Below are 72,089 nucleotides of genomic sequence, written 5' to 3'. Positions count from 1 at the left end.
CACGCATGCGTGGGCCGCGCTGCGTGGGCTGCTGCTCGCATGCGTGGGCAGCCCTTGTGGCTGCCGTGTGTGTGTGAGTTTGAGCTCATGCGAGATTCCTGAATCTGCAAGAGTCAGTGTATGATTAAATGTCTATTCCTATTGGATAAATTGATTAAGTAGAATTCATGTAGAATTCTAATTCCAATTAATTCGCATCCTACTAGGATTACGATTCCTTTTCCATAACTCTATAAATAAAGGCCTAGGGGTCATAATTTATACATAAGTTTCAAAGTATTCAAAAGTGAGTTTTTGAGAGAAAATTCAAACACCCATCTTGCCCCAAAAGTGCCGAATTTTCTGAGTACCTTAAGGGCGATTCTAGTTGGTCAATCTTAAGGCGGATCCGGACGTGCTGTGGACTTTCTACGGAGGGACGACACTTGGAGTCCTAAAAGACTTGTTCTTGTTCGGTTCGGGCGCAGCTAGGGAAGGCACGCAACAAAGAGTATGCATCTAAACTATGCTAAATGATTATGTGTAAATAATATGTTTCCTGGGTTAATGGTTGTTTCCGCATGATCTATGTAATGTCATATGTATCATAACCTAACAGTAACGGGCCCAGACGCATTCCGTCACAAGGTTAATACGCACTAAAAGACTCGATTAAGTCTCAAACACTCCGGATTCTAGGAATCCGAATCTGACTAAGAAAACAGCCCAGATCTTATTTTCAACGCATGGCTCTGGGCGCCGAAATCTTCGGCGCCCAGGCCTGGGCGCTGAAATTACCTAGGACGTATTCTTTCCTAATTCCTCGTGGATAAGAGCTCTACAATTCTATCTTTCCACGAACTCTTTTCTATAAATATAGCCCAAGTTCGACGTGAAAAAAGGACAACACACAATTATTATTCTGAGTATTGACTCTAAACCCCTAAGCCCAAGCCTCACGCTGCAAAACTGATCACGCGTTCTGTCGCAATCGATCCATAAATCGAACAGAACGTATCATGTCCCATAACTTGAGATTCGTTAAATAAAAGGAGAAATAGCAAAGTAAAAGTGGTTAGGTTTCTGAGAACCGTGATGCACCTCTCAAGGGTGCGTCGTAATGTGTCACTTTTCTATGATTTAATTGTTTTACTCGCCCTTTTTATGAACTGTTAAGCTAACTAAATCTGATTGTTCTATCACGCCTAATAAATATAATGTTTTTGGGAAATTGGATTATCATGCTAAGTCCCTTAAAACAATCTAAATCAGATAATCGCCATCGATCTAGTATTATATGTTGCATATTATTAAAATCAACTCAGATTAGTTTAATAGTTAACGCATGCCCCTTCAATTATTTATGCTGAGCTAGTAAGGATATCCTGCCTCTGGAGTTATCGAAGAGCGAGTACTCCTCTCGGTAGTTACAGTCCCCCGAACCCTCAATCTCTACCTTGCGGGTGTATGTTGAGAGATCCCCACACCAGGGATCACAAGGGAACCTACGGCCGTCGTGGTCAAACATAATTGCACTCCCTTTATGTCACGATAACCGGGTTTTGTCATTTTTTCTCATTGTCGTTAAAAACTGAATGGCGACTCCTATATTACTAGTCAATTGGGTGTAAACTCACAGGAAATCCAATTACACTTGATTTGACAAAAAGAAACGTCACACCCACGAGGGACAAGGTCACGCATTAGCCTCGTGCTTTTTCGACCCCCTCACAGTGGCGACTCCACTAGGGATAGTGAAGGAAATACTCGTGCTCGTAGGTAATCAAAATAGCTGAAGGGTGAAACGATCCTACCCCGCGTTTATTTCCCCATCAAGTTAGGACGACCTGAAAATCAGCATATTAATGTGAACGGGCAGAACCGCATAACGAATCTTGGCTCCCTTAGATGTTTCATCTCGGGAGTTGGGACTAAGGATACCCATTGCCAACCGGGGGGTGCATACGCTTCGAATGTTGTCCACTCGGCACTTTCGCTAGTAGTACACCCGTCCCAAACCCAATCGCTCGCCCATTAGGTCCCTCTCATTGGTGCATGCCCCCTTGGCTTACATCGTGATTGGCCTCTTGGGCGAAATTCGTCTGTTGAAGACACTACCTTGACCGGGGCATGTGTTGGATCTGCGATAGAAGCGGTACCAAGCCAGGCGCAAATAACTACCCATAGAAGCCTATCATAAACTACATGACATATTATTATTGCCTCATGATGGAATGTTAGTTATGTGTAGCGAAATATATGATTGTGTGTGACAAACTATCCTACAAAAACCAACGACCTTAAAAATTTCCCAAACATTCATAAACCAATTTGCCAAAGAGTTATACCGAAATACGTGTTCCGCAAACCCGAACGATCGCCACAAAATAAGCGACGCTAGGGATGGCCTGTAACGAATCCCACAAACGTTGCACAAAGCGTAAAAGACGTTATTAGGAAAGCACACAAAATCGAAGTCGCATAAACAAAAGTAGACGCAAACAGAAAACGAGAACCAGCCAGGGACACATTTTCAACGCCCCTGGCTGGGCGCCAGAATTTCTCACGCCCGACGCTGGGCGCTGAAGTTGCTGCTTGGCCTTCTGGTCAGGCGCAACAGCCTCGGTGCCCGCGCAAAAGGAAAATACGTAGCACAAAAAAAAACGTTCGTAAATTTTTTTTTGCTACGAGAGCGTAAGAAGAAGCACTTGATTCTAAAAGCGACTTGTAAAAAATAAAATAACTCTTTGTGTCGTTGTTAGGCCTCCTATGACGACAATGTTCGGCTCCAAAACCGAACACGCTAATTGAAATAACCTTGAATGTCACATGGGCAAAGTATTCAAAAAAAATGATGTTCGAATAAAGTCTTCAAGAAAAAAATAATAATAATAATGTCCGAATAAAAAATAAATAAATCTGTGTCTAGACTAGGCTATGCCGAAGTACAATCTAAATCCTAAGTCTTAGTTGTCTTATCCATAGAATCGGTCCTAAATTCCTAATGCTTGGTGTCGTTCTGCAAGTAAAAAGGTTAAACCATATTGAGTCTCCCTTCCTAACATTTAAATCAATAAGCACCCATATGTAATTGTCATCCCTTGCTAAGAATCTACGGCCTCAATAATCTCTCTCACCAATAAAAAGAACATATTATAGTATTTGCAAAATGGAAACAGTCACATTCTGAAAATCATTCCCCCCATAGTCGCACAACCCCCAAAGTGAACCTAAGGTGTCAATACCATTAGCAAAAATTAATGGCCTCAAGGATTATGATCACATTGGGTCACGACCATCATAGTCCTCTCGAGCCACTCGCTCCTTGAAATACTACTAAGTACGGACTAAAAGATTTTCCATGAATGCAACATGACCAACCATGAAAATACCCAAATCGGCATACCATAAGGCTACCATTGGGGTAAAGCAATACACACTAAGAGGGAAGCCGCACTAATGATTCTAGTCTTGCAAAAATAAAAATTCGATCTCCCCAACTAACTACCTTGCCAACATTAAGCAAAATGGCACATGACAAGTAAACACCCAAGGGTTAAAATCTAAAGTGTCAACCAACGAAAGTTATGGTTCAATTAGCCTAAATTTGAGAGTTGCTTGGTCAAGTATTATAGGCTTACGCCACGTCATTATTTTGAGTCTAGGCCACCTCCTCGTATTCATACACGGGTTATAATCAGAGAGATTAATGAAAGTTCGAGTCTAAATCACAAGTTCCAATTAAATCCCAGAAACTGGAGTCTGAAAAGAAACAAAAAAGTTATTTTCGATGTAATTCTTTCGTTAAATTTCAATAAGGTAAAAACAACATTTTGAATGTACGCTATTAGCACATTTTAAGAAACGACTAAATACGCTTGCAAAGTAAGACAATTTAAGGGTCCACCCTAGGCCTACTAAAGCTATAGATCCACCCTATGCCTACTAAAGTTAAAGGTCCACTATAGGCCTACCAAACGAGGCTCACTCAGTCTTGCCCCATGACTAAAAGACCACAACCATCTACCTTTTAGACCAAATAAAAAAAATTGAAGGATTTATGTTGGGGAGAAATCCCAAGCAAAAGAAAAAAAAATAGAAAGAGAAAAGGGAGAGCGAAAAGAACAAGCCATGAAATACTTAAAAAGAAAGAGAAAAGGGAGAGCGAAAAGAGCGAGCCATGAAATACTTAGCCCGTACCTCCCAAAGTGCGAAATTTACCCAAATAAACGAAGGAAAAGAATTGAGCCAACCAATCCAAATCATAAAATTCTACGATGTCTACCCTTTCCAATCCTTATGTTCTTAGACGCCTTCGCTCTGGGGCCCCTGTTCAGCTCATTTAACCCATCCATGTCCTCATTGCCATAACCCGAGAAACCATTACCTCGACTCTTGTTCTTGAACTTGCTATCAACTGCAAACCACGCACGGCCATTGACACGTGTGTCATGCCCATCATTTCCAAAGCCCAAACCTTCTCTTACACCGCCATTAGCATAAGGACCATATAACTTGTTTGGATACATCATGTTGATATACCCTTGAGTCGTCCCCATGCTACTCATTGGCCTTGATTGATGTAAACTCGTGACACTAGCTTGAGGCTGCAAATTGTGAGTCCTGGCAGATATAATCCTCATGCTTGACCAATACCTATACAAATTATCCTATCTCATTCAACCCATCTTTCAAACCGTCTTGAGTCACGAGTAAAAAAAAAGAAGACAAATGGAAAGTACAAAAAGATAATAAAAAAGAAAACTTTGCAAAGCGCCTTTAAAAGTTTGTCTAAAAAGAAAAAAGAAGCATTTAGCGCACCAAAAAAGATCCGCCCAGAAAACATTTTCAGCGCCCACCTCTGGGCGCCGAAATCTTTAACGCCCCAGCCTGGGCGCTGAATCTCTCTGCTTGCTAAAATTTGTCCAGAAGTGCTCGTCATTTTATCCGCACATACACGGAACAATAACGAACACTTGGGGGGGTACAGCACGTATTCAGATAAACGTACCACCAAAAAATACATGTACTCAGAAAAAAAAATTATAAAACAAATTTTTGGCTTACGGCAAGGCAGCAGATTGAAATAATAATAAACTTCACTTATTCTACCGTTTCAAATAATATGTTTCCACCTCAGAACGTACTTGTTTAAAATCGGCATTCTAAGAAACCATTTTCCAGGCTAAGAACTACGCAAGACCTGATTCCAAATTAAATCTATTTAAGGCGGATACATAGGCAATCCATGATTCGGTCCAACCAATTTGCAAAAATATTAAAGCCTATAGAAAAACAAGAATAAAAAATAGAAGTCCCTTATTGAAATTTAATTACTTGCAACCCAAGTCGAAAGAAAAATTTAAGTCAAAGGAAGAATCCAAGTCATCAAGATGCCAAAACGAGCACGCATCGAAAAATAATAAGGGCATGTACCCTTGCCAGAAGGAGCACTCACACTCCTAGGCACTTAGCCAAGACTCAAAAGATCGCTTTGCCTCAATTGAATGGGGGCCAGCGCAAGCGTCCATGACCTCTAAAGTACTCGACTTGACCCTCCCTAAAGCGAACTAACTTACTTAAAGACTTTCTTTCACCACTAGACATAGTCGTTCGCTTAAAGACCTTCTTTCACCACTAGACACAGTCATAATCGCCAACAAGTAGTAAAGGCAGTAAGCTTGCAATAAAGAGGATTGTTCTACGGCATCACCCCATCGTTCCTTCGAACTCAGGGCACCCGTTCATGGTAATTCGAATGCTTGCTAATCCCCTTTGAAAAAAAATCAGACATTGTCTATAGGACTTGGCACTTAACCAAGGCTCACCCTACTCAGACATATGACACGGGCATCTAAAATCGAAATCTGAAAGCATCATTAATGAGAAGACATAATAGCAACTGGGGGCGAAAAAATTGAAATGAAAGAGCTAGGGAAAGAACTAAGTATACCTTGACCTTTCGGGCAGACATACACCAAGTAAATCTAAATCAATTTGAAAACGGTTTATATTCCCGCAATTCTGGAAAACATGGCCCTAAAAGCCCAAAGCATGTGCCACACGGGCACAAGTAATATCTTGACGCCTGCACCCTGGCTTCCAGCAAATCCTTAGACAGCATTCCAAAAATCGTAACAATATTTTGATTCACTCATGTAATCTTGTACGAACCCTTCTATAAGTCAACTTACTTAGGACACCTCGGATTGTACACAGTAGGACTCGGATTTCAAATGATTTTCAAAGACTTCTTCATAACAAAGTGTCATTGGTTTAAGCTAAGTATGCGTTTATCTCGATGTTGCAAGTAAGTCAAAAAGATATCTAAATATGATTATGGGTAAAGAAAGGCACCTAGGTTTTGGTCAAGGTACACTTCAACATGTGACTACCTTGACCATGGCAATGTCGCACAATACGACATTTACAAGAGAAGTAGCAAATCACTACTCGAACGTACCTCGCACTAAACGAGTCTGTTTCAAACTATTCATGACCCATGTCACCATGAATGCATAAAAACGTATGCAAGGCATTATAGCACCAAGCCAATCCCGTAGCTACAGTTGGAGGCTTCAGAAAAACACTCTAAAAATGCTCGAAATGACGATTTTATCGCAAATTCTCGACGCTAATGCTATACACACGTCATAGGGGCACAATCCTAAGGAAAATCATGTAAAACGAACCTTAGAATGGCTACAACCCCTCCCAAATTCTAAGCACCACTTAGAATATATAAAGTCACCCCACTACCAAGGGTAACTGAAAATCGCAAGTCACCAAAACTCCGATCAAACTACTGCACATAACGCTCGCCCTACAAGCGCCCGTTACACAGTCTACCTCGTTCCAAAGCAAAAGCGAAAGAAAAAATCAAGGATAAGAACTGTCAAAATATACCCAGAAAACATTTTCAACGCCCAGAGCTGGGCGCCGATATCTTTAACGCCCCAGCCTGGGCGCTGAATCTTTCTGCTGGCCAAGTTTTTCCCAGATATAAAAATAAGAAAGAAACACCTATGAATCCTCGCCTCGAACGAAGTAATAAGCCCTGCAAACCCACGCAGAAGGTGTTACACTTGTTCGAGCACCTGAACGAGGCGTGATGAAGTACTCCAATGCAAAAAATAATAATGATACCCCAATACCTGGAGAAATGTTCTAAGACACCTGTTAGGCCACACAATCCTACGTCGCACCATAAGTTAAACCATCCCACGGTACAAGTCTAAAAAAAAAAAGAGTAAGGCATATTGCACTAATGCGAGCACGACCAAAGAGCATGTGTAAAAGAAGCAAAGATTACTTATCGCCCAAATTCAAAATGCAAGCCACACGACTTCTACATTAAGGATTAAAGGTAGCAAAATATTACCTACCACGAAAGGGATAGCTCGCACCTACACGAGCGGAACCCCAAGGCATCTTTTTCGAAAGAACTTAAAAAATCGTACGCCAAAAGAAAGCATCCCAACATGCATACTTGGGGGCTCCAAGCTACGAAACGACCATAGCAAAATAAAAAAAATCTCGAAGCAAATGTTTGAACAATCGAAAGGGCACGATGTTTAAGCCCACCTCGTGAATGGGCCTGAACCCTATCAAGCTTCTAAGCAAACTATTCAAAATCAGTCATTGCTCAAAAAAAATATGATTCAAACAAACTGATTAATGGACCGCACACAACGGCCATTCTATGAACGCTCGTTCGCACATACATATCATCTTTTCTAAGTATCGAACATTTACGAACGCGTTCAAAAGAAACAAAAAAAAAAAAAAACAAACGAACGAACAAGAGGCCAACTGTGTCATCAAGAAAGCTCGCCAGAAATTATTTTCAGCGCCCAGCGCTGGGCGCCGATATCTTTAACGCCCAGGCATGGGCGCCGAAAATGATCCCAGACCCTCTCGGACTTCTATAGGGCCCTGCAATATTCATTTGACTTGAAAGTTGCCGATTTCTTTACTGAAAGTCGCACCTCACGGCTTTGTTAAGAGTAGCACACCACTACAAAGATCGCTCGCACTTATGAGCACAATCCCAAACACGATCAAGGACTTTACAGAATGCGTATCCCCAAGGAACCTCTTTGACAAGAAATGACCGTCAAGCACGAGTGCTTGGGGGCTCGAAAGAAAATATATATTATGCAAAGGTAAAACAATATTGCCAGACTACGCTGTACGAAGTCCCGTGTCTGGATGTCTCAAAAGATAAAACCGGTTTACGACCTCAAGACAAAGGTCGCCGTTGATACCTATACGTAGTCCCCTAATCAAGGACCCAGGTGGTGGCAAGATTGAGCCGTAAAGACTAGCTCAAAACCATGAAAGATGATGACCACAAGACAATGGTCCGTCTAAGCACGTTGTCAACCCACATTCAGGTTACAACTAAATCCGAGCATCCCTCGAAAGAATTCGCTCTTACAAGAATGAATAAAAGAAATTCTCAAAAGAAATCACGATAGGGACTTGCCCACCTCAATCGGGCAAGATCGCGCCACGAACCACGCGAGTTCCAAATCAAGAAAAAACGAATTCAGGGACGTCCACCCTCAGCGGACAGGGTCGCCCACCTTCAGCGGTCGCGGTCTGCGTCACTAGCCCCGCAGGTCCTCAGTTTTCGAAAAATAAAATCTTCAAAATGAAACAGGCTCGCCATCTCCAGCCGGCGGGGTCTACGTCACAAACCACGTAGGTCTTCATTTTCAAAAAATAAACACAAAACAAATTTCAAAACAAATTCTTCCACTTCCATCGGACGGGGTGTCCACCCTTAGCGGACCGGTTCGTCATCTTTAGCCGGCGGGGTCTACGTCACAAAACCGCGTAGGTCCTTATTTTCAAATTTCAAAAACAGATTCGTCCACTTCCATCGGACGGGGTGTCCACCCTTAGCGGACAGGCTCGCCATCTTTAGCCGGCGGGGTCTGCGTCACTAACCGCGCAGGTCCTTAATCACTGCAGCGATAACTTTTCTGGTTTTCCGTTTTTTTCAAAAAAGAACGATGTGAGTAGCTTCCCTTTTTTCCAAAGATTGGTTTTCCGTTTTTCCAAAAAAGAACGATGTGAGTAGCTTTCCCTTTTTCCAAAGATTGGTTTTCCGTTTTTTCCAAAAAAAGAACGATGTGAGTAGCTTTCCCTTTTTTCCAAAATTTAAAAGAATGGTTTTCCGTTTTTTCCAAAAAAGAACGATGTGAGTAGCTTCCCTTTTTTCCAAAGATTGGTTTTCCGTTTTTCCAAAAAAGAACGATGTGAGTAGCTTTCCCTTTTTCGAAATATTGGTTTTCCGTTTTTTCCAAAAAAGAACGATGTGAGTAGCTTTCCCTTTCTTCCAAAATTTAAAAGAATGGTTTTCCGTTTTTTTCCAAAAAGAACGATGTGCTGGATTTTCCTTCGTTTTACGTCCCATAAAAACAAGGGGATTTTCTCGTTTAGCTAACCATGAAAATGAGAGTCTTTAAAAACATTTTTACCTCGTGATTGGGCTTGGCCAGGACCAATTACACTTTATAGCTTTGATTTCGAAAACATCTGTAGCTACTCCCAATGACAAAGTGAGGGAGTTTCTACGCCTCTTTAGATACTTCGTCTAATACTTTGACCATCGTCTTACTCCAAGACTCAGTCAAAGTGGGGGCTAACTGTAGACACCTACTTTTGTCCCCATTCCCGAAAGGGAAGGTTCGATGATGAGAACATAAATCTCCACTTGACAACGCATCTCCTATAAAATAACGAATCTCAATTCCCCTTTTCATTTCACCGAAACCTGCTATTTATGGAAACCTGCTAAAAATAGTAACTGCCGTAATGGGTAGTTGTTAAAAGTGGCAAGTCATAAAAGATAGAAACCTGTCAGAATTAGGTGTTGCACTCCAACATAAATCCTAAATGAGATAGAGATTATGAGAGAATCCTATTCCTAATATGATTCGAAAATAAGAGTCACGTATTAATTAAAATCCTAACGAGCCTAGAGTTCGTAACGGGCCCAGACGCATTCCGTCACAAGGTTAATACGCACTAAAAGACTCGATTAAGTCTCAAACACTCCGGATTCTAGGAATCCGAATCTGACTAAGAAAAAATCCCAGGTCCTATTTTCAACGCCTGGCTCTGGGCGCCGAAATCTTCGGCGCCCAGGCCTGGGCGCTGAAATTACCTGGGACGTATTCTTTCCTAATTCCTCGTGGATTAGAGCTCTACAATTCTATCTTTCCACGAAATCTTTTCTATAAATATAGCCCATGTTCGACGTGAAAAAAGGACAACACACAATTATTATTTTGAGTATTGACTCTAAACCCCTAAGCCTAAGCCTCACGCTGCAAAACTGATCACGCGTTCTGTCGCAATCGATCCATAAATCGAACATAACGTATCCTGTCCCATAACTTGAGATTCGTTAAATAAAAGGAGAAATAGCAAAGTCAAAGTGGTTAGTTTTCTGAGAACCGTGACGCACCTCTCAAGGGTGCGTCGTAATGTGTCCCTTTTCTATGATTTAATTGCTTTCCTCGCCCTTTTTATGAACTGTTAAGCTAACTAAATCTGATTGTTCTATCACGCCTAATAAATATAATATTTTTGGGAAATTGGATTATCATGCTAGGTCCCTTAAAACAATCTAAATCAGATAATCGCGATCGATTTAGTATTATATGTTGCATATTATTAAAATCAACTCAGATTAGTTTAATAGTTAACGCATGTCCCTTCAATTATTTATGCTGAGCTAGTAAGGATATCCTGCCTCTGGAGTTATCGAAGAGCGAGTACTCCTCTCGGTAGTTACAGTCCCCCGAACCCTCAATCTCTACCTTGCGGGTGTATGTTGAGAGATCCCCACACCAGAGATCACAAGGGAACCTACGGTCGTCGTGGTCAAACATAATTGCACTCCCTTTATGTCACGATAACCGGGTTTTGTCAGTTTTTCTCATTGTCGTTAAAAACTGAATGGCGACTCCTATATTACTAGTCAATTGGGTGTAAACTCACAAGAAATCCAATTACACTTGATTTGACAAAAAAAAACGTCACACCCACGAGGGACAAGGTCACGCATTAGCCTCGTGCTTTTTCGACCCCCTCACACTAAGCTTGTTAATTATACAACCTAATTTGTAATTGTAATTAATTTAATGAAATTCGAATAATTTAGAATTTGATTTGATTTTCATAATTAATTGACAATTTAATTAGGTATCCACGATTAAAAACCACCATAAAAATTGTTAATTTTTGATAAATTTTAAATTTTTTATGACCTAGATTTGAATCCATGATAATCGGAAATTAATTTAATAATAAATTTTCGATATTTTGCCCTAAATTTATGAAATTAATATGATTTATTAATTTGTCTATAAATTTGAATTAAAAATTTGAATTAAATTTTCGATATTTTGCCCTAAATTTATGAAATTAAATGTTTTTTATATAATTCGCTCATGGATTTTGCACGCACAAAGCAATGGACGCTACGTGTTACCCTTAAGGGGTGTTGTATAGGGCGGGTGATGGAGCGTCGCCAACCTATCAAATAATAACCTAACTCGGTCTTCCTAACTAAGTAGAAAGGGTAAGAAAGGGTCGAACCCAAGAGAGGCTATGAATCAACCACCAAATGCTATCGGATATAAAAGCTAAGTCAAGTCGGGGGTGTTTTGATTTGTTAAGAGTTCTACACTAATTAGGACAAACTAAGATAATTATAACACTAGTAGAAAAAACCCTTATTGCAGCGGGCTTTTAGACCCCTGTTGCAGCGTACATCGTATGCTGCAACTGGGGGGCCTGCAACAAGTCTGAACTTGTTGCAGCGTACAATGTTCGCTGCAAAAAGTGATTTGTTGCAGCGGGCTTTTAGATGTACGCTGCAACAAGTGCCAAAAAATTGGCAAAATTTTGGACTTGTTGCAGCGTACATATATATGTACGCTGCAAAAGACTCAACTTTTTGCAGCGTACATTTATTTGTACGCTGCAACAAGTCTGAATTACTCAATTTTTTGCAGCGTACATTTATTTGTACGCTGCAACAAGTCTGAATTTTTGCGAAATTTTTTTCCCTTGTTGCAGCGTACAACATATATGTACGCTGCAAAAAAGCACTTTTGGCGGGAAAATTCTAATTTTGTTTAGGGATACCTAGAGTGCCTTGCACCAAATATAGAAACCTGTCAAAACAATAATAGAATAACGCAACCTGTATAACAAATATAAAAACAACAACTGGAGTTTTGTATACTATATATCCCAAAACCAAAGTGCACATATTACATTTAAATATATGTTCCAATTTCAACATAAACATACATTTTAATATAAAATTTATTCTATAACAACTAAACCAACTCGATCAAGCGCGCTAAAGCCAATAATAAATACTTGTTGGTAAAAAACTTAGCCCATTGCTCACGAACCACATCAAATTCCTCGCATAAGGCGCAATCCTCGGAGTGTAGACCTTTACAAAAACAGAAATTTAAATTAAACATTAGATTAAATACAAATTAAATATCACATTTTAACATTCAAGAAACTAATGACAATGTAACTATCTAATGAACTTCCCTAGACATGTCTTACAACAATACACTTAGTTGATAGTTAGAGATTGCTAAGCTCCAGTTACATCCACTTCACAACATTTTGCATGATTACAAAACAGAAGTGCTATGTTCATTTACATTTGCGAAGTTAATCAGCTAGGAAAAGGCTAAGCATAGAAAAACAGCACCACAGAATTAATTTGCAGTTCATCAAACTTGGTCTCAATTAGATAGCGACTCTGAAGTATGAACCAATTGAAATCTTATAACCATTACCTTCAAGCCTTGTCTCCAGATGTTTCCTTTTAGATGTCTTGAGGCTTGTTAGTTTCACTCTAAAACATAAACAGAAATCAAACTAAGGAAACGAAGCTAATGATGAATCGATAGTCCACAGATTGTTAGATTAAGTGTACTCACAAATCTGTCTGAATCTGAGACTCAACATTCTGCAGCTGTGAATGAATTTCTTCGGCAGCAGACACCAGTATTTCTGAGCATTTTTTGTTTGTCACTGACATCATTTTGGTTTTAACCTTTTCTAACTCCAAGCCTAACAACGAAACCACTCTGAAATACCACCAAGAAAAACTAGAATTAAAAAGATAGATATAAATCAGGGTAGAAAAAAGTTCTTTTCAATTTTTTGTTTTTGTTTTTCCAAGACTCCAAGTTTGAGAATGAGAAGAATAACCTGGCCAATCCGTCGGTTCCGTCCTCTGGAATTTCATCCAAGCATTCCGTTAACACATCACCAGAATTGCCCCTTTCTGATAACTCAGAAGAAATTAACATATATAACCAAGTACAAAAGATCAATCCCACTTGAAGCAAAAGACCCTAGCATATAGAAGCACAATGAAAATTACTGAGGTGTACCTTCTGGAGTATACAAAGTAGGACTGATATCAGTAGAGTCAACATCATGACTGCTATGTCGTTTACGTCGGAAGACCACAGGTTTCCGAACAGGCCTACTTCCGTTCTCTGGAGATGAGTGAACAGTTACTTCTGGATACGTTGCCCAAAAAAGTCCATATTTCATGAATAATAAACATAAAACGAAAATTTAAGGCATGCCAAATGTGACCTAAGAAAAAGTCTCGAACTCATACTCCCATTTAAACGCTCACAACTATTAAACTTGATGACGCCTTGAGGAAATCGGGTTCTCCACAAAACCCTTTACAGATGAAGGGCCATGGTATAGACAGATTATTTAGCATTTCCAGACACTAGGCAATCATTCCATTTAGGATTGATGTCAGTCTCATTAGTAACAGATACAAGAAGAATTGCCAGACATAGAGCCTCACAAAAAAGGGGTGGAAAGATTCTCTCAACAATACAAGAGGCCTTCACTCCACTCTGTACATTGTGCTTTACCGTCAAATACTGTGCATCAAATGCTTCCTTCTGTGAATGCCTGATTGAAACACCAGCCTCTTTCATGAATCCACAACGAGATTTGGCAACGGACTCAACGACCACCCCAATGGACATCTTCTGAGATTGGCTACATGGTTGATGATTGAATCCAGAACTCGGACAACAACTCATCTTCTTTTGAACAAATTGCTGATTCGAGACCCTAAACCTGAAATTGGAAAAACAGTTAAGCGAAGAAAAAATTACAACAGCGTCTTTAAAGTACAACCATTAGCTAATCAGGCTCGTCCCTGAGCCAGGCACCCTCCCTTGCCCAGGGAGAAAGGATAATATGATTTTCTAGTACAATTATGAAGTGGGTAAAGACTAATTGAACATTGAACAACACTAAACAAATACAACAAAAAACCAACATAATGTATTTAACAATTTGATACATCATATCAGGCAAAATCTATCATCCCCACATGAGACCAAACACGTAATGGATCTTTAAATTCAAATAAAATCAATAGAAAGTTCCAAAAAACGACACAAAACAGATAAGTGAATAAAGTACACGAGGAAAAAGAAGCTTAGTATATTCCTCTACAAGTCCCCAAATACAATTTCATGAAGAATTACCGAATTAGAGTATGAATAATGCAAACTACAATTCAAAAGAGTCCTATTAAAATCGAAATCAGTTTGTCATCCATGGCTCTTAAAATCTGATCACTAATACACCGGTTGAAACTAATTAGCAAGTATACTTTAATACTAAAATCAGAAAATATAAATCAAAACATGTAGAAACCAACACTAATAACCTACTTATACTTCAATGACGTAGTTGTCTAAATCTGAAAATAAGATCAACTAATGACTACAAATCTAACTTCTAAACTATAAATCTGATTAATTGCTTATCATAATTATACAAGTAAAAATCAGAAACCTAGTTTATACTTAGGGTTTGATGTTAAACTAATCTAACATCATAATCAATCAAGGAAACAGAATGATAAATCTCCGCTACCACCACCGGAAAACAGACGACGGCGGAAGTAGCGGCAGAGCAACAGCAGCATAACAATTTAGCCTCCTCAAATACATCATAATGTATTTAACAATTTGATACATCATATCAGGCAAAATCTATCATCCCCACATGAGACCAAACACGTAATGGATCTTTAAATTCAAATAAAATCAATAGAAAGTTCCAAAAAACGACACAAAACAGATAAGTGAATAAAGTACACGAGGAAAAAGAAGCTTAGTATATTCCTCTACAAGTCCCCAAATACAATTTCATGAAGAATTACCGAATTAGAGTATGAATAATGCAAACTACAATTCAAAAGAGTCCTATTAAAATCGAAATCAGTTTGTCATCCATGGCTCTTAAAATCTGATCACTAATACACCGGTTGAAACTAATTAGCAAGTATACTTTAATACTAAAATCAGAAAATATAAATCAAAACATGTAGAAACCAACACTAATGACCTACTTATACTTCAATGACGTAGTTGTCTAAATCTGAAAATAAGATCAACTAATGACTACAAATCTAACTTCTAAACTATAAATCTGATTAATTGCTTATCATAATTATACAAGTAAAAATCAGAAACCTAGTTTATACTTAGGGTTTGATGTTAAACTAATCTAACATCATAATCAATCAAGGAAACAGAATGATAAATCTCCGCTACCACCACCGGAAAACAGACGACGGCGGAAGTAGCGGCAGAGCAACAGCAGCATAACAATTTAGCCTCCTCAACACCTAGCGGCGGAAGTAGGTGCATAAAAACAAATACAAAAAGTTAGAAAACTATACCTCCTCAATTTCGAAGGCGGCTGAGTTCGAAGGCTGAGGTCGAAGGCCAGATGCTTGGAGAGAAAGAGTCGAGCAAATTTTCACAAAAACCAAGACGAATTGTCACCCAATTTCAACAATTACTTGCAAAAAACCCAAAAAAACCACGAATTAGAGAAAACTTAGAACAAAAAAGGGGGGATTCAGAAAAAAGCGTCGAAATGGGAGTTACCTGGGGAAGAAACCGCGGCGAGAAAATGGGGGAGAATTCACGAAAAGGACCTCAGAATTGGGGGAATATGGCGGAGAAAGAAGGGATTTAGGAGAGAGAAAGAGAGCAGATGAAGAAGAAGAAGAAGAATGAGGAGGTGAGAGAGTACGCAGGGAAAGCTGAGGGAAGAAGAGGGAGTGTGAGCGTCCTTAGGTTTGAGATCCGAAATGTTTTTCTTAATTATCTTTGCAGCGAAATTTTTTTATTGCAGCGGGCTTTTATCTGTACGCTGCAAAATAAATGGGCTATTGCAGGGGGCTTTTACTTTGTACGCTGCAAAAAACTCTCTTGCTGCGGGCAATTAATTTGTACGCTGCAACAACCCTTTATAAAGTTTGACCCGCGTTGACCTACTGGTTGTTGAAGCGTATTATTACATGTACGCTGCAACAAGGGGGTTGCAACAGGGGTTTTTTCTACTAGTGTTAAAGGATGAAAATTCAATTAAGAGAAACTAAGGTACGGGCAACACCACTCAATTTAATCATGAACGGTTCAAAAGCATGAGGATTAGAAGCAATGTTAGGGAATAAATTAGTGGATAGTCATCTAAGGCACCTAACTACTCTATCGAGCTAGAAAGGATAACTTGATCATGAACTACAACCTATTTTCATGGTGCAAAACATGAATTCAAGCAATAAAACGTAAATTACGATGACAATATAATCCCATAAACTTGGAAGCCCTATTTTCATGGTCTTTTAGTCTAGCAATCAAAAGGGAGCCTACCACTTAATTTCATCTTTCGATCCTTGGTTGAGGAGACTAGAAATAAATCTAAATGATGATCAAACATGAAGACTAGCAATAAAACCCTTTCAATCAACTAATAAACATCCCACAATCACTAAAATCACACATGCATAAATCAATTGTTCATGACTCAAAAGAGGGGTTCACCCGAACCCTATAAATTTACTACTCACAATCCATGGAAATCAAACCAACAACAACAATAATCGAGCAATACATGATAATAAGTTGATAAAGATTAATGGAAATCAATAAGTAAGAACAAGAATTGAAAAATACCACTACTTGATTAATTGAAATAAAAAGTAGAGAAGTTTAGAGTTTACAAATGAAGCTTCAATGGAGGAAATTGCTTAAAATGTTGAATTACAATCTTGATTCTTGATCTTGAAGTGGAAGATTAATCTAAATAAGCAAGTAAATTAAATCAACTAAGTGTTTTTCTAGAGAGAGAATCTGAAAAATATGAGAGAGTGTTTTTCAAGTTCTTAGCCAAAAACGATAATAATCCCCTTAACATTGGGGAATCCGTCAAAATTGAAAAATCGCAGAACACGTCGTCCCGGGCGGGACGTGATTGTCCCGGGCGGGACGAGAGAGCTGGAAAAAAATAACAAAGAGTTCCAGTACCAAATCCCGCCCGGGGTAAAATTCGTCGCGGTCTGGATGCCTTGTCCCGGGCGGGATAGTTCTTTGTCGCGGGCGGGATGAGTCTTCTCGCGGAAAATCGAACATAGCCTGCTTCAAATGGCCATAACTTCTTCGTTACTCGTCCAAATAAGTCGTGTGACCACTCGTTGAAAATCCCTTGGAATAAGATTTTATCTCCAACTAGAATCACAAGAAAATATTAGGTAGAAAAAAAGTTATGCTCGTTTTAGTATGGCAGTTGTGCACAAGTTCGACTCCTTGGCTTTTCCGGTTTCTCCGGCTCTTTTCTTGGTTCTTTGGCTCATCAAAATGCTCGTGGATCACCAAATACCTACACAAAGGGAAAGGAAACAAGGGAAACAAAGAAAAACAAAGAAGAAAAAGGCCTAAAAACTATAAAAACTAGTGAAACTAAGAAAAGTAAGAAAAATGGCAAAAGTAAGAAAAAAGAGATAAAAATCCACTAAACTAACACTAAAGTCCACCTAAAAACACCATCCTTAGTAGGTTAAAAACCCACTTATCAACGGGCATGTGACGACGAGCAAGGGAGCTCGTCGCCCATGCGGTACGAATGCAGCGAGCAACGAGCGTGGCATGCGCGCAAGGCAAAGGTTGCTTGGGCGTGTGTGCTGCGAACCATGGGTGATGGGGCGATTAGGCAAGGCACAAGAGCGAGCAGGCATGCGCGCGTGGGCAGCGAGGGATGTTGCACCACAGCGAGCGCTGCCTCTGATGCCTCGCCCAACGATCGCTGATGCGCCATAGTGAGCGAGCTGCTGCTGCGCCTAGGCGTGGCTCGGCTTGCTGCGTCTAGGCGTGGCTGCTGCTCGTGCCTTGCTATGCGGTCAGTCGAGGGGCGTTGTTGCCTCGTGCACTCGACGGGGCATGGGCGAAAGCCATGGCCTCGTCTTGATCCGATTGATGCGTTTTGAATTTAATTTTTTCTCTGAATTTAATTTTGAATAATCTAATTATTATAAATTTTAATTTATACTAATTTATTTTACTAAAATTAAAACCTTGAAAAAATTTAAATTTATTAATTTAATAAACTGAAAATAAATTAAAGGATTCAATTAATAATTTATATGAGCTTTAAATTTTAATTAAATTTGTATGTTTCCGGTTAGACTAGGAAATACAATTTTACGTTTAAAATTAGTAAAGCATGTAAATTTATTGGTTTAAGTGGGAGCCTTTTAGTCATAAACTCTTGATTAGGTCTACAATCCTTTAAGGTTAAAAAAACTTGATTAGATATAATAAGGATTGAATAATTGGTAGATTATTGGAAGCCTTGATTAATTGCTGCAAATATTTATGTGATGCATAATATGTTCTACTAACCAGCTATGTGGGTTATTCGTTGATAAATGAATGGGTGAATAGTATATATTGTATATGTACTATTTTGCAGGTTATTGAAAGTGACTAGTATGACCCAAATAGGATAGAAAATATGGTCTGCGTACCATTAATTTGAATGTAAAATTGGTCTAATGAACCAAAGTTTTTAATTTAAATATGGTCTGCGTACCATCAAATAGTTGTAATTAATTTAATTTATAGCTTAGCCTATTTGAAGAAAATGGGGCCTCCCATGGTGAAATTCAAGACGAAGTTTCCGATCCATTTGCAAGACGGAGTTTGAAGTTGAAGCTTCAAAATGAAGTCGGGCCATACTAGATCACATTTATATCTTATTCATGTTTTAAGTTATTTATTGCTTTAAATATGTCTTAATTATGCATGAGATTATGGCTTGATTATGTTGCATGATTAAGGATTTTAGTTCACTTAAAATCTAACCAACATAGTAAGAGCCTTAAGTTCCAAAATAACACTTACTTGGATAAACCTTTACATCAATCTTAGTAATAGTTTTCCGCCTAAGCGAGGTGTTACTTATTGATCCTAAAGGGGTAAGGTGCACAAATAATTGTGAGTACATGTTAGTTTTGGTGAAACTCAACGATATAAGTAAGGAGTCCATTTATGTCGTGGCAAATGAGATAGGTTTACCTAATAAGCTCTTAGACGTACCTATCAACCAAGAGTAGTTTCTAGACTATTAGCAAAGGCTTTGCTTACCTAAAATATTTTAGAATTGAGTCTAAATACATAATGTGCTTAATTCTTCAATGATTTAAGGATCTTGGAATCATTTTATTCACACCTGTCGGAACACATAACTTGAATAAAATGCTTAATAAATGATAAATTATGCATGTATGCTAGAATTTAACTTTATTAAGAGAAACTGTGAATGGTTATTTATTTGTTTATTCTTTTTCAATTGTAGTTTTTACTATGGCAAACAACAATCAAAATATCATCATGGGTTCTGAGCTTATGGTCAAGCTGAACCTAACAAATTTTCTTGAATGGGAAGCTAAGCTAGTTGAAGTACTTAGACTCAATGGACTTGAGTATGTACTGTTCAATCCAATGCCAAGCTACTATGCCAGAGACATGATCCCTGAAAGATATGCCGACTGGGATGCAGACCTCAAAAAGGTTATGAGTCTCATGCTGAACAATATCCCTGATGAATGGGCTAGAAGGTTTGTAGCTTACGAACCTTTTACGCTCATCAAGAATCTGAGGGATATCTGTCGTGGAAACACGGAGGACAGGGACCTAAACGTCCATGAGTTGATTGATTCAATGTCTGGTCTAAAGGTTAGTTCTGATAACAGGTGTTTTAGGATGGAGGTCTAAGAAACACATGTTCAGCTCCTTCGCACTAGACAAAGAATTGGTGTCCCACTAAGGTTCCATGTAGAACTTATGCTTTCATACTTTGATCGCCTAAGTCTGCTGGGAACACCAATAAGCGAAACGATGGCAGTCTCTATCTTGCTCAATTCCCTGCACAGTGGGTTTGGTCGCTTTAAGCAACTATACCTAAGTGAACCAAGAGATGAAACAGTTGCAGAGTTTGTTCACCTTGTCAGAAAGGCTGAGATAGTACTCGACTGTGAAGCCAAAGATTTACTCAAGGCTAAAGGGAAACCATTCAAGAAAGGTGGAAAGTCCAAGGGCAATGCTGAGTCAAAGAAGAAGAAGACAAAGCAGGACAAGTCCACATTAAGCTGTCTTTATTGTGATGGAATTTGGCCATTACAAGAGAGAGTGCCCAAAGCTTAATTAAGGAAGATCAGAAGAACGGAACAGTCGTTCCATCTTCAGGTATTTTCGTTATAGACTGTATACTTGCTAATTCAACTTCTTGGGTATTAGATACAGGTTGTGGCTCACACTTATGTTCCAATTCGCAGGGACTAAGAAGAAGTAGAAGGTTAAGCAAGGGTGAAGTCGACCTACGAGTGGGAAATGGAGCACGGATTGCTGCATTAGCTGTAGGAACTTATTATTTGTCGTTGCCCTCTAGGCTAGTTTTGGAACTAGAAGAATGTTTCCATGTTCCAAGTCTTACTAAAAACATCATTTCTGTTTCTTGCTTAGATGCTAAGGGATTTTCCTTTTTAATAAAAGACAATAGTTGCTCGTTTTATTTTAAAGAGATGTTTTATGGATCTGCTAGATTAGTCAATGGACTTTATTTATTAGATCACGACAAACAAGTTTATAACATAAATACCAAAAAGGCCAAAAAGAATGATTCAGATCTCACCTATCTGTGGCATTGTTGAAAGGCCATATAAACATAAAGCGCATAGAAAGACTTCAAAAGGAAGGAATTCTAGAACCATTTGACTTAGAGGATTATGGTAAGTGCGAATCATGTTTACTTGGCAAAATGACAAAGCAACCTTTCTCCAAAGTTGGAGAAAGAGCTAATGAACTATTGGGTTTAATCCATACAGATGTATGTGGACCAATGAGTACAAATGCTAGAGGTGGTTTCAGCAACTTTATCACTTTCACTGATGACTTCAGTAGATATGGTTATGTCTTCCTAATGAAGCATAAGTCTGAATCCTTTGACATATTCAAGGAATTTCAGAGTGAAGTAGAGAATCAATTAGGCAAGAAGATTAAGGCACTGCAGTCTGATAGAGGCGGTGAATATCTTAGCTACGAATTTGATGACCATCTGAAAGAATGTGGAATTCTATCATAATTGACTCCTCCTCGAACACCTCAATGGAACGGTGTGTCGGAACGGAGGAATAAAACCTTGCTAGACATGGTTAGATCAATGATGGGTCAAGCCGAACTTCAAATAGATTTTGGGGACATGCACTAAACACAGCTGCACTCACTATAAATAGAGCTTCGTCTAAAGCGGTTGAAAAGACTCCATATGAGTTATGGTTTGGAAAGCCTCCAAAAGTGTCTTTTCTTAAGATTTGGGGTTGTGAAGTATACGTCAAATGATTAATTTCAGATAAACTTCAACCAAAATCTGACAAACGTATCCTTGTGGGCTATCCAAAGGAAACAAAGGGGTATTACTTCTACAATACATCTGAGAATAAGGTGTTTGTTGCTCGAGATGGTATCTTTTTGGAAAGAGATCACATTTCCAAAATGACAAGTGGGAGAAAAGTAGACCTCGAAGAAATTCGAGTCGAACAACAAACTCTAGAGAATGCTCAAGATGACATTCAGGATGAAACTCAGAGATCTTTAGAAGTATTTGGTGAGAATCAAGGACCATCTAGAAATGTAACCCCGCGTAGATCGCAGAGATATAGATCTCAACCGGAAAGGTACTTAGGTATTTTAACGAACGAGAGCTATGAAGTTCTATTACTTGAAAGTGATGAACCTGCGACTTACAAACAAGTTATGACGATCCCTAGCTCCAAGAAATGGCAAGAAGCCATGCAATCTGAATAAGACTCCATGTCTGAAAACCAAGTTTGGGATTTGGTCGATTTGCCAGATGGCTACCAAGCCATAGGAAGCAAATGGGTTTTTAAACTGAAAAAGGACAAGGATGGGAAACTAGAAGTTTTCAAAGCTAGATTGGTTGCAAAAGGTTACAGGCAAGTCCACGGTGTGGATTACGATGAAACCTTTTCACCAGTTGCAATGCTAAAGTCTATTCGGATAATGTTAGCAATCGCTGCATATTACGATTAGGAAATATGGCAGATGGATGTCAAAACCGCTTTCTTAAACGGCGTTTTAACATAAACTTTGTTCATGACACAGCCTGAGGGTTTTGAGGATCCAAAGAATGCTAAAAAGGTATGCAAGCTAAAGAAATCAATCTACGGATTGAAGCAAGCATCAAAGAGCTGGAATATATGTTTTGATGAAGCAGTCAGTAACTTTGGTTTCATCAAGAACGCAGACGAATCTTGTGTATACAAGAAGGTCAGTGGGAGAAAAATTGCTTTTCTAGTATTATATGTCGACGACATATTACTTATCGGAAATGACATTCCTATGTTGAACTCTGTCAAGATTTGGCAAGGGAAATGTTTTTCGATGAAGGATCTAGGAGAAGCACAGTACATGCTGGGCATCAAGATTTACCGAGATAGATCTAAAAAAATGATTGGACTCAGTCAAAGCACTTATATCAATAAGGTGCTTGAAAGGTTCAATATGGCAGACTCCAAGCGAGGCTACCTACCCATGTCTCATGGAATGACTCTAAGCAAGACTGAGTGCCCAAAAACACTGGATGAGCGTAGACGAATGAGTGGGATTCCATATGCATCATTGATTGGTTCAATAATGTATGCTAGGATATGTACACGCCCGGATGTTGCGTACGCACTCAGTGCTACGAGCAGATACCAGTCAGACCCAGGAGAGGCACATTGGACTGCTGCCAAGAATATTCTGAAGTACCTGAAAAGGCACAAAGATGATTTCCTGGTCTATGGTGGAGATGATGAATTAATTTTAAAGGCTATACGGACGCAAGTTTCCAAACCGACAAAGATGATTTCAGATCACAGTCTGGGTTTGTATTCTGCCTCAACGAAGGTGCAGTAAGCTGGAAAAGGGCTAAGCAAAGCACCATTGCGGATTCTACAACTGAAGCGGAGTACATTGATGCACATGAAGCAGCAAAGGAACCTATTTGGCTAAGGAAGTTCACAGGTGAACTTGGTGTAGTCCCCTCCATTAAAGGACCAATTGCTCTATATTGTGATAATAACGGAGTTATTGCATAGGCAAAGGAGCCTAGACACCACCAGAGAGTCAAGCATGTACTTCGTAGATTTCACCTTCTATGAGAGTTCGTTGAAAGAAAAGAAGTCGAGATAAGCAAGATTGGAACTGATGACAACATCTCAGATCCATTAACTAAATCTCTGCCGCAGGCGAAGCACAACTCGCACACTGTAGCTATGGGAATCAAGCATGTTGGATAATGGCTTTGATGTCCTTATTTAATGTTTTAAAGTTTTAGAGTTCAATACTTTGTAAAACATTAGTGGTCACATAAATGAATAGAATTCATTTTTCCATTTAATTTGTGGTTTATTAAATGATGAGTCCCTTCAATTTGACGATATATTCAAGATAGACTGTCAGGACCAGTCCTGTGACTAAGAAATGTCTATCAAGTGAACTTGAATGTCAAAAGTTGAAAATGGTCCCTGGTCGAAGTTTTCTATAAAGATGGACGCATAGAAAACGTTAGACGACTAGAATGCAAGATGACTAGTAGTTATGTTTCTTGAACTATGTGGACATGGCAATGTCGCAATCATTTGCATAGATACTTACTTTGGGAAGACTAGTATTGGACAGACCTATGAAACTTTACTGTAAGAGATGAAAATCTGTCATAAGTAAATTTCATTAAAATTATTAGACACTAATCCTCAATACCCGAGTCATTTGAGATTACTTGTTTGAGAACTGGTTGCTTTGACGTTGTCAACCGTCGCACCGTAAAAGGAGGCTATAAAGGCAACGCTCGGGCAATCACCTATCAAACGAAGTCTAATCTCAAGATCGCAATATTGGGATTGTCCTCCGATAAATCGGGATGAGATGCTGAAAGTTGTACAAGGCCACTCGGAGAGCTAGAAACTGTAAAATGCATGGCCGTGCTCAGATGAATCATAGGCTATGATTGTCTGTTTATTTGATCAGTTGAACTCTGAAACCGAGAAACACCTCTGGACATAATAAGGATGACAACTCTTACCTTATGTTCAAGAGCAAGCATCAAGCGACAAAGGAATTAGGAAATGCACACTTGTCCCTAAGGACAAGTGGGAGACTGAAGGAAATAATGTCCTTGGTCCAAGTATGCATTTAATGCTAAGTCTAATAAATGCGGTTCAGTATTAATTATACAAGTTAATAATTCAGTGAGATCAATTGAACTGTATGCTTAGCTAGAGGTCGCTTTAGTTCAAGTGGAATTAATAATATTAATCCACAACTTACTCTTAGCTGAACCCGTAGGGTCACACAAATAGTACGTGAACGGATCAAGTATTTAAAGGATTTAAATACTCCATCTATGGATATTCGGAAACGACGGATCTCGGTTCCAGTGGGAGCTGAAATCGTCAAAAGGCAAATTATGAATACTCCGGAAACGATGATATTGCCGGAAACGGAAATATAAATATTATCCAAGTCGTAGATGTTGCCGGAAACGGAAACATGGTACGTATCAGAAAATATTATCGGAAATAGAAATATTGCCGGAATCGGAAATATTGCCGGAAACGGAAATATTGTCAGAATCGGAAATATTATCGGAATTGGAAAATAATTCCGGAATCGGAAATATTAAATATTTGTTCGAAACGGAAATTTATTCCGGAATCGAAAGTGGTAAATATTGTTCGAATCGGAAATGAATTCCGGAATCGGAAAATTAATCGGAAGCGCGTCGTACGAAATAAGCATCGGACGAGCTTGCTACACGAAGGCCCGGCACGACGCCAGGCCCACGTCCAGCAAGCCCAGCACGCAAAACAGCAAGCCAAAGGAACGCCAGGCCCAGCGCAAGGTCGGGCCCAGCGCGCCAAGGCTGCGAGTAACATGGGTTGCGACACAGCACGCGGGCTGCGAGCAAGGCAGCGAGCTCGTATGGGCTGCGAAGCCTGCGATGGCCTGCTCGCTTGTGGGACGTGCTCGTGTGCGTGTTGGAGTTTGTGCATGCATCAAATCCTTAAGCGATTAGGATTAGATTAATTTTCTGAATTACTAGTTTTAAGGAAACTCTAATTCTAATAGAGTTAGAATTCTTGAATCCTAGTAGACTTTCAATTCCATATTCCTACTCTATAAATATGTGATGGCATTCACAAATTTATGTACACATAATTTTCAATCATACACCTAGTTTTAAGGATTAAAACTAAGTATAATATTGACCAAAAATATTCGAACATATTCATAGAACCTTAGGTGCAATTCTAGTTAATTAAATCTAAGGCGGATACGAACGTGCTGTGGACTATCTACGGAGGGACGACATTTGGAGTCCTAGTCTTGTTCTTGTTCGGTTCGGGCGCAGCTAGGGAGGGCACGCTACAAAGTGTATGTGTCCTAAATTATGCTAATTGTTATGTGGCAATTAATTTGGATTCATGGCTTTATGGTTTTTCCGCATGATTTATATTCATTTATATGTATCATAACCTAACAAATAGAATTACCAAACCTACTAGGATTGAAATTCTAATTCAATTAGAATTGCAACTATAATTAAACTCTTAATTATTTGAATTCTAGTAAAACTAGGAATTTAACTAATCGGATATTACTTAAAGCCCAAGACGAACAACCCCACGCAGCCACAAGGGCCCACGTGGGTTGCCCGAGTTGCCTTGGCCCATGGCGCTGCGGCCCACGCCTCGCAGCTACTGTACGCGACCTTGGCGCAACCCATGTGCTGCTGCCTTGACACAAGCTTGGCGCGGCCCATGAGTTGTTGCCTTGCTTGCAGCTTGGCGCGGCCCATGGGGCTGCTGCCTTGCTCGTAGCTTGGCGCGGCCCATGGTGATATCTTTGCTTGTCGAGCGATGAGCCGGCTAGCTTGCCGTCTTGTCGCTCGTGGAGCTTCCGATTCGTTTTCCGATTCCGGAATTCATTTCCGATTCGAACAAATATTTACTTCTCCGTTAATATTTTCGATTACAGAAATAATTTCCTTTTCCGACAATATTTCCGATTCCGGTGATATTTCCGTTTCTGACAATATTTCTATTTCCGATAATATATTCCGATACGAGCCATGTCTCCGTTTCCGGCAAGATCTACGACTTGGATAATATTTATATTTCCGTCATGATCCATATTTCCGTTTTCCGCAATATCAACATTTCCGGAGTATTCTTTATTCCTCCTTTTGACGATTTCAGCTCCCACTAGAACCGAGATCCATCGTTTCCGAATGTTCATAAATGGAGTACTTAATGAATATACTAACTTAAATACTTGATCCGTTCACATACTATTAGTGTGACCCTACGGGTTCAGTCAAGAGTAAGTTGTAGATTAATTTCACTTGAACTGAAGCGGCCTCTAGCTAGGTATTCAGTTCACTTGATCTCACTGAATTATTAACTTGTTAATTAACACTAAACCGCATTTATTAGACTTAGCATTAAATGCACACTTGGACCAAGGGCATTATTTCCTTCAGTGAGAGAAATGATAAATGGGACGTCATTAATGAGGAGCTCTAACATAATTAAGTTGGTAGGGAAGGAGGGCGGAGAGACCAATATCTGATATGTATTTCAAGATATATATCACCCCACTAAACGACAAAATAGGGATAAGACAAACATTAAAACAGGTGCCATTTTTCAAAGAACAGATGCCATTTTGAAAAATGGATGCCATTTTTAAAAAACCGATGCCATTTTTCAAAAACGGATGCCATTTTCAAAAAAAAATTGATTTTGTCCTTTAGCGTTTGTCTTTAGCCTATTTTGTCGTTTACTGGGGTGATTTATATCTTGAAATACATAACAGATATTGATTTATACTTCCTCGACAGGGAAGAGGATAAAGATAAGAGGAGAGAAAAAAAAGTAAATGACGGGCTAGAGCTTTTGATTGGGTTTAGACGTTAGTAGATAAAGTGATGTGAATCAGCGGTAATGTAATCACGGCCATCCAGTTTTTATCTAATGGTCCATATTGTTTCTCACCCTTCTCACCATAAGAAGGCTTCTCACTTGAGCCTAAACATATATATATACATATATATATATATATATATATATATATATATATATATACCTGACACTCTTCAAATAGTCCGCCACTTTTTTAAGAAATCAAATCCCAATAAAATGCAACAAAAAGTACAATTAAGATCCTCTCCAAAAAGGAGAACTTCCAAGATATCAGAATCAAGAGTCGTACAAAGAGTAGAGCCAAATACAATACAATTCGGCTTCAATTCACTTTTTCTTATACGTAAATAAAAGAGGCATCATATCTTTGCATGATATCTACCATTATTCAATTTTCTTAATTAGTTCTTGAAACAAATGGACTACAAAATCCCTTTAGCTTGGAAGCTTTTGATGCAATCATCAAATATTTGAGGGATAGTTTTGAAACTTGGGAACCCCAAGTGCAGAATCTTAGTAGCATCCATGGTGTGTTGATTTCGGTCTCCTTCTTTGTCATTAAGCCTAGGTACCATACAATATTAGTGGTATATTTGGAACCATAAACATAAAATGAAGTTAGTTTAACAATGAAAAACATACAATTAAAAGATGATAGTACGTACTTGGTTTCAAATGGGTACATGGGATACTTAGTCCTAAGCGATGCCACAACGTCGGACCAATGAGCTACTGAGCTAGAACAGATTAATCTGCCTGATGCTTTGCTTTCCTCCATAGCTAATATATGAGCTGCTGCTACATCCTCTACATGAACGAATCCGCAATAACCGTTGGGATATCCCCCTTTTGCACCTGATCGATAATGTCATGTTCAATTCAAAGAGTGTATGTGTATTTATCAGCTATCACTACTGCGTTGTAGTAATATGATGACGTACACATTTAAGTTAATTTGTCAAAATGAAATTAAATGGTCACCTTTAATTAAATCAAGTACATATTTGAGGGAGCTAGATACATAGGGAGCAAGCAAGGGACCAATGACAAAGGATGGGTGTACAACCACAAGATCCAGATTTCTTTCCTCGGCTACTTTCCATGCGGTCTTCTCTCCTATTGTCTTTGCATAGGCATACCACATCTGCTTTTAAACAACGAAACCTCTTGATTAATTAAATTCATTCTATACTTGTTGTATCTCAAACAAAATACATTATGTGAAGAAACTTGAAGAAATTTCTTAAAGTTTCAATTTTCCTATAAAAATATTGTTCTGTTTTGAGAGCAAATATGCTCTTTTGTTTTGTGTTTTTGTATTTCTTTCAGCACTATGGTTGCGCTCATAAATCTCTAGGGATTGTTACCTAGTACCTGGACTATATATATGCAAAGGTGGCAATACATATGAGCACACCTAGCATTTCAGTTGTACAGTAAACAACAAGTTTACAGCAAGCATAAAAGGACAAAATGAGAAATAGAAAAGAATCCTATGTGCTAAGCAACACAATAAGGACAAATCACTCTATTCTTAATTGTTATTGATGTGCATATTTCTTCATCCCCTCCTCAAGTTGGACTTGTATATATGGTATAAGTTCTAACTTGCCACAAAGAAACTTGTGTTGTTGCTCAACAACACAATAAGGACTAATCACTCTATTCCTAACTGAAGAGAAGATCTAACAAAAACAATACCGAGGAATCCGTTCTCCATATGTTCTCTAACATAGTGACAATCTTTATTAAGGTGCTTAGTCCTTTCATGAAAGATTGGGTTTTCTGCAATATGCATTGTTGATTTATTGTCATAGTATAAGGGAATGGGTTTGGGAATCTGAACTTGCAATTCTTCTGGGATACCATCCACCAATACCATTTCACTTGTAGTTTGAAACATGCTTCTGTATTCAGATTCACATGATGATTTCGAAACAGTCTTTTGCTTTTTAGTTTTCCATGAAACTAAAGAAGCTCCTAAGAAAACACAATATCTAGTTAAGGACCTAGAAGTAAAAGCACATGATCCATTGTCGAAAAAGCGCGAGGCTAATGCGTGACCTTGTCCCTCGTGCACGAATAATGCACGAATAAAAGCACGTGGGTGTGACGATTCTTTTTATTCAATCAAGTGTAATTGGATTTCCTGTGAGTATACACCCAATTGACTAGTAATATAGGAGTCGCCATTCAGTTTTTAACAACAATGAGAAAAACTGACAAAACCCGGTTATCGTGACATAAAGGGAGTGCAATTATGTTTGACCACGACGGCCGTAGGTTCCCTTGTGATCCCTGGTGTGGGGATCTCTCAATATACACCCGCAAGGTAGATATTGAGGGTTCGGGGGACTGTAACTACCGAGAGGAGTAATTCGCTCGTCGATAACTCCAGAGGCAGGATATCCTTACTAGCTCAGCATAAATAATTGAAGGGACATGCGTTAACTATTAAACTAATCTGAGTTGATTTTAGCAATATGCAACATATAATACTAATTCGATCGTGATTATCTGATTTAAATAACATTAAGGGACCTAGCATGATAATCCGATTTTCCGAAAATATTATATTTGTTAGGCGTGGTAGAACAATCATATTAGGTTAGTTTAACAGTTCATAAAAAGGGCGGGGAAAGCAGTTAAATCATCGAAAAGGGACACATTACGACGCACCCTTGAGAGGTGCGTCACGGTTCTCAGAAAACTAACCACTTTGACTTTGCTATTTCTCCTTTTTATTTAACGAATCTCAATTATGGGACAGAATACGTTCTGTTCGATTTATGGATCGATTGCGACAGAACGCGTGAACAGTTTCGCAGCGAGAGGCTTAGGCTAAGGGGTTTAGAGTCAATACTCAAAATATATTATGTGTTGTTGTGTGTTGTTTCACGTCGAAACTAGGGGCCTATTTATAGGGAAGAGTTCGTGGAAAGATAGAATTTCAGAGTTCTAATCCGCAAAGAATTAGGAAAAGAGACGTACCCAGGTAATTTCAGCGCCCAGGCCTGGGCGCCGAAGATTTCGGCGCCCAGAGCCAGGCGTTGAAAATAGGGTCTGGGCAGTTTTTGTTTAGTCAGATTCGGATTCCTAAAATCCGTAGAGTTTGAGATTAATTCGAGTCTTTTTAGCGCGTATCAATTTTGTGACGGAATGCGTCTGGGCCCGTTACGAACTCTAGGCTCGTTAGGATTTTAATTAATACGTAACTCTTATTTCTGAATCATATTAGGAATAGGATTCTTGCAGTTTTCTATCTCATTTAGGATTTATGTTGGAGTGCAACACCTAATTCTGACAGGTTTCTATCTTTTATGATTTGCCACTTTTAGACGCTACCTTTTACGGCAGTTACTATTTTTAGCAGGTTTCCATAAATAGCATATTTCGGGTGAAATGAAATGGGGAATCGAGATTCGTTTGTTTTATAGGAGATGCGTTGTCAAGTGGAGTTTATACGCTTTCATCATCGAACCTTTCCCTTGCGGGAACGGGGACAAAAGTAGGTGTCTACAGTTAGCCCCCACTTTGACTAAGTCTTGGAGTAAGACGATGGTCAAAGTATTAGACGGAGTGCATCACACAAGCCATGGTGTATGTGACCTGTTTTGCGAGGGTCTCACGAGCCCCCGAGTGATAACATATGACTTAAGGGTCATCACTTGAAGTGTCGACATATCCCTCACGTGTCATTGGGATTTGTCAACTGATAGTATAGAAACTTCCTCACTCTGTCATTGGAAGGATCTAAAGGTGCGTAGAAACTCCCTCACTTTGTCACTGGGAGTAACTACAGACGTTTTCGAAATTAAAGCTGTAAAGTGTAATTGGGCCTGGCCAAGCCCAATCACGAGGTAAAACGTTTTTAAAGATTCTCATTTTCAGGGCTAGCTAAACGAGAAAACCCCCTTGTTTTTATAGGACGTAAAACGAAGGAAAATCCAACACATCGTTCTTTTTTAGAAAAGCGAAAAACCAATTCTTTAATTTTTGGAAAAAGGGAAAACCAATCCTTTAATTTTTGGAAAAAGGAAAAACCAATCCTTTAATTTTTGGAAAAAGGGAAAACCAATCCTTTAATTTTTGGAAAAAGGGAAAACCAATCCTTTAATTTTCGGAAAAAGGGAAAACCGATAAAAGTTATCGCTGCAGCGACTAAGGACTTGCGCTGTTAGTGACGCAGACCCCGCCCACTGAAGGTGGGCGAGCCTGTCCGCTGAGGGTGGACCCCCCGTCCGATAGAAGTGGACGAATCTGTTTTGATGTTTTTGAAACTAAGGACCTACGCAATTTGTGACGTAGACCCCGCCGGCTGAAGATGGCGAACCTGTCCGCTGAGGGTGGACGCCCCGTCCGATAGAAGTGGACGAATCTGTTTTGAAATTTTTTGTTGTTTTTTTTTTTTTTTGGGATAGAAATATCAAGATAACGGATATCTTACACAAAATAGGGGAGTACGCGTGCCCGACAGCGAATATTCGTTGTCTAGGAAGCATTTTCAGCGCCCTGCAGTGGGCGCGAGAATTTCTAACGCCCAGAGCTGGGCGTTGAAAATGCGAAGGGGGGGGCTGGTTTTTAAATTCGCGGACCGTCTCCTTCCTTTCCCATTTCCACCATTTTTCGCTCAAACTTCTTCACTTCTCTCTACTGATTTTTGCTCGTTTTCTTCACTTTCTTTCACGAATTCTACTCCAAATCACTTCCTAATCTTCCCAATGTAAGTAATTTTCAATATTTTCGAGCTTTTTTGTCAATTTCAGTATTTTTGTCAAGTATTTTTGTGCATGAAATTGATTTGGGGGTTTTTGATTTTGTGCCCCCTTTTCTTCAATTAGATAGTTGGAAATGTTCCACATAACATGTTAATTAATTTGTGCATGCTAATTTTTGCAAGTATGTTGATTTTTGTTGAATTTGGGCATTCTCATGCTAGCCCCCAAGTATACCTACGAATCTAGTATTTTCTTATGATGTAGGTGTTCTTGGTATATTGCTTGCGTTCCTCATAATTCATGAATGACAAATTATGGGAGAATTTTGATTTTGCTGGAGTTAATTTTTACTTAGGGAATTTTGCTAAGTATGAACTTAGTATCATGTTTTTAGGGAACAAAAATTGTATGACTCCATTTCATGAGTGAAATGCACTCTTCTTAGGGATCGGTATGAGTGCCGATTTTGTCAAAGGTATAATGCCTTTGTTGTATTGTTGATCAGCATGTCTGACGAGTCGTTACCCCCTCCTGGTGGCCACGAGGTGCGTGGCATGACGCGTCAGTCGACTGGCCCAGGTCCCTTATGGGTGGGCCCTGAGCTTTACGATGGTCGTGATCTGCACTACGACCTAGAGCACCATGTGACTTCCCGCCTTCACGCGAGGAGAGAGACTACGGTTCGCGGCTATGGCGCCACGACGAGTGAGGCCGTTTTTAGCTATCTGAGCTCAGACGCCTAGGCCTTGGTGAGGTCGAGCTCACTGTTTCCGGTGGTTGAGACTTTCTGGGAGATACTGCGGCTCAACATCTCCCTGTCCTTTCTGCGATCGTTCATGAGGTGGTGGTGGGATACCACCAACACCTTCCACTTTCCTTGGGGCGAGATGACGATCACTCCTGAGGACTACACAGCTTTGACGGGCTTGACCTTTACAGGGAACCCCGTTCGTCTAAGGTCGGATGGCCCATCGCCGACTGTTGCTGAGGGTACCAGGCTCCTGGGCTCGTGGATGGGTAGTAGATTACCTTCGTACCAGCCCCGTGGGATACCTTTCGCTGACCTGATGTGGGCTTTGGAGCATGGGGTAAAGGAGTCGCCTTTGAGACAGGCTCGGCTGTTCTACCTCCATTTTATTACTTCCACTTTTCTATCGGGTCCGACTGACACCTTTGACCCGAGGTGGATAGGCACGGTGGAGGACGTGTCTACACTGGGTGACTATCGCTGGGGCGATTTGGGCTATGCGACACTTGTCGGCCAGATGAGTTTGTCGGTGCGCGACTCGGACCCGAGTAGACGTCACTTTGTGATTACATTAGCGGGAGTGCCGCGCTTGATCGAGGTACGTGCCTAGATTTTCTTTTGCTTTCTCGCTTATACCGGGCCTCTTCTTTTTTAATGTTTTATTGCCCTTTTCTTTTTGCAGCTGTGGGCCTTTGAGCACTTACCTTGGCTAGCCCCCCGAAAGGGGCAGAGGGCTTTGGAGTTCCCTGCCGGTCGCCGTTGGGGTTGGAAGAAGAAGCTGACAGTGCGTCCACCGCCCGATACCGTGTGGGATCTTATCCGGGACGAGAACCCTGAGCATGTACAGAATCTTATCCTCTATCTCGTATTCTTTTATATTATTTTTTATGTGCGAGTTCTGACTGCGTTTGTACAAAAACAGGTGGTTTGGACCCCATGGCTCTCTTTTAGGGGTACCCATGCTTCAGTCAGGGATAGTTATGCCCTGAGCCAGATGCGGGTCTTGTTCGTTGGCCGCCGGGACCCTGTCTGGTACCTGGGAGAGCGGGTACGTATGCAGACGGTCGGGGTTTTTTCGGTGCCCAGGCCTCCGCCTGCGACCATGCTGTCTACTCGCTCGATAGGTGAGTCGTGGAGGGTCCATTCGAGGACTGGTGTGCCGGCGACAGAGTTGGTGATAGAGGGAGCTAGCTATTACCAGTTTATCCAGGATTCTCTTCGTCTCCCGGAGCCTGGCTCTGTAAGTTGCCTCCTCTCTTTGTATTGATTTTAGTGTTTTCATGCTCGTGCCCATGTGTTTATGCCCACTGTGTTTTGTGCAGGAGGGTCCTGACCCTTCGTTGGGGGGATGGGTGCTTCCCTATGCTCGGATCTCGTATACCGGAGAGAGTGGATCCGAGATTGTGGAGACTTTCCCGGAAGACCGGGTTTTCCATGCTCCGCTCCCTGAGGGAGTAGAGGCGGTATGCACCTTTCATTTGTGTACTCTTTTTATATTTTTTTCTTTCCTTTTTTACTGACATTCTTGTTTCAGGTTCCGGCCCGTACGGCCAATGCGATGGTGGGGGTGATCAACCGGTTGAAGTCCGCGTTGGTTCGAGCTCGGTCTGCACTTTCTTGCAGGAGCCCCCACTCTACTCGGGTAATGTGTCCTCTTATTTTTTATCAGTACCCTTTTGTTTGGCTTTCGGTTATTCATTCTCTTTCTGTCTCTTTTTTCTTTGCAGACGGCTGCTGGGCGTGCTGGGGCCGACGACGCGGGTCCCTCGGGCAGGGGACACGGTCGTCGTGAGAGAGAGAGAGCACGGCACTCGCCCCTACGGCATCGTCGTTCTGACGCGGGGGTGAGTTTTTCCGGGGAGAGGTCCGAGCCGGAGCGTAGGCGGCGTTCCGTGTCGGTGGCCCGAGAGCCTAGCCCCGAGTTGCAGTCACAACCTCATTTTTGGGGTGACTCTGGCTGGGGTCCCTCATACCACGGGGAGTGGAGTGGATGGACCGGCAAGGCTTGGAGACATGGAGCCGATGACGAGTCTTAGGCTTACCTCCTGTTTTGTACATATTTATTCTTGTATTCCGCATGTATATATGTATTTTTTTTTGCGATTTTTGGTGCAAGAATGTTTTGAGCCTTCCGTGGGCTTTGTTTTAACATATTATAGCAATATTAGCTTTCTAAACCAACGACGAATTTTGAAAAGGAAAAGACTTTCGTAAAATAATGAGTTCATATAAGAGTGCACACATATTTTTAGACTAACCGACTACTTGGGGTATTACATATGCATGTTCACTAGGGGGGAATTTATTTTTTGCCGACTCGTGCCATACTCCTTTGTTGGGCTTGTTCCTAGAAATTCTTGTGGCTTTTTCATTTTATTTGGTCTTGCCCGTGCATGGGTTAGGGTAGAGTGCCCTTTGCAATATCTTTTCTTCTTGATGCGTTGCATGACTTTATTATTTTTTTAATTTTTATTGGACCGAATCCTTGAGAAGGATTGCCTACGTATCTTGTCAGAATCAGGTCGCGCGTAGTTCTAGCTTTTTGAAAAAAAACTTTTTGAAAGGGTGTTCATTACACGTCTGCTTCCCCCCCCCCCCCCAAGTGTTCGTGGTTCTTTTGAGGGTTAGAAAAAGGAGTACGAACACTTTGCAGAAGCGGGAGGGTAGGTGGCAAGAGAGAACGACGCCCGATCTAGGGCGAAGGAAATATTGGCGCCCAGGCCTGGGCGTGAAAAATAACAGCGCCCAGTCCTGGGCGTTGAAGTTTCGTCCTTCGCTTTTTCTACTTTATCGAGTTTTATGCCGTTTGCTTAGAGTAATGCGCAGAATGTTTGCTTATGAGTCTTAATGTGTTTTATTAGATGCCTTAACTCTGGACTGAATTTTATTAATATAGTACTTTTTTAATTGGTCTAAGTTCGTGAGGTTAGCGAATTCCGCTCCATCTATGTCGGCTAGTTGGACTGCTCCGCCAGGTAGGATGGTCTTTACAAAATATGGTCCTGTCCAGTTAGGCCGGAATTTTCCTCGAGGGTCCGTAGTAGGTGCGCGGACTTCTTTTAATACAAAATCGCCTTCTTTGATGTTTCGAGGTTTGACTCTTTTGTTGAATTGCCTTGCGATGCGCTTTTGGTACACTTGCACGTGATGTAGAGCTCTCAATCTCCGTTCGTCTAAAAGGACGAGTTCGTCGTACCTAGCTTGAACCCAATCAGCTTCGGGTAGCTTGCTTTCTAGGACGATCCGGAGGGAGGGAATCTCCAACTCGACCGGTTGGACTGCTTCCATTCCGTATACCAAGGAGTAGGGTGTTACTCCAATGGAGGTGCGGATTAAGGTTCGATAGCCCCATAATGCGAAGTGCAATTTATTGGGCCAATCCTTATAATTTTTGGCCATTTTTTCGGGATAGCATTTTTCCGTTCATATGGGGTCCGCACACGCCGTTATGGTATTCTTCCATTAGTCTTTGGGCTTGGTTTTGATGGACACAAAGTAACTTGATTTTATTCGGCGTGTATTTGTACAGTTCTCCCAGAATTATGCTATATTGTGAAGCGAGGAGGCGTAGGGCCTTTGTGCTCGCGGGGAAGTGTTTGGGGGGAATTCCCCACTTGTTTTGTAACGAAGGATGTCCGTGTACCATGGTTCTTCTTCGGTGTTTTCAGGTTCGTAGTCTATGGCACAACAATAAGCCGGCTCTTTCCTTCGCTCGACCCGAAGGATCATTCCGTCCTATTCATTCGGGATGTTGAGCATTGAAGCTAGCTTCGCTAGTGCATCCGCGAATTGGTTGTCGTCTCTTGGCAAGTACGTATACTCGATTTTTTCAAATTGCTCGACTATTTGGTCCAAGTGAGCTTGATATTTTGAGAGACTAGTGCTTCGGACCTTCCATCTTTTGGATATATGGTTGATTATTAGGGAAGAATCCCCGAAGACTTGCAGGTATTTGACTCCGAGGCTAACTGCGGCCTCTAGCCCGACTATGCAGGCCTCGTATTCGGCGGCATTATTTGTGGCCTCGAAGTCAAGTTTGACGGAAATTGGTATATGGGCTCCTTCGGGACTGACTAGGAGAACTCCGACGCCGCATCCTTTTTGGTTGGACGCGCCATCAAAGTATAGTGTCCAATAGTCGTCTTGTATCATCAGAAGTTCCTCGTTGGGGAGGAGGTAAGCTTCCGTGGTTTCCTCATTCGTGGCATGCTCAGCCAGGAATTCGGCTACCGCTCTTCCTTTGATTGTTTTTTCCGGCATGAATTTTAGGTCGAATTCTGAGAGCATGACTAGCCACCTGGACAGGCGACCACTCAGGGCGGGCTTTTCGAACATGTATTTTAAGGGATCTAGTTGTGACACTATGTGAACAGTGTGGGCCAATAGGTAATGTCTGAGTTTTTTGGATGCGCAGACGAGGGCGAGATAGGTTTTCTCAAGTTCTGTGTATCTCGTCTCGTACTGTATGAACTTCTTGCTCAAGTAGTAAATGGCTCGCTCGGATCCATGTACACACTGTGAGAGCATAGCTTCTGCTGCCGTATCCGTGACGGTTAGGTATAGGCGTAAAGGGATTCCAGGCAGAGGCGGGGAGAGGACGGGTGGTTTGCTTAGGTATTCTTTGATTTTATCGAAGGCGGTTTGGCATTGTTCATCCCATTCGGCCTTTTCTTCTTTTCTTAATTTTTTGAATATTGGCTCACAAGTCATAGTAAGCTTGGAAATGAACCTACTAATGTATTGCAGCTTTCCTAGGAAGCCCCTTATCTGCTTTTCAGTTTTTGGTGGGGGCATTTCGGTAATGGCTTTGATCTTAGATGGGTCAATCTCGATTTCTCGCGTACTAACAACATATCCTAGCAATTTTCCGGAGGTTACCCCGAACACACATTTTTGGGGATTTAGTCTCATGTTATATTTCAAGATTCGGGTGAAGAATTTTTTAAGTGCCGGGAGGTGACCGCGCCGGTCTTTAGATTTGACGATCATGTCGTCCACGTAGACCTCGATTTCTTTATGTATCATGTCATGGAGTAACGTGGTGGCTGTTCTTTGATAGGTAGCCCCCGCGTTTTTTAAACCAAAGGGCATTACAGTGTAACAATATGTTCCCCAAGGGGTAATGAAAGTTGTTTTTTCCATGTCTTCTTCTGCCATGAGTATTTGGTTATATCCAGCGTACCCGTCCATAAAGAAGAGGAGCGCGTGTTCTGCGGTGTTGTCTACTAGTATGTCAATGTGAGGTGGAGGGAAGTCATCTTTAGGACTGGCTTTGTTGAGGTCTCAAAAGTCTACGCACATTCACACTCGTCCGTCTTTTTTAGCTACGGAGACAATATTGGCCACCCATTCTGGGTAGTTGGAGACTTTTATAAAGCCGGCGTCTAATTGTTTAGTGACTTCTTCTTTTATTTTCAAGGCTATCTCTGGTTTGAGCCGCCGTAGCTTTTGTTTTACTGGCGTCATTTTGGGATCTAGCGGAATTTTATGTTCAGCGATTTCTCGATCTATTCCTGGCATGTCTTTGTAGGACCAAGCAAAGACACCCTCGAATTCCCGCAAAGTGGAGATTAGATCGGCCTTTTCAGTGGGAGTTAAGGTGAGGCCAATTTTAATAATTTTAGGATTTTCTTCTGTTCCAATATTTACCGATTCTGTGTCCTCAATTATAGGAGTTTTGAGTTCTTGTTCACTTACAGCTTTTATTAGTTCGGTATATTCCTCTTCTGCTCTTTTTCGTGCTCATTAGTGGCGAGACATTCTGCATTATTACTCGGATTTTTAAGCGGCACATACTCAAAAGTTTTGTTTATCTTATTAAAGTCATGAAGCATTACATCAAAAAGATCTCCCGGAGTAGAGATTTCCGGGTTTAAACTATTATCGGGAGGGGTTACAATTTTGCTAGGTTCGGACTCGGAGTCAGACTCGGATTCAGACCCTAATTCTTCGTACATCGGACCCTCTCCCGCAGATATCTTGAACTTCATCCCACGAGCATTAGTCCATTTGAAAGTCTTGCGCCACCCTCGTTGGATTTGGTCATCTTTCGAGGGTGATGGAGCGATCAATTTAGTAGGATCGAACACTTCATCTTGGAGAGCTAATGCCATAATTTCTGTTTCTTTCTTCACTCTTTTCTTTTCTAACCCAAACAATAGCCCGAAAGCGTGTGAGTTGGGGAGCGTTTTTGGCATAGCATGGTTCTTTGGGGCGAGTGGCCTTTAAGAACGTAAAGGGTCGTGTCCCAGAGCATGCATCTCTTGGGTTTGTGCGACCTCTAGGTATAGATGTTCGGGATATGCTTCTTCCAGCGCGTTCCTTGATGGCTATCACGGGCAAGTACTCAGGGGCCCTGCATTATTGTTGTGGAGTAGGAGACACATTAGTTTGTTTCGTGAGTCGGTTTTTTTTAGACACTCTATGACTACCCCTAAGTCGGACTAGTATATTTGGACCGTTATGTGTGCACTTTGAACTCTTTATGTTTTTGAAAATCTCTGCCCGTGTGACATTCATGATTATTTGCATGGTCGATTTTTAGTGTCGAGCATTGCCGTCGTAGGAGGCCTAACAACGACGCAAAGAGTTATTAATTTTTCGCGAGTCGCTTTTTTTGAAATCGAGTGCTTTTCTTACGCCCTCGTAGCAATTCTTTCGATGAACATTTTTTTTGTGCTACGTATTTTCCTTTCGCTCGGGCACTGAGGCTGCTGCGCCTGACCAGGAGGCCAAGCAGCAACTTCAGCGCCCAGCTAGGGGCGTGAGAAATTCTGGCGTCCAGCCAGGGGCGTTGAAAATGCGTCCCTGGCTGGTTCTCGTTTTCTGTTTTTTTGTTTATGCGACTTCGATTTGCGTGCTTGTCTAATAACGTCCTTTACGCGTAAGGGCGTTTGTGGGATTCGTTACAGGCCATCCCGAGCGTCGCTTATTTTGTGGCGACCATTCGGGTTTGCGGGACACGTGTTTCGGTATAACTCTTTGGCAAATTAGTCTATGAATGTTAGGGCAGTTTTTAAGGTCGTTGGTTTTCTAGGATAGTTTGTCACACACAATCACATATTTCGCTACACATAACTACATTACAAACATGGATTTGAAAATTAAATATGCCACGTAGTTTATGATAGGCTTCTATGGGTAGTTTATTTGCGCCTGGCTTGGTACCGCTTCTATTGTAGATCCAACACATGCCCCGGTCGAGGTAGTGTCTTCAACAGACGAATTTCGCTCAAGAGGCCAACCCGCAAGTGCAAGCCAAGGGGGCATGCAGGCGAGAGGGACCTAATGGGCGAGCGATTGGGTTCGGGATAGGTGTACTACCTGCACAAGTACCGAGTGGGAAACATGTGCGGCGTATGCACCCCCCTATTGGCGAAAAAAGGTATCCTTAGTCCCAACTCCCGAGGGAGCCGAGATTCGTTATGCGATTCTGCCCGTTCACATTAATATGCTGATTTTCAGGTCGTCCCAACTTGATGGGGAAATAAACGCGGGGTAGGATCGTTTCACCCTTCGGCTATTTTGATTACCTACAAGCACGAGTATTTCCTTCACTATCCCCAGTGGAGTCGCCACTGTGAGGGGGTCGAAAAAGCGCGAGGCTAATGTGTGACCTTGTCCATCGTGGGTGTGACGATTCTTTTTATTCAATCAAGTGTAATTGGATTTCCTGTGAGTATACACCCAATTGACTAGTAATATAGGAGTCGCCATTCAGTTTTTAACAACAATGAGAAAAACTGACAAAACGCGGTTATCGTGACATAAAGGGAGTGCAATTATGTTTGACCACGACGGCCGTAGGTTCCCTTGTGATCCCTGGTGTGGGGATCTCTCAATATACACCCGCAAGGTAGAGATTGAGGGTTCGGGGGACTGTAACTACCGAGAGGAGTAATTCGCTCGTCGATAACTCCAGAGGCAGAATATCCTTACTAGCTCAGCATAAATAATTGAAGGGACATGCGTTAACTATTAAACTAATCTGAGTTGATTTTAGCAATATGCAACATATAATACTAATTCGATCGTGATTATCTGATTTAAATAACATTAAGGGACCTAGCATGATAATCCGATTTCCCGAAAATATTATATTTGTTACGCGTGGTAGAACAATCATATTAGGTTAGTTTAACGGTTCATAAAAAGGGCGAGGAAAGCAGTTAAATCATCGAAAAGGGACACATTACGACGCACCCTTGAAAGGTGCGTCACGGTTCTCAGAAAACTAACCACTTTGACTTTGCTATTTCTCCTTTTTATTTAACGAATCTCAATTATGAGACAGGATACGTTCTGTTCGATTTATGGATCGATTGCGACAGAACGCGTGAACAGTTTCGCAGCGAGAGGCTTAGGCTAAGGGGTTTAGAGTCAATACTCAGAATATATTATGTGTTGTTGTGTGTTGTTTCACGTCGAAACTAGGGGCCTATTTATAGGGAAGAGTTCGTGGAAAGATAGAATTGCAGAGTTCTAATCCGCAAAGAATTAGGAAAAGAGACGTACCCAGGTAATTTCAGCGCCCAGGCCTGGGCGCCGAAGATTTCGGCGCCCAGAGCCAGGCGTTGAAAATAGGGTCTGGGCAGTTTTTGTCTAGTCAGATTCGGATTCCTAAAATCCGTAGAGTTTGAGATTAATTCGAGTCTTTTTAGCGCGTATCAATTTTGTGACGGAATGCGCATGGGCCCGTTACGAACTCTAGGCTCGTTAGGATTTTAATTAATACGTAACTCTTATTTCTGAATCATATTAGGAATAGGATTCTTGCAGTTTTCTATCTCATTTAAGATTTATGTTGGAGTGCAACACCTAATTCTGACAGGTTTCTATCTTTTATGATTTGCCACTTTTAGACGCTACCTTTTACGACAGTTACTATTTTTAGCAGGTTTCCATAAATAGCAGGTTTCGGGTGAAATGAAATGGGGAATCGAGATTCGTTTGTTTTATAGGAGATGCGTTGTCAAGTGGAGTTTTTACGCTTTCATCATCGAACCTTTCCTTTGCGGGAACGGGGACAAAAGTAGGTGTCTACACTAGGATAGAACAATCCCCAATCAGGTGTTCCTTTCAGGTATCTTACAACATGTAAGACAACATGCCAATGTGGTTCCCTAGGGAAACCCATGAATTGGCTAAGGTTCTGAACAGAATAAGAAATGTCAAGTCTACTTAGCTTTAAGTAAAGTAATTTACCAATCAGTCTTCTATATCTCTCAGGATCTTCTAAGGCTTCACCACCTTTAGTGGACAACTTAACATTTGAGGAAAAAGGAGTTGCAGCAGCTTTGCGATCCACCATATTTGTATGATGTAAAAGATCTGCAACATATTTTCTTTGATTAAGGAGAGTTCCACTTTCATTTCTGGAGACTTCCAGACCTAGAAAGTATTTCAACTCACCTAAATCTTTCACTGTGAATTCTGCATGTAAATCTGATTTGAGAATCTTGATGTATTTCTCATCATCTCCTGTTATCAAGAAGTCATCTACATATACTAGTACTATGCAACATTTTCCATACTTCTCTCTATAAAATAGAGAATAATCTTTGGAAGTCTGGTAGAAATCCCTGAGCTTGAGTAATTTAGTCACTTCCACATTCCATTGTCTTGAAGCCTATTTTAGACCATATAGACTTCTTATCATCTTACATACCTTCCCCTCTGGAACTTTGGTATATCCCTTGGGTGGCTTCAAATACACCTCTTCATCTAGAAATCCGTGAAGAAATGCATTATTAATGTCTAACTGGTGCATTTTCCAGTTCTGAATTGTTGCTAAAGCAATCAGAATTCTGACAGTTGCAAATTTTGCAACTGGTGAAAAAGTGTGCTTATAATCCTTTCCCTTTTCCTGTTTGTCACCCCTTGCAACCAATCTAGCCTTAAGTCTTATGACATTTCCATCTCTGTCTTTCTTCACAGTGTAGACCCATTTCGAGTATAAGATTTTTTTGTTTGGAGGTAGCTCACGGAACTCCCAAGTACCATTCTTTTCAATTGCCTTGAATTCCTCATTCATAGCTTGTCTCCAACCTTTTTCTTGAGCAGCTTGATTATAAGTATAGGGTTCTATGATCTTCATTACATTATTAAAAGAAATAATGTAATCCTCACTGTAAAAATCTTTATCCGTTAAATTTGTGTGCAGAAAAAGAAGGTAACAGATCATCATGATCCATCAAATTACTAGGAGGAAGAGTGTACTTAAAATCTTTGAGATGTCTAGGGACATGTCTATCTCTCACCGATCTCCTTATTTGAGGTATGTTCTCAGCATCTAATTCTTGTTGCACCATTTCTTCCTGTTCAAAAACATGGTGTACATCCTCAACATGGTTATATGGTTGCTCTTTTACTGGTGTTGTTTCAACACCATGGTCTTGTCTTTCATCAGATTCTACATACACCTCCACTATAGGATTTGTAAGGGGAATTGTGTTTAGTTTGGCCTTGGTTTCATTCTGGTTCATTCCTAGGTGTATAAAGGGAAATATATTTTCCTTAAATACCACATCTCTACTCACATAAATTCTTTTCTTCTCTAGATCATAAAGTTTATATCCCTTTTGAGCATAAGGATACCCAACTAAAATACTCCTGATTCCCCTTTCATCAAACTTATCAGAACTTTTTTTAGTTCCACTAGCATAGCAAAGACATCCTACAGTCCTCAGATGATCATACTTAGGACTTTTCCCATCAATCTCTCATAAGGTGTTTTCCACTCTATCACCCTACTCGGAAGAATATTTATGATGTGAGTGGCTGCCAGAATACACTCACCCCATAAGTATTTTGGCAAGCCTGCATGTATTCTCATCGCCCTTGCAGTTTCTAAAAGAAATTTGTGTTTCCTCTCGACTCTTCCATTCTGTTGTGGGACCCCAGGAATGCTTTTTTGATGAACTATTCCTTTCTTCCCAAATATGCTTCTACATTGAGATTGCACAATCTCTGTACCATTGTCACTCCTAATGGTTTTCACTCTAGCATTGAATTGATTTTCTATGTGAGCAAGAAAATTTTCTATCACCCCACACACTTGTTCTTTGCTAGTTAGCAAGTGAGTCCAAGTAACTTTGCTGTAATCATCTAAAATCGTGAGGAAATATGTTGCCCCATTTACATTTGCAGTTCTATATCCTCCCCACAAGTCTAAATGTATAAGATCAAAAATACCCTTAGCAATATTATGACTAACAGGAAAAGGAAGTTTGTGATGTTTAGCCACAGAACATGTGTCACAATCGAAACTTGTAACTGATGACAGTTGCAAAACTTCAAATGCTGTAATTTTGACAAAGAACCATGTTCCAGTCTAGCATGCATCATGTCCAAGGTGATAGAATTATTACAAACAATTGTCTTGGAATTACTAACTGAGTTTGAAGTTATTACACCAGCAAGACTCTTTTTCTTGTCAAAAATACCTCCTCCTTGCTCCTTTGATAGACTAAACTTGTACAACCCATTTTCTTTCCTTCCATAAGCCACTACTATCTTCCTATTAGGGTCCTGAAATATACATCCACCCCCATCAAAAACTATATCCAGATTGCTAGTATCGATTAACTTACTCAAAGACAACAAGTTGTGTCTAAAATCTGGTAAATACAAGACATTGAGAAGCCCTATTTTTGGTTCCAGAACAACAACACCAATTTGATCAAATTTTCTAAGAGTTCCATCAGGAAGCATGACATTAACTTCTTTCTTTAATGATTTTAAATCACTAAAGAGATTTTTATTTCCTGCCATATGATTTGATGCCCCATAATCTATTATCCATGAGTTGCAATCAAAGATATCATGAAATACAGCTGCATTTGAAGCTGAAATAATACCTGCAAAATGACTCATGATGTTTGTTCTATTGTGGAAACTTCCTGCAGATTGTTTCTCCTAGAATGCTTTGAGTACTTCATGTACAACTGCAGATATAAGGCTGCTATCTGGCTTGGTGTTGCTTGTTCCTGTCTCACCATCATCATCAAAAGGGTGTCCTGTAGACCTTCAGTACTTACATTTGCAGCAATCTTGACACTAGACTTTCCTTTGGCTCCTTTGAACCATTCAGGGTAACCGATCAGCTTGAAGCATCCCTCTTTAGCATGACCCCTCATACCACAATGATCACATTTGACATCTGTCTTTTGTTTCTTAAAGTTTCTCTTCTGAAAAACTCCAACATTCTGCTTATTGTAAACATTTTCTTGGAATCGTTTACTAGCTTGAAAAGCACTCATCTCCGAGCTTTGTTGAACCATATCTCCTGTGATTTGCTTTTGTCTCTCAACTGGAAGGATCAAGTTGTAGACTTTATTCACAGGGAGAGATGGATCCATACTCAGGTAATTTGTTTTCAACTGGTCATAGTTTGTATTTAGTCCCATCAGGAACTTCATCAGCTTGTTAACTTGTTCCAAATCAAACATTTTCTTAACCAAGTTACAAGTACACTTCTCAATAGCTCCACAATTACATTCAGGCATCCCTTCAAGTAATGAAAATTTCATCCCAAAGCATCTTTAACTTGCAATAATAATCACTTACATTAGATTGTTCTGTTGAAATTCCCAAAGATCCTTCTTGGGTTGATAAAGTTGTGGTACGTTTGTCTGTCCATATCTCTCCAACAACTCCAAGCAGACTTCTCTTGCAGACTGTATAGAGTTCATGCATCCTGCTATTTCTGGTTTCATTGTAACAAACAACCAAGACCTCACCATGTAATCACATCTAGTCCACTTATGAATTTCATCAGCACCCTCAGTTGGCATAGGATGCTTTCCTTCAAGAAAAGTCGGCTTGTTCTTTCCTCCCAGCGTAATCTTGACATTTCTGCTCCAGGTTAGTTATTTCCATCAAAGATTATACTCCCTAATGGTGTTGAAGCATTCTCATTTATAGCAACAAAGAGAGGATCTTTGTAAGGGTTGAGATTTTGTGCACTCGTTTCTGTCATTCTGATTTTTGAAAAATCGAATCTTTATACTGGTTTTGTAATAAAAGACTATGGAATCCAAAATTTTGAAAGGATTTAACCTAGGAGATACCATGAAGAAATTTCTTAAAGTTTCAATCTTTCTGTAAAAATATTGTTCTGTTTTGAGAGCAAATATGCTCTTTTGTTTTGTGTTTTTGTATTTCTTTCAGCACTATAGCTGCGCTCATAAATCTCTAGGGATTGTTACCTAGTACATGGACTATATATATGCAAAGGTGGCCATACATGTGAGCACACCTACCATTCCAGTTGTACAGAAAACAACAAGTTTACGGTAAGCATAAAAGGACAAAATGAGAAATAGGAAAGAATCCTATGTGCTAAGCAACACAATAAGGACTAATCAGTCTATTCTTAATTGTTGTTGATGTGCATATTTCTGCATTATGCATTATGCATTACCACTATTAAATCACAAATTCTTATTTACAAGGGTTGTACAATAATTATTGTACACCGGAGTAAAAGTTAACTCAAAAGGCTTAAAAGTTATGCTTACATAGGTAAAAGTTATCTATTTTTTAGTGATAAATTTTTTCATTTTAATAAAACTTATTTCTTCAAAATCACTAATAATGTATAAAATTAATCATTTAATCCTTTAAAATGTTTATCTATCACTTTTTTTGTACTAATATAAAAGTTAATCAAAACTAGGTTAAAGTTACAAAAAAATGGGTTAAAGTTATCTTGGGATACAATAAATTTATTGTACACCTTGTGCGCGCAAGACCTTTTGCTATTAAATACCGCCTACTACTAGCTGTTAAAGTACTCCTAATAGAAAGTAATTAAGGACTGTAGTGATTGAGAGCTACTTACATTATTCCGTTTGCAGTACTCCAAATCACTCCAATGCGATTCATTAAAAGCTGGAATTTGGTCCACATCTTGTCGTTGTTTTATAGCAAGTCGGGAGGAGGTTAACACAATTCTTTTAACTGTGTTAGTCTTCGAGCAGGAGTTGAGCACATTTAAGATGCCATTAATGCAAGGATCAATCAACAAACTCTGTCAAATGTATACATTATATAGTTCAGGTCAAATAAGTTGAACAGAATGCACCCTTATTGATCATCAACTAATGCTCACATTAAACCAAGGATCAAATGGAACTATGGTCACATGAATATTAACATATCAATCAATAACACAATTATGAGTAAATATACTTGAACGTCTTCCCCATCACGTAGCGAAGCTGCTGGAGAAGCGACATGGAAAACCCCATCAACTCCTTCAATGACCTCATCAAAGCTTCCATTAACCATAAGGTCACTTTTAAATAGCTTCAGTCTTTCTTTAGCCCCATTCATCTCCCACAGAAAGCCTACCTTTTCCACATTATCTGATCATCACATCAACTAAATCATACACACACCTTACACTATAGAATCAATAACTAACACTACAACCTATAACTAAAATAAGTTTTAAATAATTTCAATTCGATTCAAATTAAAATTATGTTAAAAGTGCCAGTAATAGTACCAGGATCTCGCACAGTCGCTCTTACGGAGCACCCATTTTCCAGCAAGACCTTAATTAGGTGCGACGCCACGAATCCCGTTGCTCCTGTCACACAGTATTCTCTCATTTCTCCTTTTTTTTTTTTTCTCTCTTCGATCTGAAAAGACACAACAAATTAATAGTCTAAATATGGAAGGGTGTTAAACTGCACCGTTTAAGTTGGTTAATCAGGTGGCAATTTTGTTACAACATTAACAAAAAACCAAAATGATTGAGTATACTTCATAAATTAGGAAAATATACTATTGCAATGGGAACAAGTAAGAAATTCTAATGCTTTACTTACATGTGGTGTACAATAAAAAATTGTTATACACCGGAGTAAAAGTTAACTCAAAATGATTTAAAGTTTAACTCGATATAGGTAAAAGTTATCTATTTTTAATGATAAATTTTTTTTCATTTTAAAATTACGAAAATGATAAAGGTCGCAACATGCGACCTTTAAGCCGTGTCACAATGATGACATGACATGCTTATATGTCATGATTTAAATTGGAACTAAAATATTTAACTTATATAATCCATCATATATGTTTCAAAAAAAGGTAGGAAAATCTTAATATTCTAATTTGTTTCCTTCTTTACATTGATTACCTTATTTATGTATTTTTATAGTAAAAATATTGAATTGATAGTAAAAATATTCTGATGACGCATAGCCTACGTGGCGCCTATATGTACCAATTAAACGGCGACACGTAAGATTGCGACAACTAAATATTGTCGCAACTTGCGACCTTTATCATCACCCTTATTATTATTCATTCAAATCACCACTAATGTGCGTAGTATAAAACTAACCATTTGTCAATCAATTATTTTTTCATAATATAAAAGTTAATAAAAACATATTTCGCATTAAACAAGTTACAGAAAAAATGGGTAAAAGTTATACCGATGTACCGTAATATTCTTATATTTCCACAATTTTACACATTTTTCTTTATTAAACTAGAGTTCCCAAACACAGTGTTAGTTTCTACCTAGTAATACGGTACGATTTTCTTTCTTTTATCTTCTAAAATTTTCACAAATTCTTTGACCATCAATGATAAATAATCAAACAAAACATACGTACGGATGGTATCCATCCAAATTCCCGGCATTGCAATTTTGCATGGAGTATTAAATTTCCTAAATACACCCATTAAGAATAAGGAAATACGCATTTGGATTTGAATCAATAGAGACGAATCCAAATTCATAATAAAAAATGCAATTTAGTGATAATTGACCTGAATTTCAGGGTTTAGAACAAAAATGGTTAGCTTACTTTTACCTTTTTGGGGGTGAGGCTGTTGCTAAAGCTAATGTGGCAGGGTCTGATTATTGGAAATGAGTTTGGGGATAAACTCACCCTAAACTTTTTATTATCCAGATTTGCACAAGACTCTTGGTATTTTTACACATTATCCCCAGACTCACCTCACACTCACCTAACTCATAAAATAATATTTTATGTATATTTTTTTTGGTGTATTTTCTAAATAAGATTCAAATTATGTTTTCTTATATACAACAAAGCATATGGGATGTCGGAAGTGGATTCGACACTAACGGGTGTAATGAAAGGATGGTTTATATTTTGACTAGTATGAGTGGATTGGGAATTTGGTGTTTGGAGAAATTGGGTTAAATTTTCCACTTGTTCGTTTCTCATATTCTGAGATTGATTTTCTTTTTTTTTTTAATAAAAATATAATTATAAATCAAGTTTGAAGCAAAAGTGATTAAAAAACATACTAAGTTTTTTTTTTGGTAAAATAAGATAAATTAAGTTTGATGATGTGGCATGATTTGATTGGGGGAAGAAAAAAGTGGAGTTTTAAGTGAGTTTTGAGTAAGTCTTGGATTTTCAAACTCACTTCAACACTTGGTGTAGTCTTTTACCACATTATCCCAAGACTTAGACTAGAGACTCACCTCGAGACTCTCTTTAAGACTAGGGATAAACTCACCCTTAGCTTTAGCGGTAGCTAATCCACCGTAGTTCGGCGGATCGGGAGGATGTGGTCAACGAGGGCACTGGGCAGGATAGTAGCTAGCTAGGAAGGAATCAGGGGTGAGAATTCGTGAATCGTGATCATTCGTTACCCTTCTATTTTGTTTGCTTCTTCAATAAAAGAGTAACTCTTTACTCAAAAAAGAACAATAAAACTCGTGATCAAATAAAGAGAAAGTGTTTAAGGGCAATTTAGGAGATGAGCCGTTTGCATGCAACTCCATTAATAACGTTATTTCATGGTTATTTATTTAAAGAAAAATACTACTAAAATCAATATGCTGATATCAGCGTTAGCTCATATGAGACTTTTACATGGTTATAACGAAGTACTAAAGAGGGGAATATCGAACTTTCCATGTCCAATGTTGTTGTACTGTTGTAGGCATGCAGCATGCTACTAGAAACAAAAAAAAAAACGGCATGCGGATGGCGATCTATATGTGAAAATACACAAAAGAATTGCGTAAACATGGCAAACCGCAAGTATCATTATCCAAAAAAAATAAATTACAAAATGATTTCTTAGAACATGTTTATCAAACAACATTTGGTGTTGAAGAGAGAGAATAGAATAAAAAGTAATAAAATAGGTAGAGAAATGAGAGAGAAAAGAAGAGAGATAGCAAAACCATTCAAGAATTGGTGTTCATGAACATCAAATGGAAAACCAATCGCATGCATGAAGGGCTTGACATGTGGCTTATGGGGGGACCAAATTATATTGTTAATTTTTTTTTTAGTTGAAAATGATATTTTAGAGATGGTGACATATGAGGAGACCAAAAGTTTGTAAAATTGTGAGTTACTACCTCCGTCCCATAATTATAGTCCCGTTTAACCAAAAACACGGATTTTAAGAAAAACGAAATATAGTACATGAAAAAGTGGAATAAAGTACAAATGATGAATAAGTTGTATGGAAAAATGGAATAAAGTACATGTGCAAGTGTTGGATTACTGTGTACTAAGTGATGCAATCAGCATAGTGTAGCAGCTGTATCAAATTGTGTCAAATGCAAGTTGTAACTAACTTTTGCTGACTCATCAACACATCAGCATAACTGATTCACTAGGAATCAGTTACTCTTTGTAACAACTTTTAGTACATTCTAGAATTATGTTAAGCTATAAATACTACTTGTAATAAGCTTGTGATTAACAATTAATACAATTTCTAAGATCAGTTTTCTTCCCCAAATCTTATCATGGTATCAGAGCAGGTCTGAAAATTCCGCGAAAAATTCTTCTCAAAATTGTTCCTGAAATTCGATAGAAATCACAAAGTGTGTGCTAATTCTGATCAGAAGTTCTGAAACTCTTCTCTATTGATTGTCAATTTTTTTGTTTGTCTATCGTTTTTTGTTTGATCACTTCCTGGAAATTGTTAACTCAATATCATCAAAACACTGAGAATGGCTGGTGAAACTGAACACAATGAGGATCCGAGAAACAATGGAGTTCTTCCTCCAAATCAAAATCCTGCAAGCATATACTATATTCATCCGTCAGATGCAAATTCTGCACAACTTGTTTCCTTCAAATTCAATGGAGAAGGTTTTGCTGGAGGGAAAAGGTCAATGATGCTTGCATTGTCAGCAAAGAATAGGGTTGGATTTGTTGATGGCAGCATAGTCAAGCCAGTTTTTGGTACTATTGAGTGCAAAGCAGGGGAGAGGTGTAATGATCTGGTCTGTTCAATGATACTGGGAAATCTGAGTGAAACTTTGCTAAAAGTGTGATGTTCTTGAAGTCAGCAAGGGATGTTTGGTTAGATCTTGAAGACATGTTTTGTTTCACTTCAATGACACAAGTTCATTCACTAGAGCAAAAACTAGCTGAATTGAGTCAAGGAGATAAGTCAGTGTCTGAATTCTTCACTGAGATTAAATCAATATGGGATGTAATTGAGGAGGCACATCCAATGCCATATTGTACTTGCAATAACTTCACATGTAATGTCACCAAGAATTTTTTCCAGAGGCAACAGGAAAAGATGGTGATGCAGTTCATGATGAAGCTAACAGATCAGTTTGCAACAATCAGAGGAAATGTGCTGATGGTGCCTACTCTACCAAATGTTTCAGAAGCCTACAGGCTGTTTGCTCAAGAAGAGAGACATCAAGAAATTTCAAAGAATGTTCATCATACAGAATCTATGGCATTTGCAGCAGAGAAAAGGAGATTTGGTGGTGATCATTGGAACAACAAGAGTTATAAAACTCAAGCAACAGGATCTCATTCAACCAATTTTCAGAAACCAGTTCTGGATACTTTTGCACACACTGCCGAATTCCTGGACACAGTATTGACGTATTGACAGATGCTTCAAGATCCATGGTTATCCACCAGGTTTCAGGAATTTTAAGGATAACAGAACATGCAGCTGCACTATCTTTTGATGATTCTGAAACAGTACCTACTAAGGTTGAGCCAACAACTACAATTTCTGTGGAACAATACCACCAGTTGATGGAGCTGTTAGGCAAGAAACAACAACAAGCTCAAGGAGCTCTAACACCTAATCAAAACCAAAATGCAGCACTGATGGCAGGTAACATCTGCTTATTGTCTCATTCCAATTCTAAGTGGTTGCTTGATAGTGGTGCATCAGATCACTTTTGCTATGATCTTTCACAATTCACTACTTATAAAACAGTAGAAGATAAATCTACCTACATTACTATACCTAATGGCAGCAGAGTTCCTGTGAAACACATTGGGTCAGTTGTACTCAATGATGAGATCACTTTGCATAATGTCCTGCATGTTCCAGAATTTAAGTATAATCTGATTTCTGTACACAAACTGTGCAAGGATCTAGATTGTGAAATGCATTTTACTCATGAAAAATGCTTTGTTTGCTGTCAGAAAGGGAGGTTGACTCCTCTTGGTGATGTTAGTTCTGGTCTATACAATGTGGGAGAACAACAATTAAGAGGAGCAGTTCCTGTGGAGTCACATGTTTGTAATGCAGGTTGTTCTTCAGTCATTGACAATGCAAAGTTATGGCACTTGAGAATGGGACATCTCAGCTGAGACATATAGACACTAATTGTGAAATAAGCCCTTGTATGCAGGATACTATATGTCAAGTATGTCCTGTAGCTAAGCAGAATAGATTGAGCTTTCCTCACAGTAGCATTAAGACTAAAGCTCCATTTGAGTTGATTCACATTGATGTTTGGGGACCTCATTCTATAAACACCTCAACTGGATGTAATCAATTTTTAACCATAGTGGATGATTTCAGTAGATTTACATGGATTCACATGTTGAGAAATAAAAAAGAAGTAGTTGCTGTTATGACAGATTTTTTGAATATGGTTCAGACTCAATTTGGTGTATCTGTCAAATGTGTTAGGTCTGACAATGCAAAAGAGTTGTGTGAGGGTGAACTGAAACAGTTGTATCATAAACTTGGCATTCTCACTCAAACCAGCTGTAGCCACACACCTCAACAGAATGGGGTGGTTGAGAGAAAACACAAACACTTATTGGAGACAGCAAGAGCTCTTTATATACAGTCAAGGGTTCCAGCAAGGTTTTGGGGAGAGTGTGTCATGTGTGCAGCTTATCTAATCAATATGATGCCTTTGAAAGCTATCAACCTTGACACACCTTATTTCAGAATGTTTGGCATTGTTCCTAATCTCTCTCACCTGAGAAGCTTTGGATGCCTCTGTTATGTTTCAACTTCTAAGGTTGGCAGAACTAAACTTGACAGCAGAGCATCTCCATGTGTGTTTATGGGATACTCAGTTTCTCAGAAGGGTTACAAGGTGCTAGACATTGATGCTAATAAGTTGTTTGTTTCCAGAGACATTCAATTTCATGAGAAACACTTCCCATACCATCTTTACAACAAACACAAACCACCTACTTCTAATTACACCAATGCCATATTCCTTCCAGCCTTTGCTTCCCCACCTTTGTTTGATACTCCTGATTTCACCACTCCAGAACACATCTTTCCCAATTTTCATTTTATACCTAACTCTCCCACTTCCTTCTCTTCTCCTGTTTCTTTTTCCCCACAAATTTCTTCTCCTACTGATACTGGATCATCATCTTCCAGTCACAGTACTCCCAATGAAGAACAAATTATTCACTCCAATACTATGAACTCCATTTCTACTGTCACTCCTACTCTAGTTCCTCCTAGACAGTCCACTAGAAACCCCTAACCTCCTTATCTGAAAGATTATATCTGTCATACAGCTTCCTCTCAAGATCATATTCATGATCCAACCACCACTCACTGGTGTAATCTGGTGTCTTACATCACATTTCCCACAGATTTTAAAGCTTTTCTATCTCAAACTTGTGATATTCAAGAACCAGTGAATTACACAGAAGCTGTCAAACATCAAATCTGGGTGGAAGCTATGTTGAAGGAATTAGAAGCATTGGATCACAATCTCACATGGGAATTGGTAGAATTACCAAAAGGAAAGAAAGCTATAGGTTGTAAATGGGTGTTTAAAGTAAAACTGAAGTCTTGTGTTGCTTTGGAAAGGTGCAAAGCAAGGTTGGTAGCTAAGGGATACAACCAGAAGTATGGGATTGATTATGAAGAAACCTTTAGCCTGTGGTCAAAATGAGCATTATAAGATGTCTTATTGCAGTTGCAGCAAGTAAACACTGGCCACTCTATCAACTTGATGTAAATAATGCATTCCTTCATGGTGATCTAAAGGAAGATGTCTATATGCAAGTTCCAGAAGGCATTCCTAATCCTACAAACAAGGTCTGCAGATTACTCAAGTCTATATATGGTCTAAAACAAGCATCAAGACAATGGCATGAGAAGCTAAGAACAGCTCTTGAACATCAAGGTTTTATTCAGTCTAAATTTGACTACAGCCTGTTCATTCATAGAGAAGGCAACCACATCAATATTGATGTTGTGTATGTAGATGATGTCATTCTTACTGGCACTAATACACAAAAACTTGATGAGCTGAAATCTTACTTACATACAGAATTCAGCATCAAGGATTTGGGGAGGCTAAATTATTTCCTAGGGATAGAAGTTGGGTATACTGATGATGGTGTAATTTTGAGTCAAAAGAAGTTTACTAAAGAACTTCTCTCTGGCTGTGGATTTGATCTCACCAAGAAAGCCATCACTCCTTTGCCTTTAAACATCAAACTTACTGCTAATGATGGAGATCTATATGCTGACACAGAGAAGTATAGGTCTTTGGTTGGGAAACTCAATTTTCTGACTCATACAAGGCCAGATTTATCCTATACAGTTCAATCTCTGAGTCAGTTTCTTCAATCTCCTAGAGAATCTCATGTAGCTTCTTTACAACATACATTGAGGTATGTTGCTCATACTGAAGGACAAGGGATCCTACTTAAAGCTGCAAACAATATTACTCTACAAGCCTTTTCAGACTCAGATTGGGCAGCTTGCCCTGATTCCAGAAGATCAGTGACAGGCTATGTATTATTACTTGGTGGATCACCTATTTCTTGGAAGTCAAAGAAACAAACTACTGTTTCTAGGTCTTCAACAGAGGCTGAATACAGGGCCATGGCAGCAGCAGCTTCAGAAGTCACCTGGATAATCAATCTCCTAGCTGATATGGGGGTACATAACTTAAAGCCAATTTCTTTACTTTGTGACAATCAGTCAGCATTGCACATTGCCAGAAATCCAGTGTTCCATGAGCGTACTAAACATATAGAAATAGACTGCCATTTTACAAGGGACAAAGTTCTTGAAGGGCTCATTCACCTCACCTACTTACCTACTCAACAACAACTAGCAGATGTGTTCACCAAGCCCTTGCCTTCTGCTCAATTTCAGTTGTTACTATCCAAGATGGGATTGTCTGATTCTCATCCCTTTCCATCTTGAGGGGGGATGTTGGATTACTGTGTACTAAGTGATGCAATCAGCATAATGTAGCAGCTGTATCAAATTGTGTCAAGTGCAAGTTGTAACTAACTTTTGCTAACTCATCAACACATCAACATAACTGATTCACTAGGAATCAGTTACTCTTTGTAACAACTTTTAGTACATTCTAGAATTATGTTAAGCTATAAATACTACTTGTAATAAGCTTGTGATTAACAAGTAATACAATTTCTAAGATCAGTTTTCTTCCCCAAATCTTATCATCAAGAGAATATAGTACACAGGAAAGTGGAATATAATACATGGGTGGGGTTTTCAATATATTTTTAATTAATATAGTACATGAGAAAATGGAGACCTTAATAGCCAAAATTAGAAATAGGACTATAATTCTGGGACGCCCGATTTAAAAAATGGGACTATAATTTTGGGACGGAGGGAGTACATTAGTTTAATGACAAATGTCACCTTGGATGATGATATTTTTGGTGTTTGATAAATGTTATTAGATGTTGTTGGTGTTAGATTTGGAGTTGGAGAGAGAGAGAAAATAAAATAAAATATTTTATTAGGTTGAAGTCCAAACTTTTGGTGTTTGATAAACATGCTAGTGACTTTAGAAAAACAATAAATCAATCCTAACATGAAAATATTATCCAATAAAATTTCCTGTGAAATAAGAATTATTATCGTCAACCAAACAGGGCTCACTCCAATTCAAACATCAGCGCGTCTCCTGTGAGACTAGTCACACCATCAACTTGATGGTGTGACGAGCGCGAAACCAATAGCGTACCCCCTCTAAAACTATAAAAAAAAAAGTAACATATCTAAACTATAAAAGTAACATACCTAAACTAAAAAAGTACCTCCTCTAAAATTATATAAAAAAAGTAACATGTCTAAACTATAGAAGTAACATAGCTAAACTAAAAATGTACCTCCCCTAAAACTATTCCGTATAAAAAAAAAGTAACATGTCTAAACTATAGAAGTAACATACCTAAACTAAAAAAGTACCTCATCTAAAATTAAAAAAAAAAGTAACATGTCTAAAATATAGAAATAACATACCTAAACTAAAAAAGTACCTCATCTAAAATTATAAAAAAAAGTAACATGTCTAAACTATAGAAGTAACATATCTAAACTAAAATAAATACCTCCTCTAAAATTATTAAAAAAAAAGTAACATGTCTAAACTATAGAAGTAACATACCTAAACTAAGAAGGTATCTCCCCTAAAACTACTCCGTATAAAAAAAGTAACATGTCTAAACTATAGAAGTAACATACCTAAACTAAAATAAATACCTCCTCTAAAATTATTAAAAAAAAAGTAACATGTCTAAACTATAGAAGTAACATACCTAAACTAAGAAGGTATCTCCCCTAAAACTACTCCGTATAAAAAAAGTAACATGTATAAACTATAGAAGTAACATACCTAAACTAAAAAAAGTACCTCCTCTAAAATTATAAAAAAAAAGTAACATGTCTAAATTATAGAAGTAACATACCTAAATTCGCAAGTGTGAACTGGTCTCACCATCAGTTGATGGTGAGGACAGTCTCATATAAGAATTTGGGTTCAAACATTAAAGATGGGTCGAACCTATTTAAATGCAAATTTGGTGAAACACTATCTTGAGGTTTTGTGAACTATTGTTACTTTTTAAATACTTTTTTAAATTTAACTATCTTATAAGTTTTGTTTGACTAACACTACCATTTGAGATTGATGCCGTTAATTTTTTCCGTTTATGGACCCCACTCCAACGACATTCTGTAACATCTTTGATGAACTTTTAACTCTCTTTCTTCCTTGGAGTGGGATCCATAAATGGAAAACATTAACGTCAGACGTCAAATAGTAGTGTTAGTCAAACAAACCAAACTAAGTTAGTTAAATTTAAATAAGTATTTAAAAGATAAAATCCAAAAATCCCAAACATAAAAATAGTGTTTCACCAAATTTCCTATTTAAATTACTACTTCTTCCTTCAATCTGTCAATATAATGTGAGATAGTTTAACAAAAACTTTACCATTATTGAAGACTACTCTAACAAAGGAGGTTGTGAAAAACAAGAGATCGAAGAACATGACATTATAGAAATCCTTTCTCTTGGAAGGTCTTAATGCAATCGTCGAACATTTGCGGGACACTTTTGAAACCGGAGAAACCTAGCTGCATTATCTTGCTAGTGTCCATTGAATGTGGGAAATCATTTCCTTCATTGCTGCTTTGCCTAAGATACCCAAAATAAGTTAATATTACCATAAAAAGGCTGATAAATTTTGGGAAAATCTTTAAAGTGCAATATACTCTGACCATTCGGGGTCCTTTGCAATATTCCATTTAACATTAAGATCGACTTACTTGCTTTCAAATGGATACATAGGATACTTATCCTTGAGCATCTTCACAATATCTGACCAGTTAGCAACTGAGCTTGAGCATATTAATCTTCCAGATGCTTTTCTTTCCTCCATTGCTAAAATATGTGCAGCGACTACATCATCTATGTGAACAAATCCTATAACCTGTTTTGGATACTCTCCTTGAGCACCTGTTTCCAAAAGTCACAAAATTTACAGTCTAGTTACGTTATTCTGGTGAGATCATAGTTGTTATACAAGATCCTATTGGCAACTTATGATTTCAGTACCAGAGAGTTTTTCTTTGGCGTTGTGTAATTAAGGTTAGTTCCCAACAACATCACCACACTAGTGACTACATACTTGAAAATGATTAGTTGCAGAAAAGACCTCTTATTTTGAGTATGCATATGTTTTACATATTGAGTAAAAAGAGAAATTCCACCTTTGGTAAGTGATAATATGAATTCCAGTGTGCTTGTGGGCCGAGAAGTTAGCAACGGACCAACCACAAATGATGGATTTACTGCCACTAGATCAAGACCACTTTCTTTAGCTACTTCCCACGCTGCCTTTTCCCCTAATGTCTTTGCGTATGGATACCACAGCTGCAGCCAGAAACACCAACAGTTTACTATGGATTCCTTTAATTAGACATTGAAAAGGTGAGTGTAATAACTGAAGGAGTAATTCAGTACATATATCGAAATAGTTAGCAGCTTAGCATACATTGTAACGCTTGCAGTACTCAGGATCACTCCAATGTGACTCATTTAAAGGAGACACTTGTGATGCATCATCTCGGTAGCGTATGGCAGAGCAGGATGATGTGAGTACAACCCTCTTTACAGAAATTGCCTTCTTACATGAATTAAGAACATTCAAAGTCCCTCTTATACATGGATCAATTAGCAGCGCCTGCAAATCATGACAAAAGTTCGATGATAGATTTTATGTATTTTGCAATCAGAGACTGCCAAAATATCTTTTACAGTTTTAGTAAGAAGAAAAATTATCAATGATTCGCAGCCAAATGACACTCACAATAACAGTGGAACCATAATCAATAGTTGATCTAGCTAGAAGTCCAATACAATTATACAAACAACTTTTAAATTAGTAATGCTTGTCTCTGCTTGACTCCAACACTGTTATAATAAAAAATGACCATAAAACCTTTTATTAAAGAAATCCTAATTTGTAACAAACAATTATGTAGTACTGACTTAATATTAATTATGTACTTCGTACGTTCAAACAAGTTAGTTAGTTGTTTGCCAGGGCATGCCCACGATGGGTTACATATGGATGCATTGACATTGAAGGTTATAAAAAACTAAGTGATCGAAAACCAAAAGAAAAGTGTAACGAACTCATGATATGAGTGATGAACACAAGCAAATATGTTGTATTTCTCCTATTTATCCTTGCCATCGTAGTGATGATGGCCATTGGTGTACCAGATAAATCATGCTTAGAAGCCGGACATTATTGCGGAGCCGGAACCTTGGTATGGATTCCATGTTGCACACCCTACTTCCTGCAACGACTGGTTTTGGGGTTCATGCCAATATATCGAGCTGTCTATTACATCGGCGGGCGGGTATACCTGCCTGCTATGCTGTTTGTTACAAGGTACATGCAAGCATGCCCGAATTCGCAGCTGGTTTCTTCACCTTTAATTTAAGGGACGTGATTAGTTTATGTTAATGTGTTAGTCGGTTAGTTGATTATGCTTCCTTAGCTATCGTTGTTCTTATGCCTATATAAGGCTTATGTTTGTGGTATTGTTAATTGAATTGAAGCAATAGAAATATCATATTCTTTCCCTTCTCTTATCTCTGTTATAATTTCAACAACATATACCAAGTATGACAAATTTTTAATGTTCCTGTTTTCTTTCATCTGAGTACTCGTAAACAACAATTCTATGTCGATTACATCATTATTTTGATTCTTGTTGCTGCTAATCTTTTTATGGGTACTCTTATTACCGCAATCCTCACCAGCAACAAGACCAAATTGAGCTCAAGTGTTCACTAAAGTTTACACTTTGCAGTCCTCCAGTTCAATTAGATTTTCAATTATTACTCCAAACTGTCACTAATCACTCAACTTAATTAACAATTTTGAGTACAGTTTTTTTAAATGTTTGATAAATTAACTTAATCACAGTCATTACTCAACTTAAACAAAGACACATAATCAAACCAATAACAACCAATTAATCAGAGTTGATATGTTAAATTATACCTGAAAATCATCGGTATCAGGAGGAAGAAAGACAGGGCAAGCAGTGTGAAAAACCCCATCAACTCCATTAATAGCATCATCAAAGCTACCATCAATCAATAAATCAGCTTTAAATAGTGTTAACCTTTCCTTCGCTCCTTCTAATTCCCACAGAAATCCCACCTTTTCCTCATTATCTGGGTCAGAACATTCATTACATCAGCTTCATTATAATCAGTCAAGTTAAATGATTACTATCTGAAAGAAAAAACAGAGAGAGATACCAGGATCTCGGACGGTGGCACGAACAATGTCGCCTTGGTGAAGAAGAGCTTTTACCAAATAAGCGGCTATGAACCCAGTTGCTCCGGTCACACAGTACGTTGGCATCGTTTCTTTTTTTCTCGCTTTGTTGGCCACATGTTTCACTCACTGTACGGATAAATGGAAAATTGTCAATTAATTCCTCCATTTTTTTTAATTGCACCATCTGAGATTTCACGCTTGTCAATTCACTATTTTAACTACTAATATCTCTCATTATACATTTTAAAAAATTATAAAAATTTGATAATTTGAGAGTATATTTCGAGACGAATCTAACAAGATTCCACATGAGTATATTGTTCCTTACATATAAATCACAAAAAATAACTATATAAGAATAAGCGAATAATGATAAAACCAAGATGGTGCAATTAAAAAAAATGGAAGAAGTATTACCAAGGTTATTTAGTGAATTTGTAAATTATTACGTTGTTAAAAGTTGGTTTTAGTCGCACGTTGTAACGCCTCGATCTGTAAATCACATAATTAATCGGCGGAATTTACCTAATTCGGTCGGGACATTACCGCCGTAACTCCCTCCTGTGAATTACAAGGCAATATCATAACATAAGCTATTAAATCATCTAAATTAACATAATGATCCTTTATATTTCCAAAATAAAATTACATAACTTACTAAAAGTCTTTAAACTATTATATAAACTAGGTGGGAATTATTAAAGTGAAATTCCTCGCCACTACTCGTTTCCATCGTTCCCCGCAGTACCTAAAACAAAATGGTGAGCCGAAGACTCAGTAACGAACTATTCTAGCAACGTAAATTCATTTTAATTCATTTTATTTAATAACACATAGAGAATAGAATAAGGTAAAATATTTAATAAAACATCATATTTAATTCATTCATAAACTTTGCAATTTAACATACTAGTTGTCGGGAAGTACGAACCGTGAAGGAATTCTCCACTAGGGTCTGGGCCCATATGAGCCTAGGCTCATCATCGAACTGGTAACATGGGGTCTGGGCCCGAGCCTGGGCTCATAAACCATGGGAGCCTGGGCTCGTAATCCATGGGTGGACAGGTGTCCATAGGTACATGCATGACCGATAGATAGGAAGATAGTAGTTTATATACTGCCAGACAAACTAGGTATTTCACTTTCATTTATCATGTTTTATGTAATTTTACTAAGCCTTGGATTTTGTATTTCAATTGAAATAACATAACACTTTAGAGCATAAATCATCATTTAGATCCCGGGATCAATAAAAATATCATTTCTTTCATGGCATCATATAAACATCATTTTATGAGAAAACTCAATCAAATCATATTATAAAGAATAATTCAAACAAATCATAATTCATTCCCACAATCCATAAAACATGTCAAAACATTTAATTCCTAAATTCAATCATAACGTCATATTTTCATAAATCATATTTATAAGGGGATTGCGGGTACTAGCAATAGTCGTTACCTAACTCCGCGATTTTCTAGGGATTTTCCTTGGTTCGTTCGTCCTGAGCTCCGAGTCCAATTTCTTTCAAAATATTATATCAGTGAATTAGTATCTAAACAATAAATAATTTAAAATTAATATTTTATAAGTAACGAATTTTATAAATAACGAATTTAAATAAAAATATAGTTTTCATAATTTAATGAAAATATTATAAATCGAAACTTCAATCGAAATATATACATATTTTCATTGATAATATTCATGAAAATCGATTTATGAGATATATATATATATATATATATATATATATATATATATATATATATATATATATATATATATATATATATATATATATATATATATCTCATAAATCGATTTTCATGAATATTATTTAAATTTCGATTTTGTTAAATAAAGCTAGTATATTAAAATCGATAATTAAAGGTGAAAAATAATAATGATTTATTAGTAAATAATTATATCATAGGAATTATTAAAACATAAATATTGATAATATTGGAAATCTGAAAATTATAATTCAATTTTAACTTACCCAAAGGCCCAAATTAGAATGGCCTAATTTAATTATGGGTTTGGGAAATTAGAAATCCAAGTTTCACAATTGAAACTGATTTCCTGATTCTGGAAAAACGAGACACGAACAGGGGAAGGGAAGAGGAGACGGACGAGGAGGAGGAAAGAGAAAAGGGAGGAAGGGAGGCTGGCTGGGGTGACTCGAAGCCGGAGGGCGACGGTGAGGGTGGTGGTTATGCGGCGACAGAACAGTAAGGGGAGGAGGAGGGAGTGCGAACAGGGGAGAGGGGGCAGGGGACAGGGGAGTTTGGGTGGCGTCATGGGTGGTTCTGGGCGGAGGAAGGGGGACGTCTCGACGGGGAATATGGGCGGCGGAGGTTGGTGTACAAGGTGGTGAGGGTGGACGGTGGTGGAGTGTGACGGTGGTGGTGCAGCGAGGCGAGGAAGGGAGAGAGACAGGGGGTGCGCTGAAGGGGAAAGCAGGAGAGGTGTGGCGCAACGGTGGTGCAGGGTGGTTGGGCAGTGGTCGTGGCTGATCAGGGTGGTTGGGGTGGTGATAGGCAGCAGGTAGAGGTGGTTATGGTGGTGGCATACAGTGGTTGTTGGTGGTGGTGGTTTGAATCATAGAAGAACAAGGAGAGTGGGATTGAATGTGTGTTCTGTTGATTTATTGAAATTGAATTGGAAAATCTGATTTTGTAAATAGGTAGAGTAATGAACAAGGAGAAGTCCTTGGTCTCCAAGGCATGGATTTAGATTGATTTCAAGGAAAGGGAGTGAAGAAATACGTGGAGAGGAGGAAGAAGAAGAGAAATGAAATTTTGCTCTTTCAAGGGCATTTTCGTAATTTCACATGATTGGACTAAATCTCAGAAAATTTGGTTGCTATTTTTGGAAGGTACTAAAAATAGAAATGTTTGACTAAAATAATTCTTTATAAAAATATCGTTAACGGAAAATAAATTTAGTTTTCGAATAAAATAAGTGCGTTTCGAAATTATTAAGGATTTCGAAATAATTTATGAAATAATTAAGATTTTAAAAATAGCTTAAGCTCTTAAATTTGGAATTAAATTATAAAATCTGAAAAATAATAAATCGTGTAACAATATTAAAAATTCAAGGGACATAAAACTTCGTTAATTAACATAAAGTTCGAAACTAGGATTTAAAACGGTTTTAAGCTAAATAGAAATGATTAAGAATAATTAATCAAGTCTTAAAAATTCGGGGTATTACACTCTTACCCCCTTTGAAAAAGTTTCGTCCTCGAAACTTGAATTTAGAAGCATAAAATGATTGTTAAAATTGAAAATATTCGAATAAAAGTATGATGTTTTATTTTAAAACCAAGATCTCACAATTTCTTTTTAATTCCGACAATGTCTAGCATTCATTTCGCCGTCATCTTTTAGAACTCCGCTTCAACTCGAGACTTAGAATCGAAGAGTAAATAATACAATAGGGGTAAAATTATATATATTGATCCTTAATCGTCATTAAGGTCAATTACATTTCACCATCGTCATTCGTATCTCCACTTTACTTCATAAAATAGGATCGATGAGCAAAGAACATAAAAGGGGCAAGCTTGTTAGCATAGACTAGGCTCCCATTTTACTTTGTGATATCTTGTTTGAAAATATTTTCTACCAAAAATAGTAACATTTAATGCAAAATTTTAATTCTAAAAATATATGTATATATAATGAAAATGAATATTTATCTATCAATTGCAATACTCAAATAATTTGTGAAATTTATTTAGTATAACAATCTTGTACTCTGAGCTCAAGAGAACTTCCATTGAAGACGACTTCCATGTATGACGATTAGTTATTACCAATACAACCATGTCAACATAAACATAATCCATAGAGCATATCATAAAGACATAATTCTTAAATTGAAAATTTCACATTCAACATAAGCATAACATTCATATAACTAATGATGGTAACATATCTTAGTTTGTTACTCGTTTAGTGCATATTATTCCTAAATCTTCATCATTAATTGACCTTATTCACAAAACATCGTGATTCGTACATCATATTGTTTTAGGCGAATAATTAGGGATATTCTGTTTCCATTTGCTATTGGCTCCTTTGCTGCAGGAATCTTATCGTTGACTTTCATTATTCGATTCTTTTTGATTTCGATCTTCGATCTTTTCTTCTATGTCGAATAATTTCGTTGACTACGTTCGTTGCAGGGGTTCGAGTTCAATCACCTGACTAGAAATACATTGCTGGACATACGACTTCGTTATTTATCCTTAAGTCGACAAATCTCGCATTTTGCGGATAATGCTAAGCCATCAGGCATGCCTTTATCAGAAACAATCTAGCTACAAGAAAACTTAGTTCAGACTACCTGGTTGTACAAACATGTCATTTTGTTGATTTTCTATTCTCAACTCCATTGCATTCTTCAATAATTCATAATTCTTTTCGAATTTCATAGAATTCATTGATACCATCAACCTGATAGGCAGACTAATTCTCGGTAACTTACCTTGGTAAGATCCTCAAAGCTTTATGCAACGGAGTTTCATGTTTCCACCATAAATCATATTTTTCCACATAACATTTTTGCAAAACCTTACATTCTTTTAGTTCATCTTTCCTTATGGAGATTATCAAGCATCCTTTTAGATAAATACAAAAACAATCCCTATAAATTGATGCGGAAAGGTAAACCAAGAATACCATCAACCTTACTGACAGACTAATTCTTGATAACTCCTTTGGTATAATCATCAAAGCTTCATGCGTAAACTCAATTTCACATTTTCACCATAAATCATGTTTGGTTGCGCATAATATTCTTGCATAACTTTTAAAATTTTAGCTTAGCTTCCTTGACATATCTGAAAATACACTTAGGTACTTACAACCACAAGACAATCATTATGAAGGGTGCGGGAAAGTAACTCAAAAATCAATCATAACTTGGACGCTTTGAACCTTGAATAACCTTGATTTAATAGGTAATTCTCCACTTAAAAAAAATGCAAACTCATGCGCTTTTGGTACTCTATCATTCAACCTTATTGATAGACTAATTTTTGATAACCTTTTTCCTCAAGATCTTATTCATGTGTCAACTCAAACGGGTCTTTTATCATGACTCATGTTGGGTTCATAATATTTCTATATAACTTCTTAGCTTCCTTAATAGAGACATATCAATCATTCCTTAGATAGTAGGCTTTTGTACTCATGAACACTAAAATATTCATCATGAATAACACGAAAAGGTTACCCTAGAATCAATTTCATTCACAACTTGAACACTTTAAACTTCGAATAATCTCAACTTAATTAGTGATCAACCACTCATGCAATACAACCTTATGCTCGTTTGGTACTCCTAATATTTATACTATCCTTAAAGATTTCATAACCATAAAATTCCTCAAAATAGTTCATATCCACAAAATCTTTGAGTTCGAACCGTGCTTAACTTAACTTCTTCCAGGAAACAGTAATGCTTAAACTTGCCTAGTCTGTCTAGGGTAAGAAACTCATAACATGACATGTGACGATAAACATGAAAACAAGGGAAGTTCGGCTCCAAAGTGAGAGAGATCTAGCTAAATTCGAATAATATCAGCGTTGGCGTCATCTTCGTATTTTTTTTTTTTTTTTGATAAGTCAGAGTAGATTTCATTGCTTGAAAAACCAGATTACAAACAAAGTCCTAAGCCAGGGAGGCTAAGGAGCAAACAACATGACAACAGCATAGGGAAGAAAAGAGAAGAAACAAAGCCTAAATAGTGCATTTGCTCTTCCACCAAATCTGGTCATTTGTGCTAGATTGCTTAGCACCTATATGAGCTAATCTGTCAATCACACTCCTCTGAATGCATCTGATAGTAGTTGAAGGGGTAGGAACCTTTTGATTCCAGAGAGCATCATTTCTTGCTCTCCATAGATTATACACAGTAGCATTGACAACAGTGTGTATTGCTGTCTTTTGAAATTTGCTGCACTGGCTCTTCCATTTAACCCACCTCAGCAGGCCCATATAATGTACTTTGCTAGTAGGAATATCTAGCCATTCCTCAACCCCCTGTAGACATCTTCTACTGTATTCACAGTCAAAGAAAAGGTGTGGGTGAGTTTCATCTTTTGCCTCACAAAGCAAGCATGTAGTAGTGTTACAGACCCCAATCTTATGTAGCCTTTCTCTTGTTTGCAGTCTCCCTTGGACCATCAGCCAGCAAATCACTCTAGTCTTGGGAATAGAGGCTCTATTCCACACTGCAGATCCCCAAGGGACCTTCTCATGCTGTTGAACCAACTTCTGGTATACCTTCTGGATAGAGTATTTAGGCATTTGATCCAACTCAGCCTCACTAAACAAACCCTTTAGTTTCTCCTTCACACTACAAATCTTTCTCCAGTACCAACCACTATCAGCTTTTGGCTGATAATTCCACCAACCTGCAGTCTTAATGTAGATTGCATTGACCCATCTAACCCACATTGTGTCCTGTTTTCTGGCTATAGCCCAAACATATTTCCCTAAAGCTGCAATATTCCATGCCTGAACTTGCCTTATTCCTAATCCCCCTTCCTTTTTAGGTCTGCAAACTCTATCCCAGGCAACATAACCTGGTTTAGAACAGAAGTAAGTGCCTTGCCATAAAAAGGCTCTACAGATAGCTTCAACATTTTTAAGCACATGTTTGGGAAGGATAAACACTTGAGCCCAGTAAGAGTGGATGCTTAAGAGGACTGAATTGATAAGAGTTATCCTTCCTGCAAAAGACAAGTTCCTAGAACTCCAAGTCTTGATTCTTGCCATCATTTTATCAACTAATCCTTCACAATCAGCATTAGTGATTCTTTTAAAGTAAATAGGAACCCCTAAATACCTAAAGGGAAAAGAACCCAAGGCAAACCCAGAAAAGTCCACTACCTGCTGAACTACCTCTGGTTTCATACCAGCACAATACACAGCTGACTTTTGAATGTTAGCCTTCAGACCAGAAGTGTCAGAAAAAAGTTTGAAACCTTGGAGAAGCAGCTGAATAGAGTGAAACTCACCTTTGCAGCATAAGATGAGATCATCTGCAAAGCAGAGGTGAGTCAACTTTGTAGACCTACACCTTGGATGAAATTTAAAGCAGCTATCCTCACCCACCTTGTATAGAGTTCTAGACAGATATTCCATACATACTACAAACAATAAAGGAGACAAGGGATCCCCTTGTCTTAACCCCCTGCTGGAAGCAAAATATCCTTGGGCTGAACCATTTAACATGATTGAGAATTTGGGAGTTGTAACACAAACCATGATCCAATTAACAAACTGAGCTGGAATTCCCAAAGCAAGCAGCATCTCTTCCAAGAAATCCCACTCAATTGTGTCATAAGCTTTCTGCATATCTAATTTGATCAAGCAACCAGGATCTTCGTATTTCATCATGTAAGCTCTTACATATGTCGTGATGGGTTATGATTAACCCTAGAAGTTGTTGTTTCGTTCATGATCGCTCGAGGTTGTTCCTCCAATATTCTTGCGAGGTGGTTTAGGACAGTCTCTGATGAAATGATCTTTCCCTCCACATCGATAACACATATTCGTTCCTGCAAGACATACGTTTTCTATTCGTCGAGGAATTGCAAAGTCTCTAATAGTTGGTCCATATGATTGATCCAGTCTTCAAATTCCATTGAATCGGGCTTGCCGTCATAGATTGGTGGATTCGAGGGTGAAAATTTCTTGAATGGTGACGCATTTTCATTCGCGTTATTGACTTTCATTTTCCGAGAATCTTTGACCAATTCAGTTGATATCGTACTTGCAGTTCCTAATCGTTCCATCATCACCTTGTGGTCTTCTATAAATTGGTCGTCATAGGGGTCATCATGGGAGACATCCTTGTGGGCGACGTCATCATGAATGTTGTGCTTGATGTGAGCTTCGTCGTTAGTAACCTCGATAATAGATATTTTGCATAACATATTCAATCGGGTTCTTAGTTTTGCCAAAAGTCACCAATCGGAATCTACTTTTTCATAGTTATCAATTTAGACTACATCTTCATTTTCTAGTCATAATTAACCATATAGTTAAATAAATGTAAGGTTCGATTCTTGATTTAAGACATAGGAAAATAATCTTTTATTTTTACAAAAATATAAAACTAATTAATTATTTACTATCCTTACCATTTTTATTTCTCTGTCCTCCACTTTTGAGACATATCTAGTTAATCTCTTTGATTCGGGAAACTTTTCAGTCAAATGAAAATTTTGTAAATACTCTGCTTGAAAATCATAAGTGATATAACCTTATTCGTTGGCTGAATACTTATAGGTCTTGTTGTATAGACGTATAGTAATAATATGTGTCAACTATATACTACTAGTTGTTGACAATATATTCTATATATATATTGGTGTATTATTAAATTGCAATATTGTTTATTTAACAGTGGTTGATCGTGTATCTATAATTGTTTATTGGGTACTGATAGATGTATATTGTATATTTCTAGTTGTTGACTGTATATTACATAGTTGTTGATGATGTATTACGAAAATACAATGCCTATTGTACGCGAGACCCACCCTTAACATCATGTGATTGTACTTGAGGAGAAATTCTGAGTTAATCTTAGTAATTGCGAAAACTTTTCAATCAAATGACAATTTCGTAAATATTTTCCATGAATATTGTAGTTACTATAATCTTATATGTTGATTGTATATTTGTAGTTTTCTACTGTATATTAATTGATATTTATTGTATACTATTTTCCGTTGACTGTATATTTTATGACTACTGATGTATTACAAAAATGCAATATTGTTGATTTGTAAGGGATTTTCAGCATATATATAGTCGTAGAACGTGTATTAATAAATGTTTATAGTATTGTAGACACCTAATTTGTGTCCCATCTAGATTCCAATGATGATACCGTCAAATAATTTGGGAGGTGAATTTCTAAGTGAAAGCTACCAGTTGCAAAAGACATAATTCAATTGAATTCCCAACTTTTTTTTTTTTTGATAAGTCAGAGTAGATTTCATTGCTAAAAAAAGAACAAGATTACAAACAAAGTCCTAAGCCAGAGAAGCTAAGGAACAAACAGCATGACAACAGTCATAGGAAAGAAAAAAGAAGAAACAAAGCCTAAACAGTACATTTGTTCTTCCACCAAATCTGGTAATTTGTGCTAGATTGTTTAGCACCTATGTGAGCTAATCTGTCAATCACACTCCTCTGTATGCATCAGATAGTAGCAGAAGGAGTAGGAACCTTCTGATTCCAGAGAGCATCATTTCTTGCTCTCCATAAAGTATACACAATAGCATTGACAGCAGTGTGTATTGCTGTCTTTTGGAAATTGCTGCATTTACTCTTCCATTTAACCCACCTCAGCAGGCCCATATAATGCACTTTACTAGTAGGAATATCTAGCCATTCCTCAATCCCCTGTAGACATCTTCTGCTGTATTCACAATCAAAGAAAAGGTGAGGGTGAGTTTCATCTTTTGCCTCACACAACATGCATTTAGTAGTGTTGGAGACCCCCCCATCTTGTGTAGTCTTTCTCTTGTTTGCAGTCTCCCTTGCACCATCAACCAACAAATCACTCTGGTTTTGGGAATAAAAGCTCTATTCCACACTGCAGACCCCCAAGGGACCTTCTCATTCTGCTGAACCAACTTCTAGTATACCTTCTGGATAGAGTATTTAGGCATTTGAGCCAACTCAGCCTCATTGAACAAAACCTTTAGTTGCTCCTTCATACTGCAGATCTTTCTCCAGTACCAACCACTATCAGCTTTTGGCTGATAGTCCCACCAACCTGCAGTCTTAATGTAGATTGCATTTACCCATCTAACCCACATTGTGTCCTGTTTTCTGGCTATTGCCCAAACATACTTCCCTAAAGCTGCAATATTCCATGCCTGAACTTGCCTTATTCCTAGACCCCCTTCCTTTTTAGGTCTGCATACTCTATCCCAGGCAACATAACCTGGTTTAGTACAGAAATAGGTGCCTTGCCATAAAAAGGCTCTATAGGTAGCTTCAACATTTTTGAGCACATGTTTAGGGAGGATAAACACTTGAGCCCAGTAAGAGTGGATGCTTAAGAGGACTGCATTAATAAGAATTACCCTTCCTGCAAAAGACAAGTTCCTAGAACTCCAAGTCTTGATCCTAGCCATCATTTTATCCACTAATCCTTCACAGTCAACATTAGTAATTCTTTTAAAGTAAATAGGAACCCCTAAATACCTAAAGGGAAAAGAACCCAAGGCAAAACCAGATAAATCCACTACCTGCTGGACTACCTCTGGTTTTATACCAGCACAATACACAGCTGACTTCTGAATGTTGTCCTTCAAACCAGAAGTGTCAGAAAAAAGCTTGAACCCTTGGAGGAGCATATGAATAGAGTTAAACTCACCTTTGCAGCAAAGAATGAGGTCATCTGCAAAGCAAAGGTGAGTCAACTTTGTAGACCTACATCTTGGATGAAATTTGAAACAACTATCCTCACCCACCTTGTATAGAGTTCTAGACAGATATTCCATACACACCACAAACAATAAGGGAGACAGAGGGTCCCCTTGTCTCAACCTCCTTGTTAGGTTATGATACATATGACAAAACATAAATCATGCGGAAAACCTTAATGCCAGGAAACATATTATTTACACATAATCATTTAGCATAATTTAGGTGCATACACTTTGTAGCGTGCCCTCCCTAGCTGCGCCCGAACCGAACAAGAACAAGTCTTTAGGACTCCAAGCGTCGTCCCTCCGTAGATAGTCCACAGCACGTCCGGATCCGCCTTAAGATTGACCAACTAGAATCGCCCTTAAGGTACTATAAATTTCGGCTATTATGGGGCAAGAGAGTGACTGATTTTTCTGCTCAAAAATCACTGTTTTATTGTATGAATACTTATTGAAAACTCGTGCCTAAAATTAGGACCCTAGGCATATATTTATAAGACTATGGAAAAGGAATTCGAATCCTGTTAGAATACTAATTTATTAATTAGAATCCTATTAGATCTCTAAATAATAAATTTAATCTTTTAGGATTAGGATTTAATCAATGCACGAATTCCGATAGCATTAGGATTCGTCACGCACACGAGAAGCGCACAAGCACCGCACGCCCGCACGCAAGCCTTGCGGCCCACGCCGAGCGCACAGCGCTGAGGCCTATGCTCGCAGCCCATCGCTGAGCTTGTCGCGCGCCAAGGCTTGGCTGGGCCTGGCCTTGCGCTGGGCCTGGTCGAGCACTTGGCGTGTTGGATGCGTGTGGCTTGCTGGGCGTTGGCCTGGCTTCGTGCTGGGCCTTCGTCTAGCAAGCCTCGTCCGATGCTAATTCGTACGATACACTTTCCGAATAAATTCCCGATTCCGGAATTCATTTCCGATACGAACAATATTTAACATTTCCGATTCCGGAATTAATTTCCGTTTCGAACAAATATTTAATATTTCCGTTTCCGGAATTATTTTCCGATTCCGATAATATTTCCGATTCTGACAATATTTCCGTTTCCGACAATATTTCCGATTCCGGTAATATTTCCATTTCCGATAATATTTTCCGATACGCACCATGTTTCTGTTTCCGGCAACATCTACGACTTGGATAATATTTATATTTCCGATACGATCCATATTTCCGTTTCCAGCAATATCATCGTTTCCGGAGTATTCATTTCTTGCCTTTGACGATCTCAGCTCCCACTGAAACCAAGATCCGTCGATTCCGAATATTCATAGATGGAGTATGTAATGCCATTAAATACTTGATCCGTTTACGTACTATTTGTGTGACCCTACGGGTTCAGTCAAGAGTAAGCTGTG

At 38.6% G+C, this 72,089-nt stretch overlaps 3 protein-coding genes across 6 annotated transcripts; all 3 read right to left on the bottom strand.

Annotated features, from left to right (window-relative positions):
• Positions 1-12,261: 12,261 nt before the first annotated feature.
• On the bottom strand, positions 12,262-13,946 carry LOC130469204 (uncharacterized). The gene is made up of 5 exons (XM_056838158.1): positions 13,431-13,946; positions 13,246-13,321; positions 12,972-13,121; positions 12,828-12,886; positions 12,262-12,466 (listed from the first exon to the last, which is right to left on the bottom strand). The coding sequence occupies exons 1-5, from the start codon at positions 13,594-13,596 to the stop codon at positions 12,345-12,347; spliced, it is 573 nt and encodes a 190-aa protein (XP_056694136.1). The 5' UTR covers positions 13,597-13,946; the 3' UTR covers positions 12,262-12,344.
• Positions 13,947-27,650: 13,704 nt separating this feature from the next.
• LOC110783427 (tetraketide alpha-pyrone reductase 2) lies at positions 27,651-49,733 on the bottom strand. 4 transcript variants are annotated; one of them, XM_056840598.1, is made up of 7 exons: positions 49,365-49,733; positions 47,400-47,535; positions 47,081-47,256; positions 46,731-46,919; positions 28,403-28,568; positions 28,087-28,276; positions 27,651-27,985 (listed from the first exon to the last, which is right to left on the bottom strand). In XM_056840598.1, the coding sequence occupies exons 2-7, from the start codon at positions 47,503-47,505 to the stop codon at positions 27,844-27,846; spliced, it is 969 nt and encodes a 322-aa protein (XP_056696576.1). In that variant the 5' UTR covers positions 47,506-47,535; positions 49,365-49,733; the 3' UTR covers positions 27,651-27,843. The 4 variants fall into 4 exon arrangements, with proteins under 4 accessions (XP_056696576.1, XP_056696575.1, XP_021843461.1 ...); XM_056840597.1 differs by having other exon boundaries at positions 49,400-49,732; XM_021987769.2 differs by having other exon boundaries at positions 28,403-28,565; positions 49,400-49,719.
• A 7,110-nt stretch (positions 49,734-56,843) lies between these two features.
• Positions 56,844-60,356, bottom strand: LOC110783457 (tetraketide alpha-pyrone reductase 2-like). The gene is made up of 6 exons (XM_021987796.2): positions 60,216-60,356; positions 59,953-60,128; positions 58,429-58,617; positions 58,145-58,307; positions 57,701-57,890; positions 56,844-57,569 (listed from the first exon to the last, which is right to left on the bottom strand). Exons 1-6 carry the CDS (start codon positions 60,319-60,321, stop codon positions 57,428-57,430), a joined length of 966 nt encoding a protein of 321 aa, XP_021843488.1. The 5' UTR covers positions 60,322-60,356; the 3' UTR covers positions 56,844-57,427.
• Between the last annotated feature and the right edge of the window lie 11,733 nt (positions 60,357-72,089).

Source organism: Spinacia oleracea, chromosome 3, assembly GCF_020520425.1.
Source record: "Spinacia oleracea cultivar Varoflay chromosome 3, BTI_SOV_V1, whole genome shotgun sequence".
Taxonomy (NCBI): Eukaryota; Viridiplantae; Streptophyta; class Magnoliopsida; order Caryophyllales; family Amaranthaceae; genus Spinacia; species Spinacia oleracea.
This window is presented reverse-complemented; position numbering and strand designations above follow the sequence as displayed.

What these genes read in the sequence shown, in the direction of transcription:
- LOC130469204 (XM_056838158.1), bottom strand. Translation starts at nt 13,596, where the DNA reads ATGAAATATGGACTTTTTTGGGCAACGTATCCAGAAGTAACTGTTCAC. An exon ending in TACTTTGTATACTCCAGAAG is followed by an intron (nt 13,322 to 13,430) that starts GTACACCTCAGT and finishes CTGAGTTATCAG; the next exon opens with AAAGGGGCAATTCTGGTGAT. An exon ending in TCTCAGATTCAGACAGATTT is followed by an intron (nt 12,887 to 12,971) that starts GTGAGTACACTT and finishes TTTATGTTTTAG; the next exon opens with AGTGAAACTAACAAGCCTCA.
- LOC110783457 (XM_021987796.2), bottom strand. Translation starts at nt 60,321, where the DNA reads ATGCCAACGTACTGTGTGACCGGAGCAACTGGGTTCATAGCCGCTTAT. An exon ending in AGTACTGCAAGCGTTACAAT is followed by an intron (nt 58,308 to 58,428) that starts GTATGCTAAGCT and finishes TTCTGGCTGCAG; the next exon opens with CTGTGGTATCCATACGCAAA. An exon ending in CATATTATCACTTACCAAAG is followed by an intron (nt 57,891 to 58,144) that starts GTGGAATTTCTC and finishes TTTTGGAAACAG; the next exon opens with GTGCTCAAGGAGAGTATCCA.
- LOC110783427 (XM_056840598.1), bottom strand. Translation starts at nt 47,505, where the DNA reads ATGAGAGAATACTGTGTGACAGGAGCAACGGGATTCGTGGCGTCGCAC. An exon ending in GTGATGGGGAAGACGTTCAA is followed by an intron (nt 46,920 to 47,080) that starts GTATATTTACTC and finishes TACATTTGACAG; the next exon opens with AGTTTGTTGATTGATCCTTG. An exon ending in ATGTACCCATTTGAAACCAA is followed by an intron (nt 27,986 to 28,086) that starts GTACGTACTATC and finishes TATGGTACCTAG; the next exon opens with GCTTAATGACAAAGAAGGAG.